At 39.2% G+C, this 72089-nt stretch overlaps 1 protein-coding gene across 2 annotated transcripts; it reads right to left on the bottom strand.

Moving 5' to 3' along the window:
- Positions 1–21372: 21372 nt before the first annotated feature.
- On the bottom strand, positions 21373–44457 carry LOC104211131 (uncharacterized). 2 transcript variants are annotated; one of them, XM_009760136.2, is made up of 17 exons: positions 44032–44457; positions 43217–43335; positions 42034–42079; positions 39150–39222; positions 38998–39055; positions 38207–38302; positions 37767–37884; positions 37433–37699; positions 34826–34927; positions 34324–34681; positions 34115–34228; positions 28567–29192; positions 28251–28447; positions 27543–27765; positions 26857–26976; positions 25338–26111; positions 21373–24680 (listed from the first exon to the last, which is right to left on the bottom strand). In XM_009760136.2, exons 1-17 carry the CDS (start codon positions 44125–44127, stop codon positions 21609–21611), a joined length of 6459 nt encoding a protein of 2152 aa, XP_009758438.1. In that variant the 5' UTR covers positions 44128–44457; the 3' UTR covers positions 21373–21608. The 2 variants fall into 2 exon arrangements, with proteins under 2 accessions (XP_009758438.1, XP_009758439.1); XM_009760137.2 differs by lacking the exon at positions 44032–44457 and having other exon boundaries at positions 42034–42114; positions 43217–43326.
- Positions 44458–72089: the final 27632 nt, after the last annotated feature.

Genomic DNA, 72089 nt, shown 5'->3' with positions numbered 1-72089 from the left:
CCTTCTTTCCAAATCTCATCACGCCCTTCATAGGCGATACTCGAAGCAATACTCGCTCACCGACCATAAATGCCAAATCACGAACTTTGCGGTAGGCATAACTCTTTTGCCTGGACTGAGCTGTACGAAGCCTATCCTGAATAATCCTGACCTTGTCCAAGGTATCCTGCACTAGATCCGTACCCAACAATCGAGCCTCCCCCGGCTCAAAACATCCAACCGACGACCGATACCGCGTACCATACAAGACCTTATACGGAGCCATCTGGATACTCGACTGGTAGTTGTTGTTGTAGGCAAACTCTGCTAAAGGCAAAAACTGATCCCACGAGCCTCCAAAGTCAATGACACAAGCTCGGAGCATATCCTCCCAAATCTGAATAGTCCTTTCGGACTACCCATCCGTCTGAGGATGAAACCCTATGCTCAACTCAACCCGCCCAACTCTCATTGAACTGCTCTCCAGAAATATAAGGTAAACTGCGTACCTCGGTCCGAAATGATACACACAGGCACACCATAAAGGCAAACAATCTCCCGGATATAGATCTCAGCTAACCTCTCAGAAGAATATGAGACTGCCACAGGTATGAAGTGCGCTGACTTGGTCAGCCTATCAACAATAACCCACACTACATCGAACTTCCTCTGGGCCCGTGGGAGTCCAACAACGAAGTTCATAGTGATACGCTCCCACTTCCACTCAGGAATCTCAATCTTCTGGAACAAACCACCAGGCCTCTGATGCTCGTAGTTAACCTGCTGACAATTCAAACACCAAGCCACATATGCAATGATATCCTTCTTCATTCTCTCCATCAATAATGCTGCCGCAAATCCTGATACATCTTCACGGTGCCCGGATGAATAGAGTACCGGGAACTATGGGCCTCCTCTAAAATCAACTCTCGGAGTCCATCCACATTAGGCACATAAATTTGACCCTGCAATCTCAAAACTCCATCATCACTTAAGGTAACCTGCTTGGCACCTCCGTGCTGCACTGTGTCTCTAAGGACACACAAATGGGGATCATCATACAGCCGATCACGGATACTCTCCAATAAAGAAGAACGAGCGACCGTGCAAGCTAACACACGGCTGGGCTCAGAAACATCCAACTTCACGAACTGAGTAGCCAAAGCCTGAACATCCAAAGCAAGCGGTCTCTCATCGACTGGAATATAAGCAAGACTGCCCATACTGGTTGACTTCCTACTCAAAGCATCGCCATCACATTTGTCTTTCCCGGATGATATAAGATGGTGATATCATAGTACTTTAATAGCTCCAACCACCTTCTCTGCCTCAAATTTAGCTCCTTTTGGTCGAACAAATACTATAGACTTTTGTGATCCGTGAATACCTCACATGCCACGCCATACAGATAATGCCTCCAAATCTTCAACGCGTGAACAATGGCTGCTAACTCACTATCATGAACTGGATAGTTCTTCTCATGAATCTTCAACTACCGCGAAGCATAGGCAATGACCTTGCCATCCTGCATCAACACCCCGCACCAAGTCTAATACAAGATGCATCACAATAAACTGTATAAGGCCCTGAACCTGTAGGCAAAACCAACACCGGTGTCGTAGTCAGAGCTGACTGGAGCTTCTGAAAGCTCGCCTCACACTCGTCCGACCATCTCAACCTATTCATTGGGGCTGCAATAGATGAAAATCCCTCCACAAACCGATGATAGTAGCCTGCCAATCCCATGAAGCTCCGAATCTCTGTGGCTGATGTTGGTCTAGGCCAGTTCTTGACTGCCTCAATCTTCTTCGGATCAACCTAAATACCCTCTACTGACACAACATGACCTAGGAATGCAACTGAACTCAACCAGAACTCACACTTCGAAAACTTATCATACAACTGACTATCCCTCAAGGTCTGAAGAACCACTCTAAGATGTTGCTCGTACTTCTCCCGACTACGGGAATAGATCAAAATATCAATGAAGACTATCACAAACGAATCCAAGTAAGGTCTGAACACTCGGTTCATCAAATCCATAAAAGCTACTGGGGCATTTATCAACCCAAATGACATCACCAAGAAGTCATAATGCCCGTACCGAGTGCCCGGAAAGTTGTCTTAGGGACATCGGATGCCCTAATCCTCAACTGATGGTAGCCAGGTCTCAAATCAATCTTCGAAAATACCTTGGCACCCTGAAGCTGATCAAACAAATCATCAATCCTCAGCAACGGATACTTATTCTTGATTGTAACCTTGTTCAACTGTCGATAATCAATACACATTCTCATCGATCCGTCCTTCTTCTTAACAAACAACATAGGCGCACTCCAAGGCAAAACACTAGGTCTAATGAAACCCTTTTCAAGCAAGTCTTGCAACTGCTCCTTCAACTCCTTCAACTCAGGTGGGTCCATACGATACGGAGGGATAGAAATAGGCTGGGTGCCCGAAGCCAAATCAATGCAAAAGTCAATATCCCTGTTGGGTGGCATACCCGGCAGGTCTGAAGGGAATACCTCAGGAAACTCACGAACAACGGGCACAGAATCAATAGAAATAACCTCAGCACTAGAATCACGGACATAGGCTAAATAGGCCAAACACCCCTTCTCGACCATACGCCGAGCCTTCATATATGAGATAATACTGCGGGTAGAATGACCAGGAGTCCCTCTCCACTCTAAACGAGGTAAACCCGGCAAGGCTAAGGTCACAATCTTGGCATGACAGTCCAAGATAGCGTGATAAGGTGATAACCAGTCCATCCCTAATATGACATCGAAATCAATCATGTCCAGAAGAAGCAAATCTACACGAGTCTCAAGACCCCCAATCGCAACTACACATAAACGATGGACTCGATCTACCACAATAGAATCACCTACCGGTGTAGACACATAAACAAGATCACTCAAAGAATCACTAGGCATGACTAGATACGGTGCAAAATAAGATGACACATAGGAGTACGTAGATCTCGGATCAAATAAAACTGAAGCATCTCTGCCACCAACCAGAATAGTACCTGTGATAACTGCATCGGAAGCCTCAACCTCAGGCCTGGCTGGAAGAGCATAACATCAGGGCTGGTCCCCACCACCCTGGACTACATCTCTGGGATGGCCTGCAACTGGCTGGCCTCTATCTCTAGCCGTCTGAGCTCCACCTTTAACACATATACCTCCACCTCTAGCACCTCTACCCCCACCCCTAACTGGCAGAGCGGGTGGTGGAACACCTGGTGCCTGAAACATAGCATGGGAACCCTGCTGCTGTGACTTAGTACCCACCAATCTCGGACAAGCCCTCCGGATGTGACCATACTCACCACACTCAAAACATCCACCTGAATGTTGCAGCTGAGGAAACTGAGACTGACCCTGGCGACCTGAATGACCACCCCAAAAACTCTAGAGTGGCGGTGTACTGATAGGATCTGGTGGTGCATTGTAGGGCTGCTGATCAGAATACTACATGTGAGAACCATGGCCACCTGAAGCACCGTGAGAAACCTAAAGGGCTGACTGAAAAGGCCTAGGAGGATGGCCTCTACCATACAAATCTCTGCCTCTAGACAAGGTACCACTGAATCAGCCTGAATGACGAGGCCTCTTTCAGACCCCTGACTACCTCCCTGTGATAGAACCATCTCAACTCTCCTGGCCACATTGGCCGCCTCCTAGAAGGAAATCTCACTCCCCGTTTCCTTGTCCATCTGAAGTTGAATAGGCTGGATAAGTCCCTCAATGAATCTCCTCACCCTCTCTATCTCTCTCTCTCTCTCTGGGAAGTATGATAAAAGCATGATGAGCTAAGTTGATGAATCTGGTCTCGTACTAAGTAACAGTCATAGAACCCTGTTGGGGACGCTCAAACTGCCTCCGATAGATCTCTCTCTGAGTAATAGGGAGAAACTTCTCTAGAAACATCTGAGTAAACTACTCCCAAGTCAAATCTGGTGATCCAGCTGGTCTAGCCAAGCAATAATCTCTTCACCAAGTCTTGGCGGATCCAGACAAGCGAAAAGTAGCAAAATCGACCCCATTGGTCTCCACTATCCCCATATTCCTGAGAACCTCATAATAGTTGTCTAGAAAATCCTGGGGATCCTCAGAAGATGCACCGCTGAAGGTAGTAGGGAAGAGCTTGGTGAACTTTTCCAATCTCCACAAACCATCGGCAAACATAGCGCTCCATCACCGGTCTGAGCTACCACACCCGGCTAAACTGCTGGAGTCTGAAACTGGGGAGCTACCTGCTCCGGAGTGCGAGTAGCAAGAGTTTGGGCTCCTCCTCCAGCCTGAGAGACAGCTGGGGCTACAGGAAGCAAGCCTGCCCAGGTGACACTCTCCATAAGGCCCACTCGACGGACCAGAGCATCCTGGAGTACTAAGGTAGCAATAAACACCTCTGGGACCTGAGATGGGGCTCCCCACTGCTGCTGCTGCTCTGGTCTTAGCTCTGCCCCTACCTCGGCCTCTATCACAGCCTCGGCCTCGCCCTCTGCCCTCGTGGGAACTGCTGCTGGGGGCTTGGGCTGCTGGTCAGTGGATGAGGAAGTGCATGTTCTCGCCATCTGCGAAAGAATAGAGTAGAAATTCAATTAGCATTGAGAAATCAAACCGCACGACAGGAAAGAATAAATGCGAAGTTTTTCCTAACTCTGTAGCCTCTAGGGGATAAATACATACGTCTCCGTACCGATCCCTCAGACTCTTCTAAGCTTGTCCGTGAATTGTGAGACCCATATAACCTAGAGCTCTGATACCAACTTGTCACGACCTGGATTTCCCACCTCGGGAGTCGTGATGGCGCCTACTCGTGAAAGCTAGGCAAACCGCGTATTATAGAATCTCTAACTCTTTCATTTAGCCTTTTTAACAATTTAAACTAACATGTAATTAACAGTGAAATATTAACGAAAAGAAAATACAGGCGGAAGACTTAATCTGGTAAATTAACCATAAGCAGTACAACAATCCCAACATACATCTCTACCCGGAATTCGGTGTCACAATAACACAGACTATCTACGAATTACTACATACAAATGTCTGAAAGGAAAGTACAATCTGTCTTAGAAGCAAATGAAAACAGAATACATATAAAGATAGAAGAGAACTCCGGGCCTGCGGACTCCTGCAGGACTACCTCGGGATCTCTAACTGGACTGAAGGCAGCCACCCAATGCTACGGTCCAAAAGTTGCCGCTCCGGGATCTGCACATAGTGCAAAGTGTAGTATTAGTGCAACCGATCTCATGTGCTAGTAAGTGTTTGGCCTAACCCCGACAAAGTAGTGACGAGGCTAGAACCAGACTACTAATAAACCTGTACAATTATATAATATGCAACGGAAAAATAAAATAGGAATAGACAAGTGAAGATGGGAGGGGGTACATACTGTGGGGAAATATCAGTACCAACATTTAATTAAGAGGAAAGCATAAGAATAATTTAGAATTTACAGCAAACAATAAGGACTCGTATCCAATCTATAAACACTTTGTATTATCAATTGTTGCGGTGCGCAACCCGTTCCCAAAACATACTAACTCTATTGTAGCGTGCAACCCGATCCATGTCATTATCACTGTTGCGGCGTGCAATCCGATCCAATTATATTATTGTTACGGCGTGCAACCCGATCCAAATATAATATTGTTGCGGCGTGCAACCCGATCCAAATATAATATTGTTGCGGCGTGCAACCCGATCCAAATATACAGTTCAATACTAATCACAATAAGAGTCCCGGCAAGGGAATCGACAGTATAAGAAACTACGTCCCGGCAAGGGAAATAAGCTATAACTAAACTTGTTCCAATATCTAACTACCTCAATTAGCACCCATACTCAATCATAAGTACTTCCCACAAGAATAATCATAATCCTTGCTCAACACAGAGAATCAACGACTTAGGCATTTGTAGGATTTATGAAGAACACAATAATTTCAATTTAAGACTCATGGTCATGCGTGACACCAATATATAGATACTCGTCACAATGCCTATACGTCGTACTCAACAAATAACATGTAGCACATAGGACACAACTCTTAATCCCTCAAGCTAAGGTTAGACCAAACACTTACCTCGATGCCATGAACATAATTCAAGGCTCTACTATCGCTTTAGCTCGTGATTCCACTACCAATTTGCTCGTATCTAGCCACAAGTTACTTAATTACATCAATAAATGCTAAATGAATCAATTCTAATGCATGAAAATGAGTTTTCTAAAGTTTTACCCAAAAATCAAAAATCGCCCCCGGGCCCACATTGTCAAAACCCAAGATTCAAACCAAAACCCGATTACCCATTCCCCCACGAACCCAAATGTATAATTTGTTTTGAAATCGGACCTCAAATCGAGGTCCAAATCCCCAATAGTTGAAAAACCTAGGTTCTACCCAAAACACCCAATTTTCCCCATGAAAATCATTGATTTTGAGTTGAAATCATGTGAAAAGATGTTAATGATTGAAGGAAACGAGTTAAAATTGACTTACAATCGATTTGGAAGAAGAGTTGTCTTTGAAAAATCTCCCAAGAGTGTTTTGGTTTTGAAAGAGTGAAAAAAATGGGGGATTTTCGGTTAAGTTATAAAATTGCAAGTTACAGATATGGGAATTGTGACCAGGGTTCGCAATTGCGAACCCCGACCTCTGCTATGTTCGCATTTGCGAGTTGGGAAATGCGAACAAAGGATCGTATTTGTGATAACTTGCCCAAAAGTGGTGCATCACATTTGCGAGAAAGAGCTGGCCTGGGCTGTTTCGCATTTGCAACTCAGCCTTCACATTTACGAACTCGCATTTGCGAGCCAGGCTTTGCAAATGCGTAGCATGCAGGCCTGATCACACCAGATAAAAACTTGCAATTCACCAAGTCTAAAATCCACCTCGTGGCCTATCCAAAACTCACTCGAGCCCTCGGGGCTCCAAACCAAACATGCACACCAACCTAAAAACATCATAGGACTCGCTCGTGTATTCAAATCACTAAAAAAACATCAACAACTATGAATTTAGCATCAAAATCATGAAATTTTCTTAAGAACTTCAAATTTCCAATTTTCTCAAAAACGATCTGATTCACGTCGTTTCAAGTCCGTTTCTTACAAAATTTTACAGACTTACCTTAAATTACATATAAGACCTGTACAGGGCGCTGAAGCTAAAATACGGGCCCGATACCATCAAGTTTTAATCACAATTCATTTCCAAATCTCATAAATAATTTCAAAAACAATTTTCTTTAAAAATTTATTTCTCGGGCTTGGGACCTCTAAATTCGATTTCGGACATACGCCCAAGACCCATATTTTCCTACGGACCCTTTGGGACCGTCAAATCATGGGTCCGGGTCCCTTTACCCAAAATATTGACCGAAGTCAACTTAAATTCATTTTATAGTCAAAATTTATTATTTTTTCACAGATTTGCACATATTGGCTTTCCGGCACGCGTCCGGACTATGCACGCAAATCGAGGTGAGATAGAAAGAGATTTTTAAGGCCTCGGAACGTAAAATTTACTTTTAAAACAAGTGATGACCCAAAAATATTTTTACCCTTTAAAAAAAATTGCATTAAACAAAATAGTCATTCTATTATATTTCCTAATATTTAGGATTTTGAAATTAATTTAACTTTGCCTATTAAACATTATCTTATAACTTGAACTATGTAAAACTCCTAATATTTAGGAATTTAATTCACCTAACCAAGAATTTTCATATCGTTAATAATTCTAATATGGTATCCAAATCAATCTCGAACTCTCTTACCTCAAATAAATTTAAGTAGAAGTACATCTAAGATGTTAATACAAGCTCATTTGGATTAGCTTATTGTAAATAGTTGATAAACTTGAAATGCTGAAAAATATTTTTAAGTGCCGAAACTAATTTTTTAAATAAGCATTTACGCATTTGGATAGACGTGCTGAAATTGATAATAAGCAGTTTATATGTTTGGTAGAAAAATGTTGATAAGCTGTGCTGTTATTAAAATGACTAAAATACTCTTAAAACCCTTACAAAAGATTATAAATTAAAAAGTTTCTTCATAAAGAAAAGGATGAACAACGAATATAGAATGATAAAAAGTTAAAAAAATTATTTTGACAAAAAAATAAGTTGTAAATAAAAAAATATTATTAAGGATAAACTAATAAAAATCTCGGTCAAACTAAAAGTACTTATAAGATGAAAAGTCATACGTCGGGACGATTAACTTATGACTTATGGCTAATTTTAGCTTATAAGCATTTGGCTTATAAGTACTTCGGTGTTTATCAAATGCGTAGATAAGCCAAAAAGTACTTATAAGCCAATTTAACCAGCTTATAAACTTAGCCAAATACCCTCTACGTGATAAATGTATTTTTTCTCAGTTCTCCAATCTCTCTTGCTCTTCTTTTATGTACTCTTTTCTTTCTAATAGCTTTTTTTATGAGAGGTAAGCTTTTAGCGTTTCCCCCCATTATTTAGCTTCTTATTGCAGTTGTTGGAATCATATTTTTCGATAATTCAAATCCATAAATAATTAATGTGACATTGAGTTATAAATTTAAGTAGAAGAGAATTGGATTCTCGAGGTAGTAAAATCGGTTAGTGATTGATGATACATTCCTTTTACTTTATAGTAGAGATGTAATTTTATTGTTTATATTCTGGATCAAATTTTAATGCAGTCTTATATTGGTTTTATAGTTTTTTGGGATATTATTGATTATTTAATTAGAAATAGACTTCTTATTTCATATTTGTTGTCGAAAACCTTTATTGGAGATGGATTATTTGTTTAATGATAAGAAGTTGATTTTCACTTTTGTTTTAGAAGAAATTAACCGTAGACCAAGTTGAAGGAGTTTGAGAAGCACTTTGCATTGGAGCATTAGGGCAATTTATGATAGATTTGAAGATTCAGAGAGCCAAGGAAAGCTAGAGCCCAAAAATTAGGAAGTTATGAGAGTAATTCCCAATGTCGTAACGTGATATTTGATGTTTTTCTTCGGTTCGTTCATTCCTAATGAAACTTCTCACTTTAGCTCAAGGAGGTTATATTTTTTTCTTTAGTCTTAATCGACAAATTATTTTTTTAAACTGATTAAATATAGGAGGCTCAATGAGTTGGGAATAATTAAACGATCATATTTTGTATTTGATCAATTTATGAAAATAGTAGTCGGTAAAAAATTATTTTAAATTTTTATGCTCTGTCCTGAAGGAATATGGTAGCTGACAAAGTTTTTGAAGATTTGAATCAGAGTAAAAGTATGTTGTATTTTGATATTTATTTGTTATAGGCATCTTTTGTGCTTGATTTTTTTGTTGTCATTATGTTTTATAATTTAATGGTGTATATATATGTTTGATTAAAATATAGATAATCAATTTTATTAGGAATTTGCAACAATTACAAAAGGATAAAATCTACAATATACGAGGAAATTTTAATTGAATCTGGGATATTATTTTTTTTTGAGTGTGTTTATTATTACATCTATTGTATTTTATGCTCAAGCATGTTTACGTGTGTGTATAATAATAAAATATTAAAATATTGATCAACTTTGTTAATCTTTAAAAGTATATTTAATGCTGGTTAAAGTTGTGATTAGCATTAAAAACTCAAATCACCATAGGATTTGTTAATAAAAAAATATAGAATTTGTAAATCATTAATAGTTCTCATCTTAAATAATAGGCTATCAAGTATTTCCAAACCAACTGCTATTAGTGGCAAGTTGTCTTTATAACACTTGCTTAAGTATTACTATTGCTAACACGGGACAAGCTTGCACGTTCATATTAAATTCTTCACCTTCGTCTAGAAGATACTCAATTATTTTGAATTCAGCTATTACGTTAATATAATAAATGAACATAGTATTTTCTTTAACGTACATTGTTGTTTTACATAATTTCTTCCTCATGTACACAAATTTAATTTTGACACAGCGTATATGTGCAATGCACGTACTCTAAAATTAATATTTACAAAGAGCAAACTAGTCATATTGTAAATATTTTGTATTAATAATAAGTAGATTAAACCAACTGTTTTAGAAAATCAAAATAAGAAAGGTAAGTGTAATATTGCAAACCATAAAGGAGGTTAGTGTCACAATCCGGATTTTCCACCGTCGGGATCGTGATGGCGCCTAACTTTTCAAATTGATAGGCAAGCCAACAGACAAAGATCCAATAGGCTAACTACTACCCAAAACAATAAATAACAATAATTAAACCAAAACAAAGTAAAAAAGTGCGGAAATTTATAATAGTCTAAACACTAATACACGACTATCCAAAATTTGGTGTCACAATCCACGAACTTCTAAGAATCACTACAAATACTTGTTTAAAGAAAATACAACTGTTCTAGAAATAAAAGAAAACACGGAAGACTAGGATAAATGGAAGTGGACTCCAGGGTTTGCGAACGCCGGCAGATCTACCTTCGGTTTTTTGATGGACTGAAGGCAGCAACCCAACTCTGATCAACGAGGTCCAATACCGAAATCTGCACAGAAAGTGTAGAGTGCAGTATCAGTACAACCGACCCCATGTACTGGTAAGTGCCGAGCCTAACCCCAACAAAGTAGTGACGAGGCTAGGACACGACAATAACATGAACTTATGCAGTTAAATCATATACGAGAAAATAACAACAAATGAAAATTTAACAGAAAATAACGAGGAGGGGAAAAACATGCTGAGGGAAAATATCAAATCCTGAAAATAGTACAGTAAAGAAACGCAGTAAATATCATGCTTTGCACCAAAGGAAGTAATAACATAGCAAAACATGTGCACGGCATCACAATTCGTTCTTTTACTCTCGTCCTTACCGTAAGAAACAATAAAAACGGCACGGCATCACCCTTTGTGCATTAACTCTCTCATAACATGGCACGGCATCACCCTTCGTGCATTAGCACTCACAGGATATGGTACGGAATCACCCTTCATGCATTAACACTCACAGGATATGGCACGGCATTACTCTTTGTGCATTAACACTCACTCACAAAATATTGCACGGCATCACCCTTCGTGCTTTATACTCCTCCTCACCCAAACAATAGAACAATAACAACCCAGCAAGGGAAATCATCAATAACCAACCTCGTTAATGTTAAATTTCATAATATAAATCTCAACTTGAGTCAATACTCAACCAATATCTAATTCCAGGAAAAAACATGATAAGATTTATTTAACATGAAGAATAACTAGTTTAAGCATGAACAATACGAATAAAGAATACAATGGTCACAAGTACAAGACTCACTCGCATGCTATGACCCGACGACAACATATAGGTACTCGTCACCTCACCTATACGCCGTACTCAACAACCAAACACATAGCAAATAAGGCAAAAATACTTAATTCCTCAAGCTAAGGTTAGCCACAACACTTACCTCAATTTCACGGCTGAACTCAAGTCTCAAACACCGCTTTTCCCTTTGTTTCCACTTCCGAACCACTCGTATCTAGTCATAATTAACTTAATAATATCAATTATCGCTACAGAAATCAATTCCAATGCACAATTATAAGTTTTTCAATATTTTTTCCAAAAAGTCAAAAATTAACCCCCGGCTCGCTTGGTCAAAAATTGAGGTTTGGACCAAAACTCATTCACCCATTCATCCCCGAGCCCAAATATGTAATTAGTTTCGGAATCCGATCCCAAATCTTGGTCTAAATTTCAATTATACAAAAATTTCTAATTATACCCAAACCCCAATTTCTACCATGAAAACCCTAGATTTTAGGTTGAAAATTGATGAAATGCAATGGGCAATTGGAAGAAAGTAGTTTGGAATCATTTACCAATACTTTGGAGAAGAATTTGTCTCTTGAAAATCGCCTCTATGCCTTCTAGTTTTTTGAAAATATGAAATAAATGTCAATTCTCGTTTCTGCTTCTGTTTTTAAAATACTAGACAGGTCTTCATCGCGTTCTCGATGGACCTGTCGCGTTCGCGATGGACCTATCGCGTTCGCGATGGACTTGTTGTGTTCGCGATGCATTGTAGCCAGAAGGGCCTTTGCATTCGCGATGGCATATCCCCCTGACCATCGTGTTCGCAGGCCTAGGACCGCGTTCGCGAAGAGCAGCCCCCAGTGCTCCGCGTTCGCTACCATGGCTTCGCGTTCACGATGAACAATCCCCTCCCCAGCGGTCGCATTTCGCGTTCACGAGAGTATCTTCGCGAATGCGAAGAAGGAAAACCAGAAACACTGACTGCATCAAAACACACCAGATTTCTAAGTCTAAAACATCTCGTAGCCTATCCGAAACTCACCCGAGCCCTCTGGGCTCCAAACCAAACATGCACACAAGTCTTAAAATATCATACTGACTTTCTCGCGCGATAAAATCACCAAAATAATACCTAGAACTACGAATTTAGCATCAAGTTGCATGAAATTTTTAAGAAAGTTCAAAAGTTCTATTTTCTCAACCAAAGGTCCGAATCACGTCAAATCAGTTCTGTTTCTCACCAAATTTCACAAATAAGGCATAAATATCATAACAGAACTGTACCAGGATCAGGAACCAAAATACGGAGCCAATACCAACGAGATAAACTATTAACTATTTTCTCAAAACTATTATAATTTCAGTTTAACAATTTTCATCAAAAATTCATTTCTCGGGCTAGGGACCTCGGAATTCGATTCCGGTCATACGCCCAAGTCCACTATTTTAGTACGGATATTTCGAGACCATAAAAACATGAGTCCAGGTCCGTTTACTCAAAATATTGACCGAAGTCAACTAAAATCATTTTTTAAAGGCAAAAATTATTATTTTCTCATATTTTCACATAAAGATTTTCCGGAAACTCACCCGGACTATGCACGCGAATTGAGGAGAAATAAGATGAGGTTTGGAAGGCCTCGAAACCCCAAATTGGGTTCTAAAACACGAGATGACCTTTTGGGTCATCACATTCTCCACCTCTAACATAACCGTTCATCCTCGAACGGACATAGAAAAGTACCTGAGCTAAGGAAAAGATGGGGATATCTTCCTCGCATAACGAACTCGGACTCCCAGGTAGCTGCCTCAACAGGCTGACCTATCCACTACACACGAACCAAAGGATAACTCTTCGACCTCAACTGACGAATATGCCGGTCTAGAATAGCTATCGGCTCCTCCTCGTAGGTCAAATCCTTGTCCAACTGGACAGTGCTGAAGTCTAACACATGAGATGGATAGCCGTGACACTTCCGAAGCATGGACATATTAAACACTGGATATACCGCTGATAAGCCTGGTGGCAACGCAAGTCTATAGGCCACCTCTCCTACACGATCAAGGATCTCGAAAGGCCCGATGAACCTAGGGCTTAACTTGCCCTTCTTCTCAAACCACATCATCCCCTTCATGGGTAATACTCGAAGCAGCACTCTCTCTCCGACCATGAATGCCATATCACGGACCTTATGGTCGGCATAACTCTTTTACCTGGACTGAGCTATACGAAGTCTATCCTGAATGATCTTAACCTTATCCAAGGCATCATGTACTAAATTTGTACCTAATAATCGAGCCTCTCCCGGCTCAAACCATCCAATTGGTGATCGACATCGTCTACCATACAACGCCTTATAGGGAGCCATCTAGATGCTCGACTAATAACTGTTGTTGTAGGCAAACTCCACTAACGGCAAGAACTGATCCTAAGAACCTCCAAAGTCAATAACACAGGCACGGAGCATATCCTCCAAAATCTGAATAGTACGCTCAGACTGCCCGTCTATTTGAGGATGAAATATTATGCTCAACTCGACCCGCGTACCCAACTCACGCTGTATTGCCCTCCAGAAATGCGAGGTAAACTGCGTACATTGATCAGAAATGATAGACGCGGGAACACCATGGAGACGAACGATCACACGAATATAAATCTCTACCAATCGCTCCGAAGAATAGGAAACTGCCACATGAATGAAATGCGCTGACTTAGTCAGCCTATCTACAATAACCCATACCACATCGAACTTCCTCTGAGTCCAGGGGAGTCCAACAACGAAGTCCATGGTGATATGCTCCCACTTCCACTCAGGAATCTTTATCTTCTGAAACAAACAACCAAGTCTCTGATGCTCGTACTTTACCTACTGACAATTCAAACACTGAGTATGCAAAAATATCTTTCTTCATCCTCCTCCACCAATAATGCTACCGCAAGTCCTAATATATCTTAGCGGTGCCCGAATAAATAGAATATCGGGAACTGTGGGCCTCCTTTAGAATGAACTCACGAATCCCATCCATATTAGGCACACAAACATGACCCTGCATCCTCAAAACTCCATCATCTCCAACTGTAACATGTTTGCCATCACCGTACCGCACTGTGTCCCTGAGGACAAGCAAATGAGGATCATCATACTGCCGCTCCCTGATATGCTCAAATAAGGAAGACCGAGTGATTATACATGCTAGAACACAGATGGGCTCAGAAACATCCAGCCTCATGAACTGATTGGCCAAAGCCTGAACATCTAATGCAAGCGGTCTCTCACCAACTGGAATATACGTAAGGCTGCCCATACTAGCTGATTTCCTACTCAAAGCATCGGCTACCACATTGGCCTTTCTGGGACGATACAAGATGGTGATATCATATCTTTCAATAGCTCTGGCCACCTCCTCTGCCTCAAATTTCGCTCCTTCTGCTTGAACAAATAATACAAACTCTTATGATCCGTGAAAACCTCACATGACACGCCATATAGATAGTGCCTCCAAATTTTCAGCGCGTGAACAATGGCTGCTAGCTTCAAGTCATGAAGTGGATAATTCTTCTCGTGAATCTTCAACTATCGCGAAGCATATGCAATAACCTTGACTCCCTACATCAATACTGCACCAAGTCCAATATGAGATGCGTCACAATATACTGTATATGGCCTTGAACCTGTGGGCAATACCAACACCGATGCCGAAGTCAAAGCTATCTTGAACTTCTGAAAGCTCGCCTCACACTCGTTTGATCACCTGAACTGAGCACCCTTTTGGGTCAACCTGGTCATCGGGGTTGCTATAGATAAAACCCCCTCCACAAACAGATGGTAATAACCCACCAAACCCAAGAAACTCCGGATCTCTGTAGCTGATGTGGATCTAGGCCAGTCCTTGACTGCCTCAATTTTCTTAGGATCCACCTAAATACCCTCTGCTGATACAACGTGACCCAAGAACGCAACTGAACTCAACCAAAACTCACATTTCGAAAACTTAGCATATAACTGGCTGTCTCTCAGAGTCTAAAGATCGATCCGAAGATGCTGCTCATGCTCCTCTCAACTGCGGGAGTAGATCAAGATATCATCAATAAAAACAATTACGAAGGTATCCAAATAGGGCTTGAAAACTCGGTTCATCAAATCCATAAATGTTGTTAGGGCATTTGTTAGCCCAAATGACATCACTAGAAACTCACAATGCCCATACGGAGTCCGAAAAGCTGTCTTAGGAACATCGGATGCCCAGATCCTCAACTGATGGTAACCAGATCTCAAATCAATCTTCGAAAACACTTTGGCACCCTAAAGCTGATCGAATAAGTCATCAATCCTCGGCAATGAATACTTGTTCTTGATGGTGACTTTGTTCAACTGTTGATAATCTATGCACATCATCATCGATCCACGCATTTTCTTTACAAACAACACTAGCGCACCCCGAGGTGAGACACTGGCCTAATGAAGCCCTTATCAAGCAATTCTTGCAACTGCTCCTTCAATTCTTTTTAACTCTGGAGGGGCCATACGGTACGACGGAATAGAAATGGGCTGAGTGCCAGAGACAAATCAATGCAAAAGTCAATATCCCTATCGGGTGGCAGTCTGCAGAAAATACCTCTAGAAACTCACGAACGACTGGTACTGAATCCATGGAAGGAACCTCTCACTGGAATCATGAACATAAGCCAAATAAGTCAAACACCCCTTCTCGACCATATGCCGAGCCTTCATATAAGAAATAACCCTGCTGGTAGAATGACCAGGAGTCCTTCTCCACTCCAATCGAGGCAACCCCAGCAAGACTAAGGTCACGGTCTTGGCGTGACAGTCCAATATAGCATGATAAGGTGACAGCCAATCCATCCTTAGGATAATACCGAAATCAACCATATCGAGAAGTAGGAGATCTACACTGGTCTCAAGACCCCCAATAATAACCATACATGAGCGATAGACACAATCTACAATAATAGAATCACCCACAGGTATGGACACCTACAAGGGAGCACTCAAACAATCACAAGGCACAACCAAATGTGAAGCAAAGTAAAATGATACATACGAATAAGTAGATCCTGGGTCAAATAATATTGAGGCATCCCTACTGCAAACTAAAACCGTACCTGTGATAACGACATCAGATGCCTCAGCCTCAGGCTTGGCTGGGAAAGCATAACATCGGGGCTGGGCCATACCACTCTGAACTGTATCCCTGGGATGGCCTCCTGCTGGCTGGGCTCCACCTCTAGCGGTTTGACCCCCACCTCTAATACCTCGACCTCCACCTATAGATGTCTAACCCCTACCTCTACCTGACTCAGCGGGTGGTGGAATACCCAGTGCTGGGACCATGGCATGAGAGCCCTGATGCTGAGAATTGTTCGATGCTCGAGGGTAATAACTAGCAATGTACCTTGGATCGCCACAAGTATAACAAGACCTCGGATGTTGACCCTGAAACTGACCCTGACAGCCTAGGTAACCACCCTAAAAACTCTGGAGCCGAGGTGCACTGATAGGAGCTGGTGGTGCACTATAGGGTAGCTTATCAGAATACTGCATATGAGAGCCACGACTATCTGAAGCACTGTGAGAAGTCTGAAGTGCTGAATAAAACGGCCTGGGAGCATGGCCTCTACCAAAAGAATCCCTACCTCCAGATAAGGCACCACTAAACCTACCAGAATGACGAGGCCTCTTGTCAGACCGCTGACAACTCCCCTGAGCTAAAACTGCCTCAACTCGTCTGGCCACATTGGCCGCATCCTGAAAAGAAATCTCGCTCCCTATCTCCTTAGCCATCTGCAATCTGATAGGTTGAGCGAGTCCCTCAATAAACCTCCTCACCCTCTCTCTCTCTCTCTCTCTCTCGGTAGGAAGTATAAGAAGAGCATGACGGGCCAAATAAACAAACCTAGTCTCGTACTGAGTGACAGTCATAGAACCCTACTGAAGATGCTTGAACCGCCTGCAATAGTCCTCTCTTTGAGTAACAAGAAGGAACTTCTCGAGAAATAGCTGAGAGAACTGGTCCCAAGTTGAGGCAGGCGACCCAACTGGTCTAGTCAACACAAAATCATTCCACCATCTCTTGGCGGACCCTATCATCTGGAATACAGCAAAGTCGACCCCATTGGTCTCCACTATCCCCATGTTCAGCAACACCTCATGGCAGTGATTAAGATAATCTTGTAGGTCCTCAGAAGCTGCCCCACTGTAATGAATTGAGAAAAGCTTGGTGAACTTGTACAACCTCAACAAAGCCTCAAAAGACATGACTGATCCACCAGCGGCCTGTGCCGCAGTAGCTGGTTGAACTACTCCAACTGGATGAGCTGCTGAAGTCTGAAACTGAGGAGCCATCTGCTCCGGAGTGTGGGTAGCAGGAGTCTGTGCTCCTCCCCCAGCCTGAGAGACGGTTGGTGCTAAAGAAAATGTGTCGGTCTGAGCTATACTCTCCATAAGACCCACTAGACGGACCAAAGCATCCTGAAGCACTGGGGTGGCTATGAACCCCTCCGGGACCTGAGTTGGTCCTACTGGAACTGTCAGGGCTGAAGCCTCCTCATCAAACTCACCTAAGGCTCCACCGCTGGTACTGCTGCTCGAGATCTAGGCTGAGTCTTGCCCCTGCCTCGGCCTCTGGCACGGCATCGACCTCGTCCTCTGCCCCTCATAGGATCTGCCACTAGGGCTTGAGCTGCTGATCAGCCAATGAAGCGGTATGTGTTCTCACCATCTGCGAAAGAACAAGAGTAAAATGTTCGATTAGCATTGAGAAATCAAATCGCACGATAGAGAAGAATAGAAGTGAAGTTGTTCCTAAACTTTGTATTCTCTGGGGGATAAGCATAGATGTCTTCGTACTGATCCCTCATACTTTACCTAGCTTGTTCGTGAATTGTGAGGCCTAGGCAACCTAGTGTTCTGATATCAACTTGTCACGACCTGGATTTCCCACCGTCGGGATCGTGATGGCGCCTAACTTTTCAAAATGCTAGGCAAGCCAATAAAAAAAGATCTAATAGGCTAACTACTATCCAAAACAATAAATAACAATAATTAAACCGAAACAAAGTAAAGAAGTCTGGAAATTTATAATAGTCTGAACACTAATACACGACTACCCAAAATCTGGTGTCACAATCCACGAACTTCTAAGAATCACTACAAATACTAGTTTAAAGAAAATACATCTGTTCTCGAAATAAAAGAAAACAGGGAAGACTAGGATAAATGGAAGGGGACTCTAGGGTCTGCGAATGCCGACAGATCTACCTTGGGTCTGCTGATGGACTGAAGGGAGCAACCCAACTCTAATCAAGGAGGTCTAGTACAAAAATCTGCACAGAATGTGCAGAGTGCAGTATCAATACAATTGACCCCATGTACTGGTAAGTGCCGAGCCTAACCCCGACAAAGTAGTGACAAGGCTAGGACACGACAATAACATGAACCTGTGCAGTTAAATCATATACGAGGCGATTTTAAAGACACAAATTCTTCTCCAAAGTGTTGGTAAATGATTCTAGACTACTTTCTTTCAATTGCCCATTACATTTTATCAATTTTCAACCTAAAATATAGGGTTTTCATGGTAGAAATTGGGGGTTTGGGTAGAATTAGGGATTTTTGTATAATTGGAATTTAGACCTCGATTTGGAGTCGGATTCCGAAACTAATTACATATTTGGGCTCGGGGATGAATGGGTAAATGAGTTTTGGTCCGAACCTCGAGTTTTGACCAAATGTGTCCGGGGTCGGTTTTTGACTTTTATTGAAAAATATTGGGAAACTTGTAATTGTGCATTGAAATTGATTTTTTTAGCGATAATTGATATTATTAAGTTAATTATGACTAGATACGGATGGTTCGGAGGTGGAAACTAAGGGAAAAACGGTGTTTGAGGCTTGAATTCGGCTGTGGAATCGAGGTAATTGTATTGTTGCCTTATTTGCTATGTGTTTGGTTGTTGAGTACGATGTATAGGTGAGGTGACGAGTACCTATGCGTTGTCGTTGGGTCATAGCATGCGAGTGAGTCTTATACTTATGACAGTTGTATTCTTTATTCGTATTGTTCATGCTTAAACTGGTTATTCTTCATGTTAAACAAATCTTATCATGCTTTTCCTGGAATTAGATATTAGTTGAGTATTGACTCAAGTTGAGATTTATATTGTGAAATTTAACATTTTAAAACGAGGTTGGTTATTGATGATTTCCCTTGCCGGGTTGTTATTGTTCTGTTGTTTGGGTGAGGAAGAGTGTAAAACACGAAAGGTGATGTCGTGCAATGTTTTGTAAGTGAGTGTTAATGCATGAAGGGTGATGTCGTGCCATATCATGCGAGTGTTAATGCATGAAGGGTGATGTCGTGCCATATCCTGTGAGTGTTAATGCATGAAGGGTGATGCCGTACCATATCATGTGAGTGTTAATGCACGAAGGGTGATGCCATGCCATGTTATCAGAGAGTTAATGGACAAAGGGTGATGCCATGCCGTTTCTATTGTTTCTTATGGTAAGAACGAGAGTAAAAGCACGAAGGGTGATGTCGTACACATGTTTTGCTATGTTATTACTTCTGTTGGTGCAAAGCATGATATTTACTGCATTTCTTTACTGTACTATTTTCAGGTTTGATATTTCCCCTCCGCATGTTTTCCCCTCCCCGTTATTATCTATTAAATTTCCATTTGTAAAATATGAAATAATTGCCAATTCCCGTTTGTGCTTCTATTCTTAAAGCACCGGACAGGTCTTTATCGCGTTCGCGATACATTGCAGCCATAAGGGCCTTCGCGTTCGTGAAGAGCTGCTCGCGTTCGCGATGGCCTATCCCCCTGACCATCGCGTTCGCGAAGAGCAACTCAATGGTTCCCCAGCCCACCTCCATTTTACTCTACGCGTTCGTGTGATGCCGATCGCATTCACGAAGAGCAGCCCCCCTGTGCTCGGCGTTCGCGACCTTGGCTTCGCATTCGCGATGAACAATCCCCTCCCCAACCCAGGTCACACTTCGCGTTCACGAGAGTAAATTTGCGAACGCGAAGAAGGAAAACCAGAAACACTGACTGCAGCAAAACACACTAGATTTCTAAGTCTAAAACATCCCGTAGCCTATCCAAAACTCACCCGAGCCCTCGGGCTCTAAACCAAACATGCACACAAGTCGTAAAATATCATACGGACTTGCTCGCGTGATCAAATCACCAAAATAACACCTAGAACTATGAATTTAGCATCAAATTACATGAAATTTTTAAGAAAGTTCAAAAGTTCTATTTTCTCAACCAAAAGTCCGAATCACGTCAAATCAGTTCCGTTTCTCACCAAATTTCACAAATAAGGCATAAATATCATAACGGACCTATACCGGGCTCCGGAACCAAAATACGGACCCGATACCAACGAGACCAACTACTAACTATTCTCTCAAAACCATTATAATTTCAGTTTAACAATTTTAATCAAAAAATTATTTCTCGGGCTAGGGACCTCGGAATTCGATTTCGGGCATACACCCAAGTCCCATATTTTATTATGGACCCTGCGGGAGCGTCAAAACACGAGTCCGGATCCGTTTACTCAAAATATTGATCGAAATCAACTAAAACCAACTTTTAAAGCAAAAATTATTATTTTCTCAAATTTTTTACATAAAGGCTTCCCTTAAACGCGCTTGGACTGCGCACGCAAATCGAGGAGAAATAAGATGAGGTTTTGAAGGCCTCAGAACTCCGAATTGGGTTCTAAAACACGAGATGACCTTTTGGGTCATCACTGTTCGTGTGATGAAGTTAAATACAAGCAGAGGTCTTTGAAATTATTTCTAAATTTTACACATTGAAATAATCAGGCGACTTAAAAGATAACTTTGCACTGTCCCAAGTTAAAATGCATTTGTTTTTAGTAAATACTTACCGTAGTATTTTCCTATTTCCTTGGATGGTAGAATTGAGGGACAATCTTCTCCTTTCTTTTTGTCAATCTTCATGAATACATAGTTGCACATATGAAAGAGACATTATCTTTCGGAATCCATGATATATTCTAGGAGTTCGTACTACACCTTTTTAAAAAATAAAAAATAAACATCAAAGTAGCCAATACCATTATAGTGGTCAAGCATTCATTTGATTATGTGATAACAATATACAAATCTATAGACCTGAAAATATGTAAAGAACTAGACCAAAACTAGACTCGAGGGAGCTTGGTGCATTCTAAATATCAGAACCAAGCTAACTCTACATTATTAAATGAGCTCACTTATTTACAAGTCAAGCTCACAGATATCATATTTAATAACGTGTAAAGGAGAAGCTTACAGGTTCCCTGTAATTGTTACAAAAGGAACTAATCTTCTATAATCTCTCCGTTTCCCAAGTGGACAACTATCAAGCACCCTCCCTAGCATCAACCGCGTGTTTTGCAATGCTAATTCTCTTGCTGACAAACCCGATTCAGATGCATTAGATTGTCCCGCTGGCGCTGAACCTGCTCCAAACCCGAGGCCCATTGCAAACTGCAATGGTCCACTTCGAGCCTTAAATGAGGTTTGAGGTGCAAGACTCTTCTCTTCGGTGCTAACGAGCCCATACTCAAATTGCCCCAGCTCATTAGGATGTGATCCAGGTAAAGAGCTACAACTGTGTAAGAGCGCTTCCAACACACTAAGTGCCTCCCAACACAAAGGGCTTTCCACCAACTGAGATACAATTGCATATAATTGTGGACTCTGAGCAGCATCCACTGGAGTATGCTGAAGCAATGCCTTCAGCATAAGAAGGATAACACGATGATATTCCACTGGCCCTCTTTCAAGAAGCCGTAGGAGGTGCCCAAATGCCAGAGTTGAGTGCTTGGGGAACCATTCATTGCATAGTAATGGTGAAACACAAGCTAAAAGGTTTTCTATTCTTTTGATCTCACCACGGGAGTAAGCCATAAAAACAGTAGCTAATTCATCCATTGATTTTGATTGACACCAGACGGCTATATTGGCTGCAACAGAGCAAGCCTTATGATGTTGCTGCTGTAGTGGTGACATAAACCCCATAACTGCATCCTGGCTGAGCTGTAAGCAGAGCCAGGGAAGCAAGCCTGTAATGTGCATCAAAAGGCGTGTTTCTGCATCACCGAAGATGGAATCGCACGAAGGCACTGTGATCCTCGATAGAAGCTCAACAGAAACACCATGACTGACAGTGGACATAAGGCCTTTAAGAACCAGTGGCTGCACTCCTTCAAAGACTGGGAACTTTGCATTTGACGCTGATGGCTCACAAGCATTCCGTGATTCCAGACGTTGGAAGTCAGAACTGTCAGAAACACTTGAATCAAGCTCATCTCGAGGCATACTTGAAAGAAGCACATTCTCTGTTGTTCGATCTCGGAAAGATAAACGGTCAATAACCCGACGAAAAAGCTCCAGCACTTGACAGTACACATGGACAAAATCTGTATGCATCATGGCCACACAACCCCAGAAAAGCTGGGGATAGAGTATAACCTTTTCTGGTTCCATATTCTCCACCATCACCTGTAATGTCAACAAGATCTCCATAACAAAACCTAAAACAGCTGGTATAGGATTTCCCAAGCACCTGTGAAGACAACGTAGCAAGGATACACATGCATCATTTGTTACACCAGGCCTTAGTGAACGGTAAATCTGGTGAGAGCGGCAGGCCAAATGCCTAGATGTGCACTCCATAGCCCATTTAAGTGCCTCTGCTCCCCAAGTTTCTCGGAGATCTCCTTGAAAGAAGATAGCATCCACCATACTCTGCACCAGAGCAGACAAGAGTGCTGCGCTTGGTAGCTCCGTCCTCACTACCGTGGGGTCCTCATTCTCCCACATCATGCTACCCCGCTTAGATTGAACATACTTTATGAGGCTTACTACTTGCTGCTTGTTCTCTCCATCATTATTTTCAACATCATATAACTCCAAATGACGCCCTGCAAGGGAATACAATAGATTAACAAGCAGATGCTGACAATGCTCCAAGACAATATCCTCTGAACTATCCATTGATACAAAAGTGACATGAAAGAGCAAAGGTAAATGCTCCCGGAAGTCCTCATCGTTCTCATAAGCAATTTCAGCAAGTAGAATCAAAGCTATGTCTGCATGAGAGAGCAAGTGCTGCTGATGTCCTTGCAATGCTGATTGAAGTTCTTTTGCGTTGATACCGTGCATAACAGTCCCAGAATGCAACCCATCATCCCCAGAATTTGGAGTGTCAATGAAGTAGTCTCCGCTGTCTCGAGAGCGATGACGACTTCGCATACTTCCGGTTGAACTCCGTACTCCCATTAGTGGCCCTGACATGTTGACCAGTGATGGAAGAAGTTGGCCAGACCGACCAGCAGTTACCGGGACAATATTCAACTCAGGAGGCATAGGAGTCAATGGGCCTGAGGCACTTCTCCCTCCAACAGCTGCTGTTCTCCAGCTCAAGCTCCCACTTGTGTTCCTTAGTGGACCATCAAGGGACCCGCGAACTAGTAAAGGTGACATGTGAGGTTGACTCTCTACAACTGATGTGACTTGAGCAACAGAAGGGCCTTGAGAAAATTCCAACACGATGTTTCCATTTCCCTCACCTTGGTTGGCACTAGGCCTCAGAGGTTCTACACTGTCGAGCATTCGCTGAGCCAGTTGGTAAACCAAGTGATCAATAGTACGTTGGGGGCATATACGAGCTAAATATAAACTTACTCTTTTGGCAACAGAGAAGTATGTAGCAAATGCGCCACTTATTTCTGCTGATGCATTTGAATCACAATCTTCAATACCTTTTGCAATCAAAAAATCTAAAACTGGACTTATGTTCCTGGGTTTGCTGGCAATTGTACTCCAAAGCTTCTCAATTTCATCAGGAAATTGATCACCATGCCGCCATGTAACGTAATAAAGACTTTTCAAAAGTCTATCACTCCATCCAGAGTCCTTGAGTTTCCAGAAATTGAGGTTCTCAATCCATGGAGCCATGCACGTCAAGACTTGATGCTGTGCAATTATATCGACTGCATCAAGCTGCCTCTGCATGATTTCTTCACAAAGCCACTGACTCAGTTCAGGGTGATCTTTAGCAAGTTTGCAAGAGAGTTTGTACTGGAACTGCTGATATGAGTCAGGAAGGTTCCCTACAACAGCAGCTCTGTAGCCTCCTGAACCCTCCATGCCATCCTCAGCCCATTCACGGACAGAAAGCGTCTCAAGCATCTGAAGGGCATCATCACGAATTTGTCTAGAAGGATCTACAACCTTGTAGAGGATCAGGCTTAAGAGTCTCTGAATTTCACATTTCGGTATCTCTTGACGCATATAAACTTCTGCTAGCACACAGAAGTAGCCATCTGCAATTGCAGCATCTGAGTAGTAGCACTGTACCAAATCCAAACTTAAGTGCTTCAGAGGTATAACAACATGAACAAGAAAAATCTAGCAAGGGCAGAGAAGGTTAAATATAACTTGCTGCACGTAACTACAACAAATAAGTTGGTGAACTTCAATCTAAGCTGTATATCAAGTAGGTAGAAGTAAATGCAACACTGAAAATGCTAAAAGAAGGTGATTGAGACACCTAATGGATACAGACACATTTCATTTACTTAAATAGAAAACCATCAAAAGATAAAGATTAATCAAAATGGCATACCTCATGACAGCATTATGTATGTATACCTCATAACACCAAGTAAAAATCGTCAAACAATAAAGATTAATCCAAAGGGCACACCTCATGACAATCACATTAACAATCACATTTAAGATGCTTAATCCGATCATACAAGTGCAATTTGAACACAGATCATTAGTATTAGCATAAGCAAACAAGTGTAGTATATAATAAATGAATAAAATACATGCATAGAGAAGTCCTACAAGACCGATGGAAGAGAAGAGGTGAAAAGGCTATCGAGGCAGAATTCTTTTTCTCTTTCATAGCGCTGCACAATGGAGGCATTGTAGTGCTAGACCAGATTTACCAGCGGACAGTTGAAAAACAGTAGAAGAAAAGAAAAGGAGAAGAAGGAGCACCTGATCAATGCAAGCAGGAAATAGGTCCAAATTTGTTAGAAGAAGATTTCTTAAAGCTAATTTTGCAAGTGAAACTCGAAGATGACTTCCTCTGTGCCTATCACGACCAGTTGTTCCTCTGCCACTTTCACCAGTGAATCTTGAATAAGATGGAGTTCTTGGATCAGCAGGTGAATAACCAAACGGAGCCCTTGGCGCAGGCTCAATGAATAGGCTATTAATCCAAGATATTACACGCCCGCTCATCTTTCTTGCATTGTCATCAAAGCACGGGCCATACAATAGTGAAGCCATTGCATTTGAGGAAGCCCACTGGATTGCCTCTACCTGTTCACTCAATTCTTTATCAAATGATAATTTGTCCAAGGAGTCTTTTGATCGAGAGTGCTGAGCAGACTTGTATCGCTCCACTTCACGTCGATAATCATTAACACCATCCTGATTCCAAATATTGCTAGCATCATCGCTCCAAGTGAGAAGAAGATCAAAGAGTCGCCTCCTTGTTCTAATATCAAATTTCTCCGATTTGGACTCAACAAATTCAGGGGCAAGGGATCTCAGTACAGAAGCAAGTGCATAACGGAGGGGTTGCATATCTTGGAAACTCTCTGCAGATGCTGTTAATATCTGTCTGGTTGTATCTTCAATGAACTTTAAATAATGTAGGCGGAAAACTGGTTTCCTACTAAGCATTCCAGGCCATATATTCTCAGCAACTGTGCGGTATATATTCGCAATGTGGATACGAAGTTCTTCTCGACGGGACCTTTGGCTCTGCAACGAAAACATTGAATATCTACTTAAAGATCTGACTGGACATATATGTATACCAAATAAGTAACGTGAAAATGAATACCTATAACTACATACCCAATCAGGCACACAAAAAGTTCAGCACAGCATCTTGAAAGACTGTTGTTGTAATTACAGAGAGTTTCATGCCAAATATTCTATTAGCAAAAATATGGAAATTCTTTTGCCAATATAATAGACTCATTAGTTTACAGAAGATGAACTTAGTGTCAAATTGCAGTTTGCTTAAAATCGATTATTAAAGGTACTCGAGATTAATGAACACATCAAGATTTTCAGATATAACAGAATTGGCTCGAGAAGATCACCAGCAATATTATCTCCTGCCATTAGCATGCAAGAAATGTGTTTTGCAAACCTGAGCATTGTTATAAGGATGACGTTAAACATACACCTGTTAGCTGATGTAAACAAATCATGTATGGAAAACTCATGATGCTATCTCTTGACTAACAAGTTTGTCTACTACCACTTTGCATCAAATTGGGGGCTGCATCCGCTTGAATAACTCAAAGGGTTAAGAAGCTCCATGTTCACACTGTTCGCAGAACTCTGTGCCATGAGGTATATAGAACCTCATAACACTCCGCCGCCACTCCAAAGAAGGAGAAGAATCCAAGGAAGAATCAACCACTCAATTACAGACATCATAGCAGGCAAGCTGACACAAAGGAGTTAAATGATGGGGAAGTATCAAAAGAAGTACCTTCCATTTTGGTTTCCCTTCTGTCTCCAGAGAAACCTCGTCGATGAAAGATGCAAGCTCATTGAACATGACTTCACATATTTCAAGATGTGCATGGCCAAGAGCCATTGTAGCTGCATGCTAAAAAAGGCGAAAAGAACAAATTACTTGACACATCGTTAAACATAAAATGAAAACTTTTGATTCTCTTCTACTCTCAGGTGCACGATATACTATCACACACCATAACCCCAGTTTCCTGGGCTCTTATTCTCATAAAAATATTTCAGAGAGTAACAAATCCTTGAACAACTTTTTCAATACGTATAATTATAACAGTATCTCAAGTGCTCCTGATAATAACCAGTGTCATCACATGGGGCTGCTGAAGGATTATTTATCAAACTGAGAATTTTTATCATAACGAGATCAACTCTTGTGCTTTAACAGTTTTTCAAGCTCCAAAGGCATTATATAATTGTCCTAGATAGTGGCAGGAGGAAGTTTGAAAATCAAATTTAGTCAAAGGATTCTAAAAGGTTCTCATGAAAAACACAGTAAGAAAAAATCTCGTAGCGCTATCAATTTCTCATTAGATTGTTAATATACTATTGTAAGCTCCAACACTTACATTGAGAAATAGACACATAGAGACAATATGACAACTGTATTACCCATCTGAAAGGTTTTCTGTAGCCACTACTTACTATATTTGGTTCGGAACCAGACTTTAAGGATGGGAAGATTAGATGGAAAAGTTCTTTTGTAGCTGCTGAACCACCACCTTCTTTACTATCAGGCGGACATGAGCATGCGAACATTCCATACATCAGCCATTGATCTAGCTTGTTATCTGTGTCCTGTGATTGATGGGCCTTTCCGCCCAAATCCGAAGGAGTGATATGAGCAAGCCGCTGAATAACTTCCAATCTGCAAGTAGCATCAAAATAAGATGGAAGATTTAGCCATCTTCATAAAATTACTTGAATTTGAAAAATAAGGAGCTGCATCAATGAACAAGAAATGGAACTTGAAATATTTGTTTTCTGAGATAATGACCAAAATACCCCAGCAAAAGGCATATATCAAGGTGGAATTCTTGATATTCATCAAGCAACAAGCAATTCAATGCACAAACATAATGTTCATCTCATCCTAAAATACAGCACATGTTTATTCTAAGTCAAATTAGATGTGTAGATTTTTCTTGCAGAGAAGAGAAACTAATTTATGATTCTAAGGAAAAGTAAGTAAATATGGTAACATGAAAGTGTAGTTGGATCATTCCACAACAGAATTTTTTTACTTTCCCTAGTATACCCAAGAGGTGATGATAAAAGATAGATGACACTCTAAAGTGGAAAGCATGGCACACTTTCACGTTTAACATGTCTATATTTCCACAACTGGCTTACTTTGCATCCTGAACAGAACTCGGGCACAGCTCAGCAGCGTACTTGACAAGCTCACTAAGACAACGGGCCCATCTGTGCTTATCGGGGCTATCAAATAGTATAGATTGGAGAGTAACATCAGGGGGTACAGGATCAGACTCGCGCCTCAGATCAAATGGACGCCCCGAATCCCAGTAACAACTCTGAACTATGTCATCCTGCAAAATAGCATACCTCCTTACTAGATATATACCTGAATTTCCTAATTAGAAATAACAGAAGTACCCGAATGTTCAGTGTTCAGAATGCACTACATAAAGAAATAACTGGTACCCACCCCATTCTCTTCTAAAACATCAATTATAAATATGGGTTCAGCTTCATTTTTCAAGATATGATCTGATCGCTCAAGCAATGAAAGTTCCCTAATATCATTTCGCAAAGCACGAACACAACGCAGTAACTCCAGTGCTGTGTGCCGAATCTGACTATCCACGGAGCTAAGGAATATAAGACCAACTGCATCTATCTCTGAAGCATGGAATTCAATTGTCTGTGAGTGATGGAAAGAAGACTTCTTGAATCCCTCAGTTCTCTGCACACGCTTTGCATCTGAAACATCATACTCCACCATATCATCCGTTAGGCAAGCTCTCCAAAAACACATGAGCTCCAAAAGGCGCTTCAGAGACGTTTGAATAAGAAGAGGGAACTCATCTGGAAGACGTAAAATAAAGTTTGCCATCCCTCTCATAACTGCAAATCGACGGTGTGGTAGGTATCTTACAATGCGATTGAGTACCTGTACAGCTTCCTCACGCACACCTGGATCGATACTGATGCCATGTTGAGGTATTATCCCAGTTATTTTATCACTTCGGCCAACTTCTTCAATCAGATATGGTATACACTTCAGAACTGAGCGGAATAGATAACCCTGAGACTTCTCCTTTGTTACAGCATCTGGCGCACAAAAGCATTTATATGTACACTTATTTGGCACAAAATGCACTTCCTCAGACAATTTAGAGAAAAAATTCAAGAGAAGATGTCCAAAGATGAGATAAGAAAAATATTCTCTAGGGGATTAACAAAATGTGAAAAGGCAAGTTTCCTAAGAGTTATGGCCGAAAAGGTGTTGGATTGGTGAATAAACATTCAAAGGCTTGATTTTAAAACCCAAACTATAAACATTGATTTGGTTTGTACAATATTTATAATGTAGGTTACAAAATCTCTTTATCAAACAAAGATTTTTGAAACCTGAGCCATAAAAATTAAATTGCAGGATAACTAACAGAAAAGCCAAAAGAATGTCAGTCGACAGTAAAAGGCCATAAAATTGTGAATTTAGAATCTGAACTACAGATAACCAAAGCATAAAGTTTCGCAACTGTTAACTCACAAATAAGATTGATCAAGTACTACTTTTACATAAACTACTGCAAGACATAACACAAATAAACACGCATGCCTCCTCTCCAATAATTTAAGCTTTTAGATGTGGTAGTCACACAATTCAAATATGGTACTAAAGCAGATAGCGGTCTAGGATTCAAGTCTCACCATGACCCATTTGAAAAAGAATTTCCATGTGTTTAGCCCAAGAAAAAAGAGTCAAGCCCGCACATGAAGTGGTGTGTTGCAGACCAATATAAATAAATAAATGTACTGCTCTAATAACTTAAACTTTTTAGATGAGGTAATGACCTGATGAAAAAGAATGTATAGAGGGTTGTTTGGTCGGTGGAGTAAGGAGACTTAATCTCAAGATAAAATTCAGCATTGTTAGTACAATGTTTGGTTGCTACTTTTCTTTCCTTATAAATAATACCCACATAAGTCATGCCGGAATCTGTACATTATATTATGCGGGGTAGAATGTGGGTTAAGAATGTGAGTATTATGGATCAAAATATTAAAAGATCAAAACCAAACCTAATAACGGTAAACAAACTTTTGTTTTTGTTTAAGAAGTAAACACATATTTCAAATTATACATTGTGTACTAATTTGTAATATATCAAAGAAACAAACATCCAACAAGAAATAATCCATGTTACTAATTTTTGTATTACTAATCTCAGCATTATAATCCCTACATTACTATTACATTACCATCACTGCATAACTTCTTTCTAGACCAAAAGACCCCTAAACGTTTTAAGCATTTCCAATTTAAGCTAAGTGAGGAGGCTCTAAAATCTCGAAGGCAACCATTGAGGCTAAAGTCACACGATACTAATTCCTTGATAGGTGAGCCATTTGTCCCGTGCAGACCTTATGGGTCGAGCTTTCCAACAATACACTTTAATTTCTAATAACACATCTTCAATGCTCTGCACCTTCGGATATCCAACGTTGTGCAACCATAAACACTTTATTCTTAATCTGTTTTACGTATTTGACTAAAAATTACAGATATTCTTTAATTTTTCTGAATTTGGTGACTTAGTATGTTGTTATGTACAATGTTACTGTTCCAAGATACTTAAACAAATCATGGACATATTGCTTTTGATATCAATATTTTATTTTCAATATATTTTAATTGGTAATTTATTTTAATATTTTAACTTCTTGTTTTCTTTTTTAAGCTTAATAACAAAAAATGGAGGGGATTATGAACAGAGCCTTGGAGCTAACACTTCATTGTAAAAGATTGATAAAAAGAAACAGCCATAGCAAAGAGACAGACTTCGTAACTGAAAATCAGCTCAAGTATTCTCCTGTGAGCCTCATATTTGCACTGCAGCCACACACCTGAAATTAGAAATCATATCTTTGCTCAACATTGTTTTTTTATTGTTTTTTTTTATAATTATCTTTGGTGAGAATTGTTAGAGGACGAAGAACTGGAAATGGGTTTTACATCCGGACCTGCCTTCTTGTTTGCAAGGATAGGAAGGTTGTACGGCATAGCCACTAGGAGGAAGCAGGGCTTCAGATCAAAACCAAGGTGAAGGGAGCATCGGCTATATCCAATTTCCAGATATTTTAGCATTGACAGTTGGTTTTTGTTTTTATTTTTAATGAAAGCAACTGGTGGCCACAAAGGAGATTGGTGGTGGAATGCAGTTGTCCAAGATAAAGTGGAAGCGAAGAAGGCGGCGTACCTGCAATTCGTAGGGAGCTCTGGAGAGGAGGAGAAGAGAGCGAACAGTGAGAGGTATATAAGGTAGCTAGGAAGGAGGCGAAGATGGCAGTAATGGAGGCTAAGACGACAGCTTTTGCTCGTCTGTATGAGGAACTAGGGAACAAAGGAGGGGAGAAGAAGTTATTCCGACTCGCTAAGGTTAGAGAGAGGACGGCTCGGGATCTGGACCAAGTGAGGTGCATAAAAGATGATGGCGGCAAAGTTTTGATGGGGGATGACCAGATTAAGAGGAGATGGCAGACCTACTTTCTAAATGAAGAAGAGGATCAGGATATTGTGCTAGGTGAATTGAGGAATGCCAACAGCCCCCATGAATTAAGTTATTGTAGGGACATTGAGGTCGATGAGGTCATGGAGGCAATGCGTAAGATGAGGAGGGGCAGAGCTACCGGGCCAGACGAAATTCCGGTTGAACATTGGAGGTGTGTGGGTAGAGCAGGCTTGGAATGGCTTACTGGGTTGTTTAATGTTATATTCAAGACTAATAAGATGCCTGAAGAGTGGAGGTGGAGTACAATGGTTCCGCTGTATAAGAACAAAGGCGATGTTCAGAGCTGTAACTATAGGGGTATCAAATTATTGAGTCATACCATGAAAGTCTGGGAGAGAGTAGTAGAAATGAGAGTGCGAAGGACGGTGTCTATTTCAGATAACCAGTTCGGGTTCATGCCGGGGCGATCTACCACAGAAGCTATCCACCTTATTAGGAGGATGATGGAACAATACAGGGATAAGAAGAAGGATCTCCACATGGTGTTTATCGATCTAGAGAAAGCGTACGACAGGGTTCCTAGGGAGGTCCTATGGAGATGCCTAGAGGTTAAAGGGGTCCCGGTTGACTACATTAGGGTGATTAAAGACATGTATGATGGAGCTAAGACTCGGGTTAGGACAGTAGGAGGCGACTCTGACCATTTTCCGGTTGCTACGGGGTTGCACCAAGGGTCTGCGTTCAGCCCTTTCGTATTTGCTCTGGTGATGGATGCCATAACACATCATATTCAAGGGAGGTGCCATGGTGCATGCTATTTGCTGATGACATAGTCCTAATTGACGAGACACGACGCGGCGTCAACGAGAGGCTAGAGGTTTGGAGACATGCCCTTGAGTCTAAAGGTTTCAGGCTAAGCAGGACGAAGACGAAATACCTCGAGTGCAAATTTGGGGCCGAGCCGACGGAAGCAGGAGTGGAAGTGAGGCTCGACTCTCAAGTCATCCCTAAGAGGGGCAGTTTCAAGTACCTTGGGTCAGTTATTCAGGGGACCGGGGAGATCGACGAGGATGTCACACATCGTATAGGGGTGGGGTGGATGAAGTGGAGGTTAGCAACGAGAGTCTTGTGTGACAAGAAAGTGCCACCGTTACTAAAAGGTAAGTTTTATAGAGCAGTGGTTAGGTCTGCTATGTTGTATGGGACAGAGTGTTGGCCGGTTAAAAATTCACACATCCAGAAGATGAAAGTAGCAGAGATGAGGATGCTGAGGTGGATGTGCGGGCATACAAGGATGGACAAGATTAGGAATGAAGATATTCGAGAGAAGGTGGGTGTGGCCCCATGGAGGACAAGATGCGGGAAGCAAGACTCAGATGGTTCGGACACATTCAGAGGAGGAGCACTGATGCACCAGTGAGGAGGTGTGAGCGACTGGCTGTGGTGGGCACGAGGAGAGGTAGAGGGAGACTTAAGAAGTATTGGAGGGAGGTGATCAGGCAGGACATGGCACGACTTAGGATTTCTGAGGACATGGCCCTTGATAGGGAATTGTGGAGGTCGAGCATTAAGGTTGTAGGTTAGGGGGAAGTTTGTGAATATTACTACAGCGCACTAGAGGGAGACTAGCCATTTAGGAGTTAGACTTAGGATGCTACTGATCAGCTACTGATGCAGGGCTGTATCTATTGGATATTAGTATACCTTACATCCTTTTCGTATTTCCTATATTTCTTATATTGTTGTTATTTTGTTATTTTATGTTATGTATTTTATGTTATTTACTATGAGTCTATTGATAGTACTAATATATTGTCTCTTGTTGCTCTCTTGAGCCGAGGGTCTCCTGGAAACAGCCTCTCTGCCCCTCGGGGTAGGGGTAAGGTCTACGTACATATTACCCTCCCCATACCCCACTTGTGAATTATACTGGGATGTTGTTGTTGTTGTTGTTGTGTTTAATGAAAGCAACGCCACTTGGTTTTGTCTCAGGCACATCAACCACAATATATTATCATTCTTGAGTAACAGAAAAATAAAGAAACATATATTCAACCAACAATATATTTCTTGTACTTGCATTGCCCACAAGAAGCCATCTGAATCACAAAATCAAATTGACCACAGCCAAATTCAAGGTTCTACCAGTGTGAGGATTACAGAGGCAATGGATTGGTGTATTTTAGTTGAAAAACCACATATCATCATTCACAATTTTTTAATACATGAAACAGACAAGAAGCAAAGAAATCCAAGAGGCTTAACCAAATTAAGTAAATATATGCGGTTTCAAAGAGGTATGTCTCTACAGGCCTATGGTGAGTATAACAGCTGACCAACAAACAATACCTTCAGAACAGTAATAATGTATCTCAAGAAGATTGTAAATAAACCAAAGAATTACATATTTCTTAAACTGAATTCTGAGAAACTGGCTAACCAATTCGACAAAACAAACATGCAAGTTGCCTCATATAAAGGTTCAGGACAATAAGCTATCGTACTTAAGGCAATTACCTATGGTTGTCCTTGAAGAAGTAAGAAGAGCCTGGCTGTAGGTCTTGTGACAAGATCTCAAAATTGACTCAATTGCAGCCTTCACTTTTGGGATGTAGTGGCCAATACCACGAGCTACCAATTCATATCATACAAAATGATGAGTTCAGAATAACAGGGCGCCAAAAAATGAATAAAGAATACCAAAAAACTAAGAACGTCATAATTACCATGAAGAATTTCCAACCCAACATGCTGGCTGGTAGGAGACATGACAATGGCAAGCAAAGCACGAAGACCAATAACTTTGGCTTCGCTTGGACTATCTTGCTTCAGCAATTCCAATATTGTATGATTCATAGCAAAATCGATGTTGTGTTCAGCTATGGTCACACAGAATTCTACTAGTTTATCGTGTTGCACATCCTGTGTAAGCATGCCTTTTCTGAGAACTGTAAGGAGTTGCGACGACACACTGTCTAGGTAATCCCATACACGATTTGGAGGCTGGGAATCACCATGAACGCCCAAGTAAAATCTCAGTACGCGGTGTAAACAGTCTAAGGCCATGAATCGATGGCTCTTGTCCTACAGAAAAAGCAATGTTATATAATGCTATGTTCTTACCTATACCAACTGCATAAGTAGATAACCTGACTCGGTTGATGCAAAAGAAAAGTAAGAAGCAGCTACAGTGAGGTTTTGCTTTGTTCCTAAAGTTTCACAGCTTACCCTCAAATGCTTATAGAGTTGCTCCATGTGAGGACCAAAGTTACTGAGGAAAACATGCGGATCACCAAGACACAGAAGAAGTGTAACTAATGGATATCCAACCTGGGATGCAGAATATATACAAATTAGATAAAAACCCAACAATCTAGAAACAGAAAAATATGTGAGAACAACAATCAATGGAGGAAAATAATGAATGTTAATATTAGCACTTTGATCTGGACTTTTCACACGCTAAAGAATTATGAACAGAGTCCACTTTTCTATGCCTCTTTTTCTCTTCACTATTTATTGTTTCTTTTTGGCTTTCCCAGGGGTTTAAAGAATTTGAATCAATACATCCTAAATCCACATGAAGTTAGGGAAATAAAGTTTAGGATTGGACATCATACATGAGGCTCATTATATTGGAGTTTTCAGCTACATAAAACGAGAAAAGTTTTCTGAATCTTGAGATTCTTAATTATGACATAATCATTAAATATTACTCTCCACATAATTCTTAATTATTCTGGAGCATTAGGATTTTTCTACTCAATATTCTTAATAATTCTCTAGATACTTAGAAATCCCTTCCAACAATGCGGTGAAACTTGAGTTTGCTTATTTTGCAAAACAACAAACACTAAAAACTCACCAGAATAATAAACCAATGGCTTGAATACAACAACAACCCAGTGTAATCCCACAAGTGGGGTCTGGGGAGGGTAATATGTACGCAGACCTTACCTCTACCCGAGGGGCAGAGAGGTTGTTTCCAGGAGACCCTCGGCTCAAAGAGGCAACAAGAGACACTATATTAGTACTATCAATAGACTCGTAATAAAACAACATAAAATACCATAAAATCCATAACATAACATAAATACCATAAAACAAAGTAACAGCAATATAAGAGATATAGGAAATACGAGAAAGATGTAAGGTATTAATACACAGCAAATAAAGCCCATCATCAGTAGTTGATCAATAGCATCCTAAGACTAACTCCTAACTGGCTAGTCTCACTCTAGTGCGCTGTAAAAAAGACATCACAATTTCCCCTAACCTACAACCTTAATGCTCGATCTCCACAATTCCCCTAGCCAAAATAGTGTACTATCACCAGAATGAAAAGGGCGGGAATTCTTTCATTAAAAAAGTCACAGGTAATTGCAAATTGAAAGAAAACTTCTTGTAACATACACAAAAATACATTCTCAATCACTGAAAAGAAGTATAGTCATGCAAATCTCCAGAACATATTAACGTAACTGTAATTGGCAGTTGAAGAGTATGAAAAAGTCGACAAAACAATGAGAAGAATTCAATGTTTAGTGGAGGGTTCAAGAAGCAATACCATGAAGAGAAAGAGGAGACCGAGATTTTTCAGAACCATGATTGAAAATTCAATGTTAACTTAATGCCAAGATTCTATATCATGAGAAAAATCAGTTTTTTAGAGAATGATTTGCTAAGTTAACAAAATAGTAATCCAATTTGACACCGCTAGAACCCTGGAAGTGGAGCCGTTAGAAGAGTCACTGGAAAGAGACAAAGATAGTAAACTTATCCAAAAAGGAAAACTCCTGGGAAGAGGGCATAAGACTGCCTGCCGATAGGCAGATGTTAGGAAAATGAACTTTGGCCTAACTGCAACCCAAAAGTTAAGTCATGAGGTAAGTACTACCAAAAATCATATAAATAGACTACAATTGATCCCCACAAACAATGTTGCACATTCTAGGAGCCCTCTATATACTCAAGGCTGGAATGGATATCTAAATCATGGACGATATATCATGAGGGCCCAATATTGGGTGAACCAAGAATAGGGATGGGTTTGGCTCTGATTCCATGTTAAGAAAATGGGCCTTCGGCCTAACTTACTCTACCCCAAAAACTAGCCTTAATGTGAGGATTTCCCAAAGACCGTATAACAACATAAGTTAGTTATGTTGTAGGAATTTGAAGCTACATGACATAAGAAAAGTTTTATAATTCTTGATATTGCTAATTATGAACTAATCATTAAAAACAACATCATATTCTTAATTATACTCTTGACTAACACAATACTGTTAATGCATTTTAGAACTTCAACCTGGGATATAAACTTTTGCTGACTTATCGTATCCATTCTCTGGAAGCTAAACTTATTCAGTGCCCATTGAACAGAATAAATGAATCCAAATGAGATCATATACTATCGTTTCATGGATTCAGAGTTTTTCTTGCTAAAAACAGACTTACATAAAATAGATGAACCGGTCTATGGTCACCTTGTTTGACATGCTAGACACAATTTGATTTAAAAGTAAATCAATTGTTCAGAGTAAACAGCAAGCAATAGAAATTACTAAGTCAAGCCAGAAATTGAAAATGTAAGAAAACCTGCATCACTATAGACAACAGAATGTGAAAGAAACAACTTAGCCAAAATGACAGGACTGGAAACCATCTCACTTTGATGTAGAACAAACCATTAAATTTGTGCAGACAAAAACTTTTTGAGACTTTTCCACAGATTTGATCTTCTTTTCACCTCATTTACATTTGATCTTAGATGAAAAAACACCAGAGAAGACAGGAGGAAGTTCTCTAAAATGGCCTTTTTAAGACGCTTACAGCAATATGTTTGCTTTGCTTGTCCATCCAATGCATGAGTTGCACCCTTATTCGTGCCACAGCTTCATACCATAAAGTTAGTGCAGGATCTATGCCTGAAGGAGGCCATTGACCTTTTCCACTGTCCGCAAGAGGTGCTAAGATGTTTGATAGCATGTTGCATAAGGCATGATGAAGTTCGCTTTTTCGTTTATGAGGAGCTCGATTAAGTGGGTTAGCTTTAGCCACAAAGGAAGCTGAAGCATTCAGTCCACCCTCTGTCTTTACCTGGAAATATCTTTATCACCATAGTACCTCAATGGACATTAATTCAGCAAAATAAAATAAGACATACCCCAAGCTTCAGGTAGCGCATTCCGTTTATGATACTAAGTGTTTCACTTCTAGCAACACTAGTATCTATTCGGCGTGTGTTGAGTTCCATGAAGAAGCGTTCTGTCACTGAACTAAATCTGGTTACAGAGAGGGGAAGCGTTAACACCCACAACAATGAAGCATGAGGCTGAACTTCAGATTCTCACTGATCAAAATAATTTGGGAAGTACACAAACTCTATGATGTATATAGGGCACACACAAACGACTATCATGAAACTTGTTATTTTTTCACTTGACACAATCAGGGTAAAGTTGCAGAGGTATCATTTCATTCTTCTCTCTTCATCGACATTTTTATTCCATCCTCCTTAGAAAGATTTTTCCAATTAAGTTGGTATCAAGTGTGTGAGTTTCAAAAATATCGGACTACAGAAATGTACAAATACCATTCACTTACCTGATCCTCGATAGGGCACCAAGGAGTTGGGCAACCAGGTCCAGAAGAAGCCCCCGTAAATCAACCAATGAAGGGTAATCAACCTGGCTAACAACCCTGCAATAAGTAAATGTTGCATTATACCACAAAAACTTCAAAGTCAACAGCTTTATTTCCAATCCAGCATCTGACTCAAGAATGAGAATAAGTCAAGGTATATCAGATCATCTCTCTTGGCCATTGTAATGGCAATAAGAATATATTTATAAAGCAAAAAGTAATCAAGCTTGAAAGGTACAAAAACCTGATCTAGCCATCATATCACAAGCCTGCAAGATTAGAGACCAGTTTAGGCTAAAACGTCTAGTCCACATGACATGAAGGTAACTTCATACTGGAGTTCCACTTTTCCCACTTCACTATGCTAGAACAAGAAATACACTTTCAGAGGCATGCCCTCTCAAAAAAACCAGAGCCCAGTTCCACAGAATGTTTTGTGCACATGACACTAACCAGGAACTGTGTCACTTAGAAGTGAGATAAGAACAAGGTCTCACAAACATATGTACTACCTGAACATGTCATTGTAGGCATGCATAAACTAAAAAATAAAATAAGATATACCGGAGAAGGAAGATAATAGGAATTCGAAGATCAGATGTGTGGTTCTAGCAAAGAGGGAAAAACTAAAATAGGGGCCAAATGATCAAAAGTGGGGCAAAAGAGTTGTCAGTTCTTGTAGCTTTTATTCTGGAAACAGCAAAAAGGAAGTCGAGTGTCATGAATTTATAAATAGCTTGAAAAACTTTTACCTGTCTGCATTTATTAGCCAATCGAAAACAAAATTTTCAAGCCCAATCCAAAGCTTCTCTGCAGTTTCGAAAAGCACATTAACTTAATAAAACTTGGCTAGACGTCTAGGAAAAGGAAAATTTTGTTGATGTCATAAAATCTACAAATGTACCTGTAAGTCCTTCTTGTGGACAACACTCAACGAAGCGAATACATGCAGAGCAAAAGATGCATTCCACAGCAAGCTAAACCATCCAAGAAACTAGTCAGATGCTTAGAACAGAATTATAGGAGTATTTATTATGTGATACAGTTTGGTACAGTTCAGGTACAAACATGAATAGTTCACTAAATTATAGAACACTACATCTTCATTTCCTTTGTTATGTCAATTGAGTCTTAAAAATTGTACTTCCAAATAAGAAATTCTGTTGAAACTTTTGAGTCCATTTTCTCATAAGTAAACTGTCTTCTTTGTAATTTTCTTCAAACTTCCTACAGCCAACCCCATAAGGATCTAAAATTGGAAAGCTAAGTTCCTGTAAAGGTGAAAGGATAGATATTCTACTCACCTGAAAAAATCATAAAGCAATCACTTACTAACAATCTCAAGCCTGCAGGTATAAGTCTTCCGTTGCATGTAGCAAATAATAAAAACATATTCTAAGTGCTCAGTGAATGGAGAGCTTTGTGCAGATTTTCATTAACAATGAGTTGAGTTGAATCTCAGCTGATACATTGAACGGATAGGTTACTCAAATTGTTTTATCGACTATGTTTTGATGTCTAAGAGGAAATAAGTCAAAAGAGATATGCACGTTTGTTTTGCTTTACAAATTTGTCTTGAACAAAATGTGAAACTTTTTGGAAGAATATATTTATAATTGGGAGTCTCTTGTACCATATAGCTTTCTAGGCTCATCATTATGAAGCAATATGCAAATAGATTGGAGAACTATATCAAAATAATTGTATTCTTCGCACAGTTGAAATTTGCAGATTGCTGGTTAACTTTTCCTTTTCTTTATCCAAAATATTTATAATGAGCGATCAATAAAATGCAGTATGCACACTTTGATGCAACTAATGGATTGAAGAAAATGGCTGTCGTACACATTAACTCTGACAAAGGAAGCTAGCTAGAATCAACGCATAATAAATGTTAGAGGATGTCAATTCATAAATACTTGTGGTGATTTGCTCCCAAAATAGGTTCAAGCCGATAAATACATGTGATCTTCGCATAAATAGTCAAACAATCGCAATTTCCTAATTTCTTTTTCTTTTTAATAACCTGTGGCGTTCGGGCTAGCTTGCGCACCTCATTTTCCTACTCTCTAACCATCTTTTCTAGCTACATTTGTAAGTTTCATAATTCACTTCTTCTTTTTCCCTACGTTTTGTTTTACATAGATATATAAAACCAAATTGAAAGGGAAAAGACCCGGAATACAGTATTATTAGAGGTTTATATCACAAATGTAAGATCAATCTGATAGAATGGTCTTGCATCCATTTAATCCCATTAATTATGCAGCATTCATTTTCACGCAACTTGTTTTATGACAGGAAAATGGAAGAACATATAAAGTACATTGTGTGAGCGTAGATGCGGATGCTAAGATGAATGTGCGGTCATACAAGATTAGACAAAGATTAAAAATGATCACATTCGCCAGAATGTGCAAGTAGCACATGTTAAGGATTATGAGAAGGTCGCTTGAGATGGCTTGGTCATGTCCTGGGTCAACCTCTAAATGCACCGGTCCTTAGGTGTGAAACCATAATAAGTGAAGGTGTTAAAAGAGAACGAGGTAGACCCAGTGTTGTAAATAGCGCTCGCCTCAGCGCTAATAGCGTGAGGCGAGGCTAGGCGAGCGCCTCTACCTTTGTAGCGTGTGGCGACCTGTAGCGTGAGGCGAGCTGTAGCGTCGCTTTTTGCAAAAAAGAAAAGAATAAGGCAGTAGCAGCGATCTATTAAAACAAAAAATTAGGGCTCGCGATTTCTTTACTCTTTCTCCTTCAAGTCGACAACAAACCTACAGCAGACCAGCGATTATCTTTCTTCTTTCTTCATCAGGTATGCTTCTCTTCATCTCTTTTCTTCTTTCTTCTTCTCCTTTCTTCTTTCTTCGAGTTTCTGTTCTGTGACTCTGTCCAATTTTTTTTTCCTTCTCTCTTCTCTCTTCTCTCTTCTCTCTTTTTGTTTTGGGCTTTGTTTTTAATCGATGTTACTCTGTTTTTTCTTCCTTTTTCTTCTTCTTCATCTCTTCTTCTTTCTTTTTGTTTTGGACTCTATTTTTTATCGTTGCTGCTGCAACATAACAGAGTCTGTGTTGCTCTGTTTTTTCTTCTTTTTCTTTTTCTTCTTCTCTTTTTTTTGGCTCTGTTTTTTATCACTGCTGCTGCACTCAACAGATTAGTCTGAGAAAAGCTCTGTCTTTTCTTCAGTTCCGAGAGCTTCTTCAGTTCTTCTTCTCTTCTTTTTTTCTTTTTTCTGCTCTAAAATTTCCTCCTTTTTTTCAGTTAAAGAGTTAGAATTAATTGCATATTGACTTGATAATTTTTTCTTATAAAACAATATTGGAATGGCGTCATCCGATGAAAGGAAATTGTCTCAAAAGACCTACAATCTCTTGGAATCAATAAAGACTTAGCAAAAGATATGGCACCACAGAAGAAATAGATCTATAAAGGCGATACTAATTAGTTTGGAATATATTTTAGCCATGTTAATACGTTTACTTTATGTCCTATGTGTTATAGCCTTATAGGACTCTTTTAGCTCTAATAGAGATTCTTATGCCAGTAGTAAGTATGAATAATTTCTATTACTTTTCATTTTTATTTTTATTTTATATAATGTTAGCATGAGATGAATTTAATTGGAGAACATGGTCAATGAAGAGTCATATAGATGACCCTACTTGTTTGTGACTAAGGCGTTGTCATTGTCGTTGTTTTATATAAAGAACATTCCGTTAGCACTTGAATGCAAAAGCATTGTCAATACATGGAGATGAAGTGATGTAAAAATGAGTTAGTAGATTACAAACCTTTCTCTGAAATGTTGATGCATCATTTGCACCTTTGGGAGATTCGCTGTAACCAGCATAAGAATAATGATTATCATACAACTGTTAATAAAATAATTTCAACAATTAGAAACCTTAATATAACTCGTTTTATGAAGGTATTAAACAAGGAAAGAATATAAACAGAAGTTATTTCATGACAAATTTCGTCAGAATTAGATACCAGTATGCGACCCACTACATAAAGTGGAAAGAAGCTTCAAGAAATTTGAAGCAAAATTCAAGTGGTAACTTTTTCGATTAGTGAGGGAGCAGCTCCAATGTGGAATAAAGTTGGTCACAGGAGAAATACATAGAAAAATAATACACTCCATAAGACCCAATACAAGTGATTTATATTTGCTCTCAAGGATTCACCATCTAGAAGGATATCAACTGGATTTGGGATCAACTCAAAGTAGGCAACTACGGAAAACTAACTAAATTTTGAGTGAAAAATTGAAATGACTGCCTCCTTCTTGAAACTTTTTTTTAATAAAAAATACGCCCTCATCCCTCTCAATACTTCATCATGTCCGAAGGTGGAGTATGCCAAGCGTTTTTCTTAGTCACATTTTTTAAAATCTGGAATTTTAGATCAGTAACCTTTTCACAAAGTCAGCTCAATGTCAAACATTTTGAGAACTTCTCAATATGAGAGGTGTGGGGACACAGAGGGCAACAAGATAAAGTAATAACTAGTGACAACAATAATTGACAGCTAAAAGGTTTCTGAAGAAAAGCATTTAAAAATCCATTATTAGGCCTACTGTAGTTCTGATACCTCCCCATGAATGCTTACTCCCAAGGAAAAATAGCATGTGCAGGCCAAAGTACTCAAGAATAAAGGTATAGATTGCAATTGCTTAATTGGCGATTTTCTCCACACTTTTCGCTTCTCAATCAGTCTCAACAGAGCCAGCAGAAATAAAACTATTTAAAGCTGTATCTATTAACAGACAATGACTCAAGTTGTCATGCCGTATTCTTCTGAATAGGAAAGTAGCTATTGGCCTGTTGGACAGAGCGATGATAAAATTAGACATACATTTACCAAACTATTTGTTGATGCGTGACAGGTCTGCTAGTACAACTGTCAGAATGTATTTGCATGAATAGGAAACGCATGACAAAAAAAATACATCAATTTGAAACAGAAATGTACCTTTCTCTCCATCTTAGAAGAGCCTCTAGAAGAGGACCAGGCGTGTGCCGAGCAATCATAGCTAATGAATCCAATACTTGCTCATAGGCTGGATCTGATGGCCGAAGGTACTGGCCATCCTGTTTAAGTAAAAGGAATATCAGAATAATGCACAAACCAAGTAAAAATAAAATACTCATACACAACATACTCACAAACCCAGTATGTTCCCACTAGTGGGTCTGTATACGCAGACCTTACCCCTATAAGTAAAAATAAAATAATAACAAAATATTACTATCTTTTTAACATCTCACAATTTGTTTTCGCATCAGAATGCAGAAAAGAATCACACCAATGAAAAGCAGCGCAGATAACTGTATTACACCAGTTTATTGGTGCCAATTCACGAAGACTATGCTTCATCATTTCTCTTTCTGGTGCTAGGGAATAATTTGCTATCTTAGCCTTCTTATGAATAAGCATTGCAACACTGGCAAGCATCTCTCCTAGGAAGCTCTGAAGCTTATCTAGGTGAGACTAATATATACAGATGATATGATCCAGCAAATGATATCATCTTGACTTCACTATTAGTCTTACAGAAATTGTGAATCATCTAATTTGATGAGGCACATGGCAAATTAACTATCTCAATCGTGCAACAAAAAGTATAGCATTAAAAATTATGTTATGCACAAATACACAATGCAATATTCTCTGTCCCAATTTATGTGACTGTACTTGATTGAAAAATAATGGTTGAAACTGACAGAGTATACTAATGGAAACTTTACATGAAAATAGGAAATAGGGAAAATTGTAAAAAAGAATACCTGAGCTTGAGCAGTTTCAATGCGCCGTCTAGCAAGCGGAAGGAACCTCTGCAGCAATGCATCAACAATCAGCTTCGCTGCACTTCCTGCTTTCATTTTTCCCCCAATTTACAGCAATAGGTTCCAATTACAATCTGAGTATCATTTCAAATGACAAAAACTTTTTAAAGTTGTAAATTAGGATTCAAATTTCTTCATCTAAATAAAATTTGGTACTGCGATTGGCTCCAATCTCAGAATCTGATCAATTCTTCTTCGACTTCTATTTAGCAATTTGGATTTTTTGATTTTATAGTTCGATAATAGCGGAACCGGTTAGAAAAATTCAACTGTTTCTACCGGTTCAGCGCTGTTATTTTCTTGCTTTGCGCCTGCTGACTCGAGTATTCGACTTAGCTGTAGACCAGTTCTATGTCCTTTTCTCTTTTTCTTTTTTTATCCGGAAATTATAATTTAAGGTCCTTCATACCCTTGCTACTTGCTAGCTCCTATTAGCAAATCATACGCATTTGTCATTGACCTTGAATGGATTTGACGTGTTAAAAGATTTTGGAAAAATTGTCCAAATTTTCCCGGAGAATTACATCCCTTGTCACTTGGCCCAACAACTCATCAGAAAATGGCTCATATTTGAAACTCTTACCCAGTATAGCCCAGGTTATACATAATTTAAAAATTAATTTTTACCAATTAGCCCACCCCTTATTTCTTCGTTCCCCTTTTTCCTTCATTCCCCTTTTTTCTTCGTTCTTCTTCTCCTTCCCATGTCAGCCTTTGCACAACAAAATTTTTCTACTATTATTATTCTCCTTCAATTCTTTTTCGGATTTCAATGGTTAACTAAGGATTTGAAAAATAAAAGTCACCATTACAAGTGGCTCGAAGATTCGATTTTGAAATTGAGTTTTCCGATTTGTTAGTTGTTTGGAATAAGTGTTATCTCAATTGATTGGAATCATCAAGATGAGTTCAAAACTTAAATTTCAAGTGATTTGGAGTAGATTTAGGCTATATTTGAGTTAAATTTAAGAAATTGAGTTTTCCGATTTGTTAGTTGTTTGGAATGGGTGTTGTCTTAATTGATTGGAATCATCATGATGCTTAAATTTCAAGTGATTTGGAGTAGCTTTAGGCTATGTTTGAGTTAAAATTCAGAGGATGCCCAAGGAAGAAGAAGAATACGTGAAGCTCCATTAATAGGATTCATTTGTATAATAATGTATAATATTGTATAAATAGTATATAATAGTGTATAAAACACAACTTATACACTATTATATCCAAGGTTGATACATTATTTACAGGTATTTGATGAATTTCTCGCATTTTCTTCTTCTTCTTATATACCTATATACATAGTGTATCAAGAATATTTTCACTCTGTGATTATACATCTTTATACACTTTTATACAACTATATACATATTGTACCTCTTTGTATAGAAGTGTATAATATTGTATAAAAGTATATAAGCATCGCTGACGAAATTTTTGTACGATTTTCACTTGCAATTCTTGTATAAAACTAGTCCAAATCTCCAACAATTAACTTCAAACTTCGTATACAACCTGCTTAGACTATTTCTAATAAGTTCAAATAATACCCACTCCAAATTTATCACAAAATCATAATCGAAATTTAACAAGATTAGCATTAAAGAAGATGAGATTTTAGGTTTCTCGCGTCTGTTTTTGCTTTTTGTATTTTGCAGTTGTGATAGGTATGTATAAACCTGAAGATATACAAATTTTTTTCTTAAAAAAAAACAGAGAAGTATTGGTTATGGAAGAAGGCACGAATGAGTGTTGACTGAATGGGGAACTAATTTTTCTTTTCAGTTTTGTTTGCATATGATTCTTTTTCATTAATTAAATTAAGTATTTATGGGTGAAAAATGAGGAGAGAGCTACAATTTTGGTAGGTAGGAATAAATGAGGTTGTTATAATTAGAGGGAAAGAGAAAAGAAAAGATTTTATTGATATTTGGCTACATATTTGCAAACTTGTAACTGGACTAAAATAGTGCAAGGTTAACTTGTGGAGTGCATTATTCTGTAATTTTATCTAAAAATAAAGCAAATTTATCTTTACGTTGAATTTATCTCAAAATACCCTTATTATTAGTGTATTTGTTCAGATTTGCCCCTCAAGTATAAAAAATAAAATAAATTTGTCCTCTATTTGGACCCAACATGCCATTATCAAGAGCTCATATTTGCCCATCAAAACTAGCAAAATTTATTTTTTCGATCAACCATTTATTTTAGGGTCAAAATTTTTATTTGACTTATATTTCTAGAACAACAAGAGAATAAAAAGAAGGGGAAAAAAAGAACATGTACTGTTCTTTTTAAAAACACATATCAAAAGCAGTGATTCAGGAAATATTTTTCTTTGCTCAAAAAATAACGAATAAGTCTTTCCTCTTTTAGTTTCTATCATTATGAAGATTAATCCGGTGGGTTCCCTTAACCAAGCCACTGCCCATGAGTCGTCGGCTCATTCTTCAACAGGCACGCGGTCAGAGTCTTGGCTCCTCCCACTGCTTGGAAACTTACAGTTTCATGTTCTATTTCACTCCCCGATGGGGGTTCTTTTCACCCTTCCCTTACGGTACTACTTTGCTATCGGTCACCCAGAAGTATTTAGCCTTGCAAGGTGGTCCTTGCTGATTCACACGGGATTCCACATGCCTCGTGCTACTCGGGTCATTGCATAGCTAGTGATGCTTTCGGATACTGGACTTTCGCCATCTAGGGTACGGTATTCGGGCTGTTTCGCCTAGCAGTACGACGCTTGTATTGCTCTTGAAGCTCAATCTCTCCCCCGGATGAACCATATAGCCAAGAGAAACCATGAACTAGAATAGAAGAGCTTGCCCAACCCATGAGTAAATATTTCATAGTAGCCTTATTAGACCGTACATCATTCTTGGTATATCCAGATAATAGGTAGGAGGTTCTTGAAGATTATTTATTTTTCCTATGGAAAAATAATTGGTTTTCTAGAATTGGTACTCTGTTTAACTACGAAAAAATATCAAATGTATCTTTGTACTTTCAAAAAAGGTTTAAAATTCCTTCATTATACTATTTGGCCATCTCAACCATGGGCAAATCCAACTTAATAGGCGTCGGTTCTCGTGAATTCAGTAGCTTTTGCACATACATTATATATATACACACACTAAATATTTATTAATATTTTATTATGAACTTAGTTACTTATTGTATATTTACTTAAGGTCGTTGGAACCCATAAACTTCAAATTTTGGATTCGTCTCTAATCTCAGCCTCCACTGTTATATTATCATTTCAAATGTATCCCTAATTGGACGGATTGCAAATGTCCCACCCCTTTTTTTGTGCTCGATTCTTTTTCCCTCTACCCATAAACCAACCCAAACCCCTTTTAAATGTTTTTACAAAAAGCCCCAAACGAGTGGATCACAAACGACAATTTATACGAAGATTGGCTTCATGTTATGGACTTTCAGGGACAATTTTGTGCCATTGACATAGAAGAACGGACACTTCACTTTGACTCATCATTTACTTCACTAGAAATTTCACCTTCCATGGTTAATTATAATCTGAACACTTTTAATAGCGAAAAATGGCTAGTGAAATCGTGTGGGGAACTGATGGGGCTCCGAAAAAGACTAAGGTTAACAGATTAACCGGGGAGAAAAAGCTTGGATTCAAATGAAAAGTTTGCGCAATCAAATATTTTTTATTGCTCGAGATTTCTTGTTCTCTGTTTATGCTCAAGAATTTTCAGGATGTAAAGATAATTGTGTATACTTCAAATAATATGAGCGTTTGGGATTGTATGGACCCACGACTAAACTTTTTGATCTCAATACTGAAAGAATTGGGGGAATAATGCCATTTTCAGAGCATGTTAAGATATTCTGACCTCCACCTAAATGTCTTGAGCATCCCAGTCTCCCCACTTTAGTATTTTTTAGGACAATAATATGAAGAACTATTTATGGCCCTAACTTTGATTTGACTTCCTAGTTGTATTAGTGTCTTTAAGCATGCCTTTCAATTAGACTTATAACTCGTTTGGTCAAGCTGTAAAAATTAGCTTATTTTGAGAACTACTTTTTTTCAAAAGTGCTTTTTTCAAAAGTACTTTTGGTGAAAAGCAGTTTGTGTTTGGCTAATTAGTTTGAAAAACACTTCTGAGCAGCAATTAGTGTTTGACCAAGCTTTAAAAAACTGCTTCTAAGTGTATTTTTCTCAAAAATGTTTCTCAAAAAAAGTGTTTTTTGAGAGAAGCTACTTTTTTCTGCTTCTCCTCAAAATCACTTTTTTTTCCTTCCAAAAGCTTGGCCAAACACCTCAATTTTTGGCCAAAAGTGTTTTTGCCCAAAAAAAAGCACTTTTGATCAAAAAGAAGCTTGGCCAAACAGGCTATTATTCTTCTATATGTTCAATGCTGCTTTTTTTCTCAAAGTTAATGTTATCTAAAAATTTTAGATGATGATGAGAAGTGAAATGAGGTTAAAATTGTTTAGGGCTATTTTTTAAATAGGAGGTCACCTTGGATCGGGTTATGGGTAGAGAAAAAATGAATCGGGTAAAAAAAAAAAGATGAGTCATTTTAATCCCATAAGGATTGTGATAGTCTATCTAATTGGGGGATATATTTGAATGATTGTATAAGGTAGGAGTTGAGATAACTAAATAGCATAATGGGGATATTTTTAAACTTTTTTCGATAATATAAGAGTATATTTGACCTCTTTTTCGGTTTAATTATTGTAAAATTTCAAAAGAGTAAAAAAAATTAAATAGGAAAAAAAAGAATATGATAGTCATTTTTTACAAGAAATTTTTGGATTAAGATTATTGTCTTGCAAGGTGGCTCTCCATCTTAATAATGAAATATATTTTAATGGATAAAACTAAGGACTTAGAAGTCTGTTAATTTTAAGGGATAAATATAAGTTAGTTCACTCATGATAAAGGCATATCTAGGACCAAAGTCAATCATGGAGGACAAATTTGTTTTATTTCTCATAGTTGAGGAACAAATATAAACCAATCCGCTAATGATAAGTGCATCTTTTAGATCAAATGCAAAATAAAGACAAATGTGCTTTATTTCCCATAGTTAAGGAGCATCTCTTTCCATTTCCCATTTTAATTATAATTTAAAATTGTTCTTCATTATTTTTTAGGGTAGAGGTCTATCGGAAGCATGGACATACAATTTGATTTTCTAGAATTGGTATTCTGTTTAATTACGATAAATGTCAAATATATCTTTGTACTTTTAAAAGGGTTTAAAAATTCCTTCATTAAACTATTTGGTCATCTTAGCTAGGGGCAGATCCAACCTAGTAGGCATGAGTTTCCGTGAATCCAATAGCTTTTGCACATATCATCTCTCTCTCTCTCTATATATATATATATATTGAAAGCATTATTTTTTTATCTGATTTACCCAAAACTTGATGGGTCATTAGAGATTTAATCCTTCATTTCTATTCAACAAAAGGATCACAATATATATATATATATATATATATATATATATATATATATATATATATATATATATATATATATATAATTGCGAACTTAGTTACTTATTGAATATTTATTTAAGGTTGTTGTAGAAACCCATAAACATTAAATTTTGAATCCGCCTCTGATCACAGCCTCCACTGTTATACAATCATTTCAAATATATTCCTCAATTAGACGGACTACCACATGCCCTCATAGGATTAAAATGTCCCATCCCTTTTTTTACTCGATTTATTTTGGGGCATTTGTATCTATACCCGCTTTTTGTGTCACATTTTAACTTGTGCCCGCTTTGCAAAAAAAATTGCAAGCGTACCCGCTTTTTCGCATAACTTCAGCACACAGAGCTGAAGTAGCAAAGACAATCACACAAAACTTCAGCATTCTAGTAGTCGGGCCTGACGTTCAGCTCGAGAGCTGAAGTTTTTGTTTTGTAACTAGTGAACTTCAGCTCTAGAGCTGAAGTTTTTGTGTTGTAACTGCGAACTTCAGCTCTAGAGTTGAAGTTTTTGTGTTGTAACTGGGAAACTTCAGCTCTAGAGCTGAAGTTTATGTGTTGTAACTGGGAAACTTCAGCTCTAGAGCTGAAGTTTCTGTGTTGTAACTGGGAAACTTCAGCTCTAAGCTAGGTTGATATTTCTAAGCTAGCTTCAAATTGACATTTCGTTAGATAGTTGCTATAACTTTGGTGATTCTCGTTGAGATTTTTAGTCATAAAGTATTTGTTCATGCTTATGAGTAATTTATCTGGTAGTAGTAGCCTGTTATAGTTTGCTGGAAGCCATCCAATCCGTTGTTTCTCATTATCATAAATCCCCATTTTGTCAAGTAGAGAAATATTTGTAGATGAGAAAAACATCAGAAAGAGAAAGATTAAATGCACAAAGAACTTGGATACCAACTCTTATCAAAATCTAATTCCCTTTAGTATTTATGCAGATAAAGAACTGCATTTTCTCTTCACTTTGTTGATACTACTATTCCATCGTTATTTATAAATGTTAAAACACAACCTTGCTTTCTTCTGTTGAGGTACTGAAGGGAAGGAGAAAGGGAGCTAAAGTTGTTTAAAAAATAGGTACAAGTTAAAAGTTTTTTTAAAAATAAGTATAGGTTAAATGGGGCGACCAAATAGAACGCCCCGTGCAATTTTTACATTTATTTCCCCTCTACCCATAGACCAACCCAGACTTACCCCCTTTTATTTTTTTTGAAAAGCCCCAACCGAGTGGAACACAAACAACAACTTGTACGGTGATTGGCTTCATATTATCCACTTCCAGGGACAATTTTGTGTCATTGACATTGAAGAAAGTATACTTCTTTTTGATTCATCATTTACTGCACTAGAAATTTTACCTCCCGTGGTTGATAATCTGAGCACTTTAATTGCGGGAAACGTGTGATGACCCAAAGGGTTATCTTTCATTTTAGAATTCAATTTTGTGTTTTAAGGTCTTAAAAACTTTATTTTCATTCTCCTCAATTTGCGTGCGCAGTCCGAGCGCGTTTTCAGAAATTCTTTATGTGAAATTTAAGAAAAATATTGAATTTTGCCTTTAAAAATAATTAAAGTTGACTTCTGTCAAAAATTTTGGCAAACAGACACGTAGAGTCCGTAGTAAAATATGGGACTCTGGCGTATGCCCGGAATCGAATTCCGAGGTCCCTAGCCCGAGAAATGAATTTTTGAAGAAAATTATTTGCTGAAAAATATAATAATTTTTAAAAATAGAATAGTGTGTGATCTCGTTGGTATCGGACCCGTATTTTGATTTTGGAGCCCGGTACAGGTTTGATATAGTATTTAAGTCATGTCTGTGAAATTTGGTGAGAAACGAGACTGATTTGACGTGATTTGGACGTCCGGTTGTGAAAATAGAAAATTCAATGTTCTTAAGGATTTCATGCGTTTTTGTGTTAAATTCGTTGTTTAAGATGTTATTTTGGCGATTTGATCGCACGAGCAAGTCCTTAAGATATTTTTAGACTTGTGTGCATGTTTGGTTTGGAGCCCGAGAGCTCGGGTGAGTATTGGATAGGTCACAGAGTGTTTTGGACTTAGGAAAAAATGTTGTAGGTTCAGTTCTAGTGTTGGCCTCTGATCTCGCAATTGCGAGACCAGAGTTCGCATTTGCGAAGCCTGACAGTGTTGCTACTCATCGCAAATGCGAAGAGTAGCTAGGCCAACAGTCTTCGCAATTACGAAGAACTCTTCGCATTTGCGAAGTAAAGCTGGGAGGGGTATTGGTCGCAAATGTGATCATTTAGTCGCATTTGCGGAGGATGATGTTCGCATTTGCGAACTTTCCTTCGCATTTGCGAAAGCAACAGAAATGTGAGGGGTTCGCATTTGCGATACTTTCCTCGTATTTGCGAGCTTCACAAATGCGACATCTGCAGCTGAGTAAAAGGGTCTTAGACAGGATTTTTCATTCATTCTTCAAATTTTCAAAATCTACACTCTAAGAGGCGATTTTCCTAGAGTAAGTTCTTCCCCAAATCATAGGTAAATGATTCTTAACTAAATTCCTTCAATCTATTTCATCTTTTTACAAGATTTCATCACAAAATTTAGGGATTTTCATGAAAAATTGGGTGTTTTTGGGTAGAATTTAGGATTTTTGAAATTTGGGGATTTAGACCTCAAATTGAGGTCAGATTCCAAAACCAATTACATATTTGTGCTTGGGGGTGAATGGGTAATTGACTTTTGGTGCGAACTTCGAGTTTTGACCAAGCAAGCCAGGGGTCTATTTTTAACTATTTGGGAAAAATATTGGGAAACCTATAATTAAGCATTGGGATTGAGTTCTTTAGTATTTATTGATATTATTAAGTTAATTATGATTAGATACAAGCGGATTGAAGGTGGAATCGAGAGGTAAAACGGTAATTGAAGTTGATTGTAGCCGTGGAATCGAGGTAAGTGTTGTGGCTAAGCTTAGCTTGAGGGACTAGGTATTGTTTGCCATATTTGTTGCTTGTTAGTTGTTGAGTACGGCGTATAGGTGTGGTGACGAGTATCTATACGTCGCTGTCGGGTCATAGCATGCGAGTGAGTTCTATAATTGTGATAGTTGTGCTTCCTTATACATTTTATTCCTGCTTAAGCTAGTTATTGTTCATGTTAATAAGTTGTACTATGTTGTTCCTGGTTTGGATATTGGGTGAGTATTGGCTCAAGTTGAGATTTCTATTGTGAAATTAAATGATGAAACAAAGTTGTTTGATTGTGATGCCTTTGCCGGGTTGTTGTTGTTATGGTGAGGAAGAGTGATAAAGCACGAAGGGTGATACCGTGCACATTTATATTATTCATATGGTGAGAAAGAGTGTTAAAGCACGAAGGTTGATGTCGTGCACATTTATATCATTCATATGGTGAGGAAGAGTGTTAAAGAACGAAGGGTAATCCCATGCATATTTTTATTATTCATATGGTGAGGAAGAGTAATAAAGCACGAAGGGTGATGCCGTGCATTTTCTGTTTGCTGTGTTTATTTGTATTGGAACCCCCATAGCATGTTGCCCATTCCCGTTCATTTCTGCTCAGTTTTTAATACTAGTTATCCTGTTAGTATATTGTTTAACTGTACAGGTTTATATTGTTTGTTGTGTCCTAGCCTCATCACTACTTCGCCGAGGTTAGGCTCGGCACTTACCAGTACATGACATCGGTTGTACTGATACTGCATGTCATGATCCTAAAACCGACCCGGCCGTGATGGTGCCTATCGTGAAACTAGGCCAGCCGACATGTTACGCCCCGCAGTATTACGTCGACGTTATGCTCTACAATAATATATTACGATGATGTTACCCTCTACAGTAGTATATTATGACGATATTACGTTCTGCAGTATTATATTACGGTGATATTATGCTTTACAATATTAAGTTACGACAATGTTGCGCCCTGCAGTATTTTACGTTGAATTTGTCGTAAGGTAATTGACATCAGTCCATGAAAAAGATTATTTGGGGATTATAAGGATTATGCTATTTCACAAGTGATTAGTAAATTCATGAAGGTGAAAGGGGGAGCAAGTCTAAGAAAAACGAATTTGGTCAAAGTTTGGCATTTTGGGATAAAATACAGCACGAGCTAAAATACCCGGTATTTATGAACTAGTACCATACAAAGTACTACATGACCATGATATTAAGGTATTCAAGGTATGTTAAAAGAGAGTACTATTTAATTAAGTTGAGATAATTTTTAAATTATGCGGGTAATTGATTAATTACCGGATACCAAGACGTTACCTAATTAATCCAAATGTTTGGATAAGTATTAAATCAAAACGTGGCAGCAAGCCACTACACATTCGTTTGACTCTTAGCCTTTCTTAATTAGCTGGCAACTTAACAATCTATATACAAGACATTCCCTTTTAAAATTTGAATACAAAATCAAAACATGAACTTTTCCAAATAACGTGACTTCTTACGAAAAAATTCCAACTTTAATCCAATGCCAAAAATGGATGGACAATACTACTTTGGAGGTGTCCTTGGGAATTTACATCTGGTTGGTTATTTATTCAGTGAGTGGCTTCAAATGGACGTCTTTGAATTGGGAAATGACCGTTCCTCCTAGAGCCTGAAGTATCACACTGATGAACGTGAATTGTGTTCCTTTGCAATTTTAAAAGAAAGTACGATGTAATTCTTCTCAAGAATATCACACGGATTATTTCCTACTCCAGGTATGTGAGGCTATCCATTTCCTTATTTTGCACGACTCCGATTGTACATAATGTAATGAACGAGCTTCCAAAGATACTCTACTCTTAGAAGCTAGCAGTACTTACATTGTTTCCCTTCTTATAGAGCGATTGATGTTGATATTGCTTCTCTTATTCTTATGTTATAATTGTTGTTGGTACTTCCTTATTCTTATAAGATTCATGATGAAGAGTTAGTCCTAATAACGTGTACAGAGGATACCGACCTTACGTCATTCCGAAGGGTTCAGAATATTATTCTAATGAGTCCAACATGCATTATATATATGTGTCTATTTTACTCTACCGAGCCGCGCTATAGTCGGCCAGGTACGACACCTATTGTGCACCACTGATCAGTTGGATTTATCGAGCTCCACGTGGCCGGGTATGATTCTACCGAGCCTTATGATAGCCGGGTACATTTTTATCGAGTCTTCTTTGAGGCCGTGTACGATATGATGATGATGATGCCCACAGAGGCGAATGTTTTTAAAGGTTTATGTATATATATGTATTATACATTTCATGTCAGTAGTCCCCAGAGGCACTCAGATGTTACAGGTTGTATCTCCTCTATCTCTTTTCACATTACTCTTCTTATTTATGTTTTCCTGCCTTACATACTCGGTACTTTATTCGTACTGATGTCCTTTTTGCCTGGGGACGCTGCATTTCATGCCCGCAGGTCCCGATAGACAGGTTGACATTCCTCCTAGTAGGCTATCAGCTCAGCGGAAGGTGTTGGTGCACTCCACTTGCTCCGGAGTTGCCTATTTGGTTAGTATAATTTGGACATGTATTAATTAGTATGGCGGGGCCCTATCCCGACCTTATGGTATGTATGTACTCTTAGAGGTTTGTAGACAGATGTCATGCATATGAAAGATTGTATGGCCTTGTCAGCCTATGTTTAGTGTACGAGTGTTCATTTTGGTCTTATAGGACTGCATGTCACATGTATAAGTTTGTATTACATGTTGGGTCATCCTCTGTCAAGTATTCCCTTATGTTTTATTCTGGTTATATCATGACGGCACTTTCGGCCCATTTACCCATGATGGTATGATAAGAAAGAATACTTTACGTTGGTATTCGGTTGGGTAAGGCACCGGGTGCCCGTTGCGGCCCTCCGATTTGGGTCATTACAAAAGTGGTATCAAAACAGTTCTGTCCTAGGGAGTCTACAAGCCGTGTCTAGTAGAGTCTTGTTTATGGGTATGTCGTGCACCACACTTATAAGCAGGAGGCTACAAGGCATTTAGGATTGCCACTCTTTCTTTTTACTCTAGATCGTGTGGTAGAGCTCATTTATAAGAATTTAAATTTCGAAATTCTATTTTATTCGTGATAAGACGATACCTAAATCTGGAAAGAAGGTTGGAAAGAGAGATGGTTGCGAAAGAGCTGAGTTAGAGGAATTGAATTTCTATATGATGCCTACGATAAGTAAATATGAGGTCTCTAGCAAATTATGGGTGTACTGAAAGGTGTAAGCTTCTTGATAAGAAGCCTTATGACAAGATTGTCTATCCATCTTTATGGTGAAAAACAACGAGAGATTAAGAAGATAAATACAAGTTTCAACAAGTAAAAGAAGCAAGATGAAGAAGGGTACGAAGCGCCCAGTTAATGAAGGTTAACAACGTTTATAATGAGGCAGAGAAACATAAGATTTTCGAGTTATATTCAACAGTAACAAAGATATATACAATTGGTCGCACCCATTCTAGATATGCCCTATGGGGATTAACAGAAGTAGTATAAGAAGATATGATAGATGAATTGTTTGCGTCAGTTGACATTTCCGAAGGATATTGCAAATATGCTAATAGATCTCTTTATGAGACACCAGATGGTGCACTCTGAAATAGTGCAGCCTGATATGAATACTACAAAGACATGCACTATAAGCCTTGAAAGGATAAATATTACCTTAGTGTGGCTCGCGTCCCTAGTAAAGCGAGAACGTTAAGCAACTTCAAGAGCCATTGGATAGAGCAAAGGAAAGCTAAGAGCAAAAGAATGTCTTGTTCAAGTTTTCAGAATAAAGTGATCGGCATAAATGTTAGCGGAAAATAAGAAAAGAGTTAATAAAGCATTATGAGTAAGATGTGATACATGGATAACAACGGTATATCAAAAGATGACAATATTACAAAATTTATAGTCAAGTGAAGGAAGAAATGAGAAGTGACAGGCCTTAGGACAACAAAAAAAAGTATAGGCTATACAATCATGTCCTTATTTCAAGAAATAAATTCGCAACTCTAGCGTGATTACCAAGAGGAAAAGTTAGACCCCAGAGTAATAGAACTAGTATGGATTGGTGAACAAGATAAATTAAACATGAATTAGGGACTGAGTGACTGGTGATAGTCGCCATCATAAGAACTTCAGCTTTTGTTCCGCCAATAATAGAATGGACGACAAAAGAAGATTCATGAGAAATTCAGAGAATGGTCATTCAGGGAGATGCTCAAGCAAGGTGAGCAAAGTTAATCTTAAGATATTGTATGTGTCAGTTACACTAAGTGTCACCATCACGAGCGAGGGATTTTGTTATCCTTGGTCTAGAAGGATTACTGCAAGACGAGTAATGGTCATTGATAATATGAAAGGACGCCAAAGATGAAGAGGGAAAACATCTATAGGTAGGTCGTCATAGCTCCAAGTCTTAGTACACCCCTAAAGGGGGGAATATGGAGTGATGTGGCATTTAGTCAGAATTAAGAGGTTCTAGTGACTATGGAATGGTAAAGGAAGAATGCAATAAATGAAATAGAAATGAGATGACACTTATCTAAATCTTACAGATACGCTACAATTCAAGAATATTGTGCAAGCACGACGTTAAGGAGAGGAAGTAAAGGTTCATGCCCGAGCTGTTATTAATAAATAATGAGCCAGTGCGAGACGTAAGTTAAAACAAAGTAAATAACCCAAAAAAGATTACGAGGAATATTGATATGAGAATGGGCCAATGAGTAGTTAGTAATTGGACAGGAAGATCTCAGTTATGGCTAAACATGAGGTTACAGACGAGTCATCAGATCGTGTAAGATAAACATAGTAGAACCCAACATGAAGAATTCAGCCTCGAAGGATGTCATTATAATACTCGAGATATATCCAAACAAGAGTCAGGATAGTTAAAGGTACCGTATGAGTGTTACAGGGATAAAAGAAAATGCCACTAGGAAGGCAGTCAAAATATCAGTTCAGAAGCAACCATACAAGCACAAGGGCATGGAAGTAAGCAACTACGGATAATTATAGGCAAGGAAGGACATCAAAAGGTCTGTAATAAGCTCACATCTTTTACAAGAGTCAAAGGTTCTCCAACAAAAGACTAGCTGAGGAAATAAGTGAGAATGCTTCAACCTAAGCACAAGGACCTAAAGAGGAAATGATCGTGTAACAACAGTCTCACAACAATATTGTAAGCACTCCAAAGGAAAGTGGTATTCCTACTGTGGCTAATGAATGGGAAGTAAAATTAAAAGTAATATCCGAGCCCATATGAGTTGCACAAAAACTCTGGCATGTGTGGGCACTAAGATAAGCTAAGTATGGACGCAACAATGGGGCAAAAATACCATAAAATAGCTTACGTTGAAAGAAAGATAAGATGGAATGAAAGAAATTATTCGATCAATGATCTAGAATTGGTTATGTTATGGATGCACTTAAGGGTTCGGAGTTTTATGCATGCAGCATATACAACCCTAGAAGATTCTGGTATATGTTAAACGAAAGAATTGAACCCAAGACATAAACGAGGGATTAAATTGTTAAAGGATTGTATCATGCATATTCCTCAGCGCCCATGAAAGGCTAAATAGAATAACTAATACCATGAATCCCAAATCTGGAGTTAACTTAAGTCAACATAAAAGCCGATCAGGAAAAGGATTAAACTAAAGAGTTACATCAACGAAGTAAATCAGGAATTCGATTATTGGAACCAGAAGTGATAGGAATCATGATTAAGAGCATATCATAATCACTCTTAAATATTAGAGGTGCAAGAGAGATAGCACAACAACTATATTCTATAACGGCTCTACGATAAAGCTAGTTAGAAGAAGTACCAGCCTCATAAGAAGTTAGTATGGAGCTCTCACCGGATTGTATAGGCACCAGAAGTGCAAGTATTATAATAGAGCTTCAAATGGTGAATGTGATTTATACCTATGTGGGAGGGAGGTTATGAAAGAAAGATAGAAGAATGTAAGGTGGTACTTTAAAGTAAGTAAGGTAAAGGTGCACAACGTATGAAATACCAAGTATAGAAGGATGAAAGTGGTCCATACTTCAGGTAAAAGATTAGAAGCACTGGGATTCAGTATCCAGGGATGATAGCAGCGTCATCAGTAGCATACCTTCCAACTTATGGTTTCTAAGTACCGAAAGATCTAATTAGAGAGTAAAAGAAGAGTTAGAGACGATGCGATGTCTCTCTTGATGTCCCAGAAAAGCCTAAGGGAATCGATCGCAAGCTAAAGTATGATAGAATGACAAGGTTTTAGAAAGACAAGAGTAAGGATAAGAAGAAGGCAATGGAGAGGGTGACGAAAATGGATAAGCCCTCGGGATTAAGCCCGTGAAAACAAAGGAGTTGATGGTTCCTCTAAGTTATAAAAATCTCAATATAGCCTGAATAAGCTCAAAGGAGTCTAAGACTCGTGGCATTTAGAAGAGATGGAATGCTGCCCTGGTAGTAGAATGAGGGTATAATTTGGGCCTTCGATTGAGTACTGATCTGACGAAGAAAAGAAAGAGATCTCATGAATTGGACAGGATTAAAATACCCACGCAAGGTGAATAACATTGGGATACTGTGAAATACGGTTATGAAAGCATGGTATCCCCCAGGTGGATCAGTCTAATCATTTCAGATGTTCCCCAATGAAACGTAAACCCTAGCACAGTTTTACATAAAAGGTTATGTTATCAGGGGTACATTATAGATGAATATTGAGGTGAATCAACAATGGATGGATAAAAGTTATAAAGTATGAGATGAGAGTATGACGTCATTCTTAAGATGGACAGTAATGTGGAAGCATTAAAGGACATAAATTTATATGTATTGGATAAGTAATGAAAGTAACCTGGAATTTGGTAGCAGACCTCAGTAACGAGAAATCGAGGTAAGATTTACGGTATAATATGACCTATCTTGATGCAGTAAAGTCATATGGATGGATAAATGGATATATGAAAACAGGTATAGCAATATTCATAAGTTCAACAAAGTACCGAGTGAAGGACTTCAATACACCTATAGATGCCCAGAGGGGCATCCTATTAAGCCTTGTCTATATTTACAAAGTAACGCCTAGAGATTGGCTAAAAGACGGAGGAAAAATGAGAGGAGAGTCGCATAGGCACACTATAAGGTCAGTATCATAGAGGCTGCATGATGAAAGGTAGCAATAGTTACGAGATTGGAAGGATTCTGACTACAAGTTGTGGTGTGAGAAGGAGGCCTAAGGGAGGAATGCCCTGGACTTTGGACTTATTCACAGAACAATCACCTAGATGGCAAGGGAAGTTCTAAAAGTATTCGGAAGATATAAGTTATAAAAATGATAAGTGCATCAATCAACATTCGAGGACGAATGTTCCAAAGGGGGGAATAATGTTACGCCCCGCAGTATTACGTCGACGTTATGCTCTACAATACTATAATACGATGATGTTACCCTCTGTAGTAGTATATTACGATGATATTACATTCTGCAGTATTACATTATGGTGATGTTATGCTTTGTAGTATTAAGTTACGACAATGTTGCGCCCTGCAGTATTTTGCGTTGAATTTGTCATAAGGTAATTGACATCAGTCCATGAAAAAGATTATTTGGGGATTATAAGGATTATGCTATTTCACAAGTGATTAGTAAATTCATGAAGGTGAAAGGGGGAGCAAGTCTAAGAAAAACGAATTTGGTCAAAGTTTGGCATTTTGGGATAAAATATGGCACGAGCTAAAATACCCGGTATTTATGGACTAGTACCATACAAAGCACTACATGGACAAGATAGTAAGGTATTCAAGGTATGTTAAAAGAGAGTAGTATTTAATTAAGTTGAGATAATTTTTAAATTATGCGGGTAATTGATTAATTACCGGGTACCAGGATATTACCTAATTAATCCAAATGTTTGGATAAGTATTAAATCAAAACGTGGCAGCAAGCCACTGCACATCTGTACGACTCTTAGCCTTTGTTAATTAGCTGGCAACTTAACAATCTATATACAAGACATTCTCTTTTAAAATTTGAATACAAAATCAAAACATGAGCTTTTCCAAATAACATGACTTCTTACAGAAAAATTCCAACTTTAATCCAATGCCAAAAATGGATGGACAATACTACTTTGGAGGTGTGCTTGAGAATTTACATTTGGTTGGTTATTTATTCAGCGAGTGGCTTCAAATGGACGTTTTTGAATTGGGAAATGACCGCTCCTCCTAGAGCTTGAAGTATCACACTGATGAACATGAACTGTGCTCCTTTGCAATTTTAAAAAAAAGTACAGTGTAATTCTTCTCAAGAATATCACACGGATTATTTCCTACTCCAGTTATGTGAGACTATCCCTTTCCTTCTTTTTCACGACTCCGATTGTACATAATGTAATGAACGAGCTTCCAAAGATACTCTACTCTTAGAAGCTAGCAGTACTTACATTGCTTCCCTTCTTATAGGGCGATTGATGTTGATGTTGCTTCTCTTATTCTTATGTTATCAATGTTGTTGGTACTTCCTTATTCTTATAAGATTCATGATGAAGAGTTAGTCCTAATAACGTCTACATAGAATACCGACCTTACGTCATTTCGAAAGGTTCAGAATATAATTCTAATGAGTCCAACATGCAATATATATATGTATCTATTTTACTCTACCGAGCCGCGTTATAGTCGGCTGGGTATATCACCTATTGTGCAACCACTGATCAGTTGGGTTTACCGAGCTCCACGTGGCCGGGTATGATTCTACCGAGCCTTATGATGGCCGGGTATGTTTTTACCGAGTCTTCTTTGAGGTCGGGTATGATATGATGATGATGATGCCCACAGAGGCGAATGTTTTTAAAGGTTTATGTATATATATATGTATTATGCATTTCATGTCAGTAGTCCCAGAGGCACTCAGATGTTACAGGTTGTATCTCCTCTATCTCTCTTTACATTACTCTTTTTATTTATGATTTCCTGCCTTACATACGCGGTACTTTATTCGTACTGACGTCCCTTTTGCCTGGGGATATTGCGTTTCATGCCCGCAGGTCCCGATAGATAGGTTGACATTCCTCCTAGTAGGATATCAACTCAGCGGAAGGTGTTGGTGCACTCCACTTGCTCCAGAGTTTCCTATTTGGTCAGTATGATTTGGACATGTATTGATTGGTATGGCGGGTCCTTATCCCGACCTTATGATATGTATGTACTCTTAGAGGCTTGTAGATAGATGTCATGCATATGAAATATTGTATGGCCTTGTCAGCCTATGTTTAGTGTACGAGTGTTCATTTTGGTCTTATAGGACTGCATGTCACATGTATAAGTTTGTATTACATGTTGGGTCATCCTATGTCAAGTATTCCCTTATGTTTCATTCTGGTTATATCATGACGGCCCTTCCGGCCCATTTACCCATGATGGTATGATAAGAAAGAATACGTTACATTGGTACTCGGTTGAGTAAGGCACCAGGTGCCCATTGATCTGGGTCGTGACACGACAAAATTTCCAAATCAAACCATTATTTTCTAACAGTCATTCTTAAGCCATTAATGAACAAGAAATTTCATAATATAAGTCTAAATAATCAGGGCGGAAACATAACATAAGCCCGACATCAGGGTGTCACAAGTCCCGAGCATCTACTAAGGTCTGAATACAATAAAGAGTCTGTAAATATACTAAAAACAGTCTAAGGAAGACAAGAGGGAGAAGAGCAGGGCTGCGAACGTCGGGCAACTACCTTGCTAACTCCGATGACTCTGCCACTGAGCAATCAACACCCGCTACCGGGTTCAAAAATACATGAATCTGCACATAAGGTGCAGGGAGTAATGTGAATACGCCAACTCAGTAAGTAATAAAAGTAAATGAAAGCTGAGTAGTAAGAAAACACGTAAACCATGTCATAATGCTACAACAAATACAATACGTTTCCAAAATAGTACAGAAATCATTTATTTCATAATCAAATTCAGTTTCAGTAAAAATTCTTTCCTTTTTAAAATATCGTCCAATAGTTTCAAACGAGTGATAAAAACAGTGAGTAAAAATGATGGAAATGTAAATAGCCCCTCGGGCAAAACATGTACCATACACTGCCCCTCGGGCAAAATATCAACAAAACCAGCCCCTCGGGATACCTTACAATTACTCGTAATCAGCCCCTCATGCATAACATGAATCAGGAACCGCCTCTCGGCAAAACATGGATCAAGAACAGCCCCTTGGGCAAAAACATGAAGCAACAACAGCCCCTCGGGCTACATCACATCACTCACAATGGGTAACCTCGCTCACTGGGGGTGTGCAGACTCCGGAGGTGATCCTACAGCCCAAGCGCTATAAGAAGCCATCTCGTGGCGTGACAAATTAGTCCCTTGGCCTCATAATCATGAATCAATAATAACTTGCTGCGGCGCGCAGCTCGATCCCATAATATCCTCACAACACAGGCCATCGGCCTCACTCATTCAAAAATCTCTCAAGCCACTCGGGCAACAGTAAAACATGATGCTCAGCCCAAAATGTCATTTAAAATATCAAAACGGAGTAAATACAGCTGAGTTATGAAAAGAGTAGAATACAACATGACTGAGTACAAATATGAAGTCAAAACAGTGAGGAATAGTAGTAAAAATCCCTCAAGGGCCCAAAACAGTTGGCATGAGGCCCAAATATGACATTCAGCCCAAAACATGGTAATACTTTCCAAAACACAATGATATCAAACAGTTTTCAATCAAATACGCAACTTAACAATCATACAGGATGGACCAAGTCACAATTCCCAAAGGTGCACGACCATACGCTCGTCATCTAGCATGTGCGTCACCTCAAGATAGCACAACAATGTGAAATCTAGGGTTTCATACACTTAGCACAACATTTACAATCATTACTTACCTCAAATCGGTCCAAACTCTAGCCCACGATGCCTTTGCCTTTCGACTCAGCCTCCAGATGCTCCAAATCTAGTCAAAAATAGATTCATACCATCAAAATATGCTAAGTGAACAAAGCCCAAGCGAAAATAATCAAATTAACTCAAAAATCCCGAAATTGGCTCAAACCCGGCTCCCGGGCCCAAGTCTCGGAATCCGATAAAAATCACAAAACTGAAAAACTCATTTGCTCACGAGTCTACCCATATCAAATTCACCAAAATCCAACATCAAATGGCCATCTAAATCCCCAAAATCAACTCTCCAAACCTTTTTCCATTTTCTCAATTTTCACCCCAAATTCCCAAATTAAATGATAAGAAACAGGACATAATCATGGAATTTAACCAAATTTGAGTGAAAAACACTTACCACAATTAATCCTCTGAAAATCCCTTCAAAAATGGCCTAAATCCGAGCTCCAGAACATCAAAAATGCAAAAATAGCCGAAATCCTCGAAATATAGTACTTTATAATCTGCCTAGGCATTTACCCTACGCTATCATGGACAAAATAATGCGATAGTGAAGCACAAAATTTTCCATCCCTTATTTTACCCTATGTGATCGCTGCCATTCCTCCGCGATCGTGTAGAACAAATTTTTCCAAAAGCCTTCTCCATCTCTTTCGGATAGCCTCTAGTATAATAGTCATAACAATTTGTACAAAGCTACAAATTACAATTGGTTTAACTTTCTGAAAACTAGACATCAAGGGATACAACTTTCAATTTTGGATCATCTTCAAATTCCTTATACATTGTGAGATATAAGTTTCCTAAGTCGGGTCAGTGCAACAGAGATTTTACTCCATGCGATCGCGGGAAGACTTACACAATCGCATAGCACAACTCCATTTTTCCAAATTTTCTCTATGCTAACGCACTATACACCCCTGAAGCCAAAAACCAACAAGTAGAAATGGCCTAGAAATGGTCTGAAACCACCCCGAAACTCATCCGAGGCCCTCGGGACCTCAACCAAACATGCCAACACATCCCATAACATCATTCAAACTTGTTCCAACCTTCGGAACGCTCAAAACAACATCAAAACATCGAATCACCCTCGGATTCAAGCCTAAGAATTCCAAAACTTCCGAATTCGGAATTTAATCAAAACTTCTATCAAACCTCATCCGAATGACCTGAAATTTTGCACACACGTCACAAATAACACCACGGACCTACTCCAATTTCCGGAATTCCATTCCGAACCCAATATCAAAATTTCCATTGCCGTCCGTAAAATGCCAAATTTCCAATTTCGCCAATTCAAGCCTAAATCTACCACGAACCTCCAAAATACATTCCGGACGTGCTCCCAAGTCCAAAATCACCTAACGGAGCTAACCAAAACATAAAAATCCAAATCCGAGATCGAATACTAAAAAGTTAAAACTTGGTCAAACCTTTCAAGTTTTAAGCTTCAAACTGAGAACTGTTCTTCCAAATCCATTCTAATTACCCTCAAAACCAAAACCGACAATTTACATAAGTCATAATACATCACACGGGGCTAGTCATGCCTGAGAACTGGCAAGCGAAGTGCAAAAACTCAAAACGACTGGTTGGGTCATTACATCCTCCCCCACTTAAACTTACGTTCATCCTCGAACGTACCCAGAGTTGTTCCGAAAACCATCGAATCGTTGTGTAACCTTACCATGCACATACCCGGGGGTGATCCCATTCCATCCTATCTCATATAGATCCGATAACACAATGTAACTTAAATTTCACAATCCAATCTAGCCCATAAACCTTAGAACCACATTTCCACTTCTAAAATCATCTACAAGATCAGAATCTCACATCTATACTCTGAATAAGCCCGAACAAGCTGTAACAAACCATACCTACAGCCGCAGATGTAATTACATGATATATTGCATAGCTCAAATTCTCGTAGCGGTAACTTCTAATCACAACAGTTGCTCAGAACAAGCGAATATCGATAATAAACCTCTTATCAAATAAAGCCTCATTCCAACACTTCCGTGTACTACCAATGATAAATGAAACACGTAAAAAGTCATAACCATTCCTCAGATCAACCATTCGTGAAGCCACTTCTCCTTGGCAAGGACCATAACAAATTTCTGAGCCGAACATCGATATTATCCTTCCAACACGCTGAACTGAATCCGTTTGTATTCATTCTAAATCCCAACGATCTCATATAATCCAACAGAACTACTCTGGTGACATGACACATCAATACAATCTAAAGCCCCAACTCGTGCAACCCGCGCACCAATAAGCAACAATTCGAACGTACTCAAATCATGAAAAATAACTTAAATAAGAGAGCTGTACTGCAAGCTCACCTGTACCACCACACACAATGCTGAGAACCCGTCACGCGTTGTAGAACCAGAACACATGAATCTAACCCGAAGGATCATACCTCCACATAACTTTGCTCCAACGCGCGACCTCATCCAAACACTGGTCCACATAAAACACCTCAAGTCACTATGCTCAAATCCATAACCACGCGCAATTTGATGTTTGGAACCAAAAGCAAATCATCATAACCACGTCGAATCAATTGACATAACAACACACAAACCCGAAAGGACACAACCGATACACCATCCACCGAGCAATACCTAATACTCTTCCCGCTCGAATTCCACTAAGAGACCCCAATAAAATTGCACCACATGTGCCTATAACAAACAAATCTTAATGCCTCGCAACATAGAAAGGTAACTCATAGATCTCCCCAGATCACTAATAAGCTTAATAACAATCGAATCAACACATCCCTCAACAATAACAACTCGGAGTCAACCAAGCTGACTTGATGCAGAACACGCATCCATATTGGCCTACCAATGAACCCCTTATCAAGGAGTTCCTGAAGCTGCTCCTTCAACTCCTTTAACTCTGCCAGTGCCATACGATATGGTGCCCGGCACCAAATCAATACCGAAATCAACAACCCTGTCCGGCGATATGCCCGGCAGCAGGAAACACATCTGGAAAATCCCTCACCACCGGAACAGAATCAATGGTAGGAGTATCTGCATTGACATCCCTCACGAAGGCCAAATAAGAAAGACAACTATTCCCAACCATCCGTTGGGTCTTCAAAAATGAAATCACCCCACTGGGAACATAATCCGTTGAACCTCACCACTCAATCCGTGACTTCCCCGACATAGCCAATATCGCCGTCTATGCGCAACAGTCCAGAATAACACGACACAGAGACAACTAGTCCCTACCCAAAATTACATCCAAATCTGACATACTAAGCAATAAATGATCCACTCGGATCTCCAAATCCATAAAGCACACAAATCACCATATCCGATCCTAACTCCACTACCCGAACATCTAACACACATCTGATACTCGATCATTGCATGAGGAATACTCTTATAATTCTTTTGTGCTACCAAGCAAACTTGAATATCAGCAATCGATCCAACAAGAGAGTGTTGCAATACCAATGATGTACTATTAACTCAATCACATTGCCCTTTCGGAAATGTATACCATCATCAAGCCACACCAATTCGTAATGCTATTTACGTAATCATCTGAAATTGTCTGTGCCGCCTAAGAATTTATGACCTTCCTTCCAGAACTGAACCGTGACCTCACACCTGCAAATCTTAACCCTACACAACATACCACATATACCATGCCATCCTATGACAAATATGATAACTTCATAATCCATTCCAAGCCACAAGTAACTACGTACTAAACCAGCCAAGAACTTTTCCATTTGATCCCATCTAGGAGAAAATCACTATACATCCCATGCTCCTCATGCCAGTAGAAAATATACACCTCCAAACCGTGATAGAAATCATCAAGAACTCTCTGAATCCTCTTTACACAAAACCAAACCGTCAGGTGTGACTCCTTCTAACTCAACCAAGCTACGCAAGCCATCAAAACCTAAGAGAATTGCCATGAAACACCTGTAGAAACTAATTACCTCATTAGCGCCCAAAGAACTAATCATATCCCTTACCATGCCGATCCGATCTACTACCAAGCTATCCCATCTATCCAAGTTCCTTTTGATTTACCTTCAACTTGATACTTCTTCTCGCTATAACACTACAATCCTCGACCAAGACTCGCCACATGAGACCCAAGCATAAAGCCACACCGTCCTATAGTTCATAAGCCGCCGACTACTCTCTCAAATATCCCCAAAAGCACCACATTCGAAATACTTTCCCTGAAGAGACTTCCTGCGAATCTAAAGCCATTACCTTCACCTTCCTGATACTGATGTGTAGAATCCATAATGATAGAGAAATACCACGAGTCTTGACACCCTCTAATGCAAACCTCGATTTCTAGCCAAATATATAACTTGAAAATCTCCAATTATTACATGTAAAATCTTGAACCCATTAGAACTATTCTCGAGAGTCATCTACTCTGCTCAAACTTCAATTAGACTGATGAAATGAGCCGAACAACCCGTGCCTCATTAGTACGGCAACACCTAAGGAAGTAACCCCACCTTAATGCAACCAAACAAATTCCTGCTTTATGCTCCATACATCCTTTACTAATAACAACTCAAGTCATTCCGTGATTCTCATACACCCATAAAGCATAACATAACCTTTACTAAAATTTCCTTTACTCAAGCCATCCTCGATCTCAACCTCCGTAAGCCATAAATGATTCACCAGTATGCCTCAAATTAAAAACAACATAGCACATAACCGTGCAATCAACTGATCAATAGCAGACTCCCCCACTTGGCTCAAAGCCATAGATCAAAACACACAATAAATCATGATGCATATACTCTATTACTACCATAATATAGTGAGATTAAACTCATTCCTTCATAATCTCGTGCAACACAGACCATCTAGTACTTCAAATCTTCTGCAAATCTCGCATTCACCCTCGTAACAGTCAAGCTCAATCTCTTAAGCGACCCAAATTCAAATTGCAACACATATATTTTACTGGTAAAAGATATCTTCCAACAAACAACATAAGGATCATACAAACTTCAGGACACTCCGCAGGAGATAACCCACCTGCTTCGCCTCAAACTAACATATCTTTATACCCTTCCACCGTCATAAACATTACGCAGTCACTTAATTTTCCTGAGTCTAAACTTATATTACAACGTGAAATCTACTTCACTTCCCAACTAGACAACATGAAAAGATCCTTCAACACACCCACAACTCGGGGATATACATCAAATCACGATGGAAATCAAGCACCAAATAGTTCTTGCTACCCCCAAGCAGACCCTTCTCGTCTCATTCAATTCATATAAACACATCTCGTAGTCACATCACACTTATCACGTATCTATCCAGTCATCACTTCCCTTAATAGGGACACTATCGAACATATAAATCTAGAAACATACACTCGCGCAATCAACAACTTAGGGATCAAGCTACAGGCAAGGCCCGACCTCAAATCCGCCAGACCGGCCCAACATCAACAAACACAGACCACATCTTGCCCCTCGATCGGGGAATCACAAGCCATCAACACACAGCCGATACTGAGAGCTCATGCGCGCATATGAACGCATGGAAGGAATTCAAAGAGTTACGTGTCAAGCTGAATCAAGGACGCACAATAAGAATTCAAGAATGTGGGATTTCCTAAAGGTTCTGCAGCCTCCCGAGGATAAGTACAGACGTCTCCGTACCGATCTGCGAGACTCTACTAAACCTGTTCATGACTCGTGAGACCTATGTAACCTAGGCTCTGATACTAATTTGTCACGACCCTAAAACCGACCCGGACGTGATGGCGCCTATTGTAAAACTAGGCCATCCGACAAAATTCCCAAATCAAACCATTATTTTCTAACAGTCATTCTTAAGCCATTAATGAACAAGATATCTCATAATATAAGTCTAAATAATCAGTGCTGAAATATAACACAAGCCCGACATAAAGGTGTCACAAGTCTCGAGCATCTAGTAAGGTCTGAATACAAAAGAAAGTTTATAAATATAGTAAAAACAGTCTAAGGAAGACAAGAGGGAGAAGAGCAGGCTGCGAACGTTGGGCAGCTACCTTACTAACTCTGATCACTCTGCCACTGAGCAATCAACACCTGCTACCGGGTTCAGAAATACATGAATCTGCACATAAGGTCCAGGAAGTAATGTGAGTACGCCAACTCAGTAAGTAATAAAAGTAAATGAAAGCTGAGCAGTAAGAAAACATGTAAACTACGTCATAACGCAACAAAAATACAATACGTTTCCAAAATAGTACAGAAACATTTATTTCGTTAATCAAACTTAGTTTCAGTAAAAACTCTTTCCTTTTTAAAACATCTTCCAATAGTTTCAAACGAGTGATAAGAACAATGAGTAAAAATAATAGAAACGTAAACAACCCCTAGGGCAAAACATGTACCATACACCACCCCTTGGGCAAATTATCAACAGAACCAACCCCTTGGGCTACCTCACAATCACTCATAATCAGCCTCTCGAGCATAACATGAATCAAGAACTGCCCCTTGGGCAAAACATGGATCAAGAACAGCCCCTCGGGCAACAACATGAAACAATAATAGCCCATCGGGCTACACACATCACTCACACAGGGTACCCGTGCTCACTGGGGGTGTGCAGACTCCGGAGAGGCTCCTACAGCCCAAGCTCTATAATAAGCCATCTCGTGGCATAACAAATCAGGCCCTCGACCTCATAATCATGAATCAGTAACAACTTGCTACGGCGCGCAGCCCGATCCCATAATATCCTCACAACACAGGCCCTCGGTTTCACTCAGTCAGAAATCTCTCATGCCACTCGGGCAATAGTAAAACATGATGCTCAGCCGAAAATGTCATTTAAAATATCAAAACGAAGTAAATACAGCTGGGTTATGAAAATAGTAGAATACAACATGACTGAGTACAAATAAGTCAAAATAGTAACGAATAGTAGTAAAAATCCCCTAAGGTCCCAAAACAGTTGGCACGAGGCCCAAATATGGCATTTAGCCCAAAACATTATAATACTTTCCAAAACACAATGATATCAAATAGTTTTCAATCAAATACGCGACTTAACAGTCGTACGGGGCGGACCAAGTCATAATTCCCAACGGTGCACGACCACACGCTCATCATCTAGCATATACGTCACCTCAAGGTAGCACAACGATGTGAAATACAGGGTTTCATACCCTCAGGATAATATTTACAATCATTACTTACCTCAAATCGGTCCAAACTCTAGCCCGCGATGCCTTTGCCTCTCGAATCGGCCTCCAAATTCTCCAAATCTAACCAAAATCAGTATATTATCATCAAAATACGCTAAAGGAACAAAGCCCAAGCGAAAATAATCAAATTAACTCAAAAATTCCGAAATTGGCTCAAACTCGGCCCCCGTGCCCACGTCTCGGAAACACCGATAAAAATTACAAAACTGGAAAACCCATTCGCTCACGAGTCTACCCATATCAAATTCAACAAAATCCAACATCAAATGGCCATCCAAATCCCCAAAATCAACTCTCCAAACCTTCTTCCATTTTCCCAATTTTTACCCCAAATTCACAAATTAAATGATAAGAATCAGGACATAATCATGGGAATAACCAAATTTGAGTAAAGAACACTTACCTCAATCAATCCTCTGAAAATCCCTTCAAAAATCGCCTGAATCCGAGCTTCATAGCTCTATGCTAAATTTTCAAATTTTCTCTATGCTAACGCGGTCAGATCTATGCTAACGCAGTGTACATCCCTGAAGCCAAAAACTAGCAACTAGAAATGGCTTAGAAATGGTCCGAAACCACCCCGAAACTCACCCGAGGCCCTTGTAACCTCAACCAAACATGCCAACACATCCCATAATTTCATTCAAACTTGTACCAAACTTCGGAACACTTAAAACAACATCAAAACATCGAATCACCCTCGGATTCAAGTCTAAGAATTCCAAAACTTTCGAATTTCGAATTCGATCAAATAGTCTATCAAACCTCGTCAGAATGACCTGAAATTTTGCACACACGTCACAAAAGTCACAACGGACCTACTCCAATTTCCGGAATTTCAATCCGACCCCGATATCAAAATTTCCACTGCCGACCGAAAAATGCCAAATTTCCAATTTCGCCAATTCAAGCCTAAATCTGTCTCGGACCTCGAAAATACATTCCGGACGCGCTCCCAAGTCCAAAATCACCTAATGGAGCTAACCAAATCATAAAAATCCAAATCTGAGATCGAATACTAAAAAGTCAAAACTTGGTCAAACCTTTCAATTTTTAAGCTTCAAACTGAGAACTGTTCTTCCAAATCCATTCCAATTACCCTGAAAACCAAAACCGACGATTTACATAAGTCATAATACATCACACAGGGCTAGTCATGCCCGAGAACTAGTGAGCAAAGTGCAAAAACTCAAAATGACTGGTTGGGTCATTACACTACACTCTGCACTTTCTGTGCAGATCTTGGTACTGGACCATACTGATCAGAGTTCGAGGTTGCTGCCTTTAGTCCATAGGAGACTCGAGGTAGATCTTCCGGCATTCGCAAACCCTAGAGTCCCCTTCTTTCCATCTTATATTTCC

The sequence above is a fragment of the Nicotiana sylvestris genome, chromosome 9 (assembly GCF_000393655.2).
Source record: "Nicotiana sylvestris chromosome 9, ASM39365v2, whole genome shotgun sequence".
NCBI lineage: Eukaryota > Viridiplantae > Streptophyta > Magnoliopsida > Solanales > Solanaceae > Nicotiana > Nicotiana sylvestris.
Note: the sequence above shows the minus strand (reverse complement) of the source record. Positions and strands in the feature narration are given on the sequence as shown.

What these genes read in the sequence shown, in the direction of transcription:
- LOC104211131 (XM_009760136.2), bottom strand. Translation starts at nt 44,127, where the DNA reads ATGAAAGCAGGAAGTGCAGCGAAGCTGATTGTTGATGCATTGCTGCAG. An exon ending in CATCAACATTTCAGAGAAAG is followed by an intron (nt 39,223 to 42,033) that starts GTTTGTAATCTA and finishes TGGATGGTTTAG; the next exon opens with CTTGCTGTGGAATGCATCTT. An exon ending in TGGCTAATAAATGCAGACAG is followed by an intron (nt 38,303 to 38,997) that starts GTAAAAGTTTTT and finishes TACTTATTGCAG; the next exon opens with GGTTGTTAGCCAGGTTGATT.